Source organism: Zea mays, chromosome 9 (assembly GCF_902167145.1).
Source record: "Zea mays cultivar B73 chromosome 9, Zm-B73-REFERENCE-NAM-5.0, whole genome shotgun sequence".
Classification (NCBI taxonomy): domain Eukaryota; kingdom Viridiplantae; phylum Streptophyta; class Magnoliopsida; order Poales; family Poaceae; genus Zea; species Zea mays.
The window spans coordinates 129628824-129700912 of record NC_050104.1 but is presented as its reverse complement, the minus strand read 5'-3'; the positions used below and the strand labels follow the sequence as shown (position 1 = coordinate 129700912).

The 72089-nt window shown below is 45.9% G+C and overlaps 1 protein-coding gene across 11 annotated transcripts; it reads right to left on the bottom strand.

Annotated features, from left to right (window-relative positions):
- Positions 1-33333: 33333 nt before the first annotated feature.
- On the bottom strand, positions 33334-37301 carry LOC103639057 (membrane-anchored ubiquitin-fold protein 1). 11 transcript variants are annotated; one of them, XM_008661847.4, is made up of 5 exons: positions 37201-37301; positions 36917-37100; positions 34345-34512; positions 34218-34251; positions 33334-33711 (listed from the first exon to the last, which is right to left on the bottom strand). In XM_008661847.4, the coding sequence occupies exons 2-5, from the start codon at positions 37047-37049 to the stop codon at positions 33675-33677; spliced, it is 372 nt and encodes a 123-aa protein (XP_008660069.1). In that variant the 5' UTR covers positions 37050-37100; positions 37201-37301; the 3' UTR covers positions 33334-33674. The 11 variants fall into 11 exon arrangements, 7 of the variants coding, with proteins under 7 accessions (XP_008660069.1, XP_008660070.1, XP_020399761.1 ...); XM_008661848.4 differs by having other exon boundaries at positions 36917-37097; XM_020544172.3 differs by having other exon boundaries at positions 33426-33711; positions 34323-34512.
- Between the last annotated feature and the right edge of the window lie 34788 nt (positions 37302-72089).

The window sequence follows — 72089 nt, the reverse complement described above, 5'->3', positions numbered from 1 at the left end:
AACCCTCGGAAGCCCCCCGGAGGTGCAAACCTCTTCGACAAGATGCTCAAGGAGCCGTGCCCCTACCATCAGGGGCCCGTTAAGCACACCCTCGAGGAGTGCGTTATGCTTCGGCGTCACTTCCACAGGGCCGGGCCACCCATCGAGGGTGGCAGGGCCCGCGACGACGACAAGAACGAAGATCACCAAGCAGGAGAGTTCCCCGAGGTCCGCGACTGCTTCATGATCTATGGAGGGCATGCGGCGAATGCCTCGGCTCGGCATCGCAAGCAAGAGCGCCGGGAGGTCTGCTTGGTGAAGGTGGCGGCGCCAGTCTACCTAGACTGGTCCGACAAGCCCATCACCTTCGACCAGGCCGACCACCGCGACCATGTGCCGAGCCCGGGGAAATACCCGCTCGTCGTCGACCCCGTTGTCGGCAATGTCAGGCTCACCAAGGTCCTGATGGATGGGGGCAGCTGCCTCAACATCATCTACGCCGAGACCCTCAAGTTCCTGCGCGTCGATCTGTCCTCCGTCCGAGCAGGCGCTGCGCCCTTCCACGGGATCATCCCTGGGAAGCGCGTCCAACCCCTCGGGCGACTCGACCTCCCCGTCTGCTTCGGGACGCCCTCCAACTTTCGAAGGGAGACCCTGACGTTCGAGGTGGTCGGGTTCCGAGGAACCTACCACGCCGTACTAGGGAGGCCATGCTACGCGAAGTTGATGGCCGTCCCCAACTACACCTACCTGAAGCTCAAGATGCCGGGCCCCAACAGGGTCATCACCGTCGGCCCCACGTACAAACACGCGTTCGAATGCGACGTGGAGTGCGTGGAGTACGCCGAGGCCCTCGCCGAGTCCGAGGCCCTCATCGCCGACCTGGAGAACCTCTCCAAGGAGGTGCCAGACGTGAAGCGCCATGCCGGCAACTTCGAGCCAGCAGAGACGGTTAAGGCCGTCCCTCTTGACCCCAGTGGCGACACCACCAAGCAGGTCCGGATCGGTTCCGGGCTCGACCCCAAATAGGAAGCAGTGCTCGTCGACTTTCTCCGCGCAAACGCCGACGTCTTTGCGTGGAGTCCCTCGGACATGCCCGGCATACCGAGGGATGTCGCCGAGCACTCGCTGGATATTCGGGCCGAAGCCCGACCCGTCAGGCAGTCTCTGCGCCGATTCGACGAGGAGAAGCGCAGAGTGATTGGCGAAGAGATCCACAAGCTAATGGCAGCAGGGTTCATCAAAGAGGTATTCCATCCCGAATGGCTTGCCAACCCTGTGCTTGTGAGGAAGAAAGGGGGAAATTGCGGATGTGTGTAGACTACACTGGTCTCAACAAAGCATGTCCGAAGGTTCCCTACCCTCTGCCTCGCATCGATCAAATCGTGGATTCCACCGCTGGGTGCGAAACCCTGTCCTTCCTCGATGCCTACTCAGGGTATCACCAGATCCGGATGAAAGAGTCCGACCAGCTCGCGACTTCTTTCATCACGCCGTTCGGCATGTACTGCTATGTCACCATGCCGTTCGGTTTGAGGAATGCGGGCGCGACGTACCAGCGGTGCATGAACCATGTGTTCGGCGAACACATCGGTCGCACAGTCGAGGCCTACGTCGATGACATCGTAGTCAAGACAAGGAAGGCTTCCGACCTCCTCTCCGACCTTGAAGTGACATTCCGATGTCTCAAGGCGAAAGGAGTCAAGCTCAATCCTGAGAAGTGTGTCTTCGGGGTGCCCCGAGGCATGCTCCTAGGGTTCATCGTCTCCGAGCGAGGCATTGAAGCCAACCCGGAGAAGATCGCGGCCATCACCAGCATGGGGCCCATCAAGGACTTAAAAGGTGTACAGAGGGTCATGGGATGCCTCGCGGCCCTGAGCTGCTTCATCTCACGCCTCGGCGAAAGAGGTCTGCCTCTGTACCGCCTCTTAAGGAAGGCCGAGTGTTTCGCTTGGACCCCTGAGGCCGAGGAAGCCCTCGGCAACCTGAAGGCGCTCCTTACGAAGGCGCCTGTCTTGGTGCCCCCGGCGGATGGAGAAGCCCTCTTGGTCTACATCGCCGCGACCACTCAGGTGGTTAGCGCCGCGATTGTGGTCGAGAGGAAAGAGGAAGGGCATGCATTGCCCGTTCAGAGGCCGGTCTACTTCGTCAGCGAAGTGCTGTCCGAGACCAAGATCCGCTACCCACAAGTTCAAAAGCTGCTATATGCTGTGATCCTGACAAGGCGGAAGCTGCGACACTACTTCGAGTCTCATCCGGTAACTGTGGTGTCATCCTCCCCCCTGGGGGAGATCATCCAGTGCCGAGAGGCCTCGGGCAGGATCGCAAAGTGGGCGGTGGAAATCATGGGCGAAACGATCTCGTTCGCCCCTCGGAAGGCCATCAAGTCCCAGGTGTTGGCGGACTTCGTGGCCGAATGGGTTGACACCCAGTTGCCGACGGCTCCGATCCAACCGGAGCTCTGGACCATGTTTTTCGACGGGTCGCTGATGAAGACAGGAGCCGGCGCGGGCCTGCTCTTCATCTCGCCCCTTGGAAAGCACCTGCGCTACGTGCTGCGCCTCCATTTCCCGGTGTCCAACAATGTGGCCGAGTACGAAGCTCTGGTCAACGGGTTGCGGATCGCCATCGAGCTAGGGGTCAGACGCCTCGACGCCCGCGGCGATTCGCAGCTCGTCATCGACCAAGTCATGAAGAACTCCCACTGCCGCGACTCGAAGATGGAGGCCTACTGCGACGAGGTTCGGCGCCTGGAAGACAAGTTCTTCGGGCTCGAGCTCAACCACATCGCTCGGTGCTACAACGAAACCGCAGACGAGCTGGCTAAAATAGCCTCGGGGCGAACGACGGTCCCCCCGGACGTCTTCTCCCGGGATCTGCATCGACCCTCTGTCAAGATCGACGACGCGCCCGAGCCCGAGGCACCCTCGGCTCAAGCCGAGGCGCCCTCAGCTCGGCCCGAGGCACCCTCGGCTCAGCCCGAGGTACCCTCGGCCCCCGAGGGCGAGGCACTGGACGTCGAGGAAGAGCAGAGCGGGGCCACGCCTGATCGAGATTGGCAGGCCCAGTACCTGCAATATCTCCGTCGAGGAGAGCTACCCCCCGACCAAGTCGAGGCTCGGCGGGTAGCGCGACACGCCAAGTCGTTCGTCTTGCTGGGCGATGAAGAGGAGCTCTACCATCGCAGCCCCTCGGGCATCCTCCAGCGATGCATCTCCATCGCCGAAGGTCGGGAACTGCTGCAAGAAATACACTCGGGGGCTTGCGGCCACCACGCGGCGCCCCAAGCCCTTGTCGGGAATGCTTTCCGGCAAGGCTTCTACTGGCCAACGGCGGTGGCTGACGCCACTAGAATTGTCCGCACCTGCGAAGGGTGCCAATTCTATGCGAAGCAGACCCACCTGCCCGCTCAGGCTCTGCAGACGATACCCATCACCTGGCCCTTCGCCGTATGGGGTCTGGACCTCGTCGGTCCCTTGCAGAAGGCGCCCGGGGGCTACACACACCTGCTGGTCGCCATCGACAAATTCTCCAAGTGGATCGAGGTCCGACCTCTGAACAGCATCAGGTCCGAGCAGGCGGTGGCGTTCTTCACCAACATCATCCATCGCTTCGGGGTCCCGAACTCCATCATCACCGACAACGGCACCCAGTTCACCGGCAAAAAATTCTTGGATTTTTGCGAGGATCACCATATCCGGGTGGACTGGGCCGCCGTGGCTCATCCCATGTCGAATGGGCAAGTAGAGCGTGCCAACGGCATGATTCTACAAGGGCTCAAGCCTCGGATCTACAACGACCTCAACAAGTTCGGCAAGCGGTGGATGAAGGAACTCCCCTCGGTGGTCTGGAGCCTAAGGACGACGCCGAGTCGTGCCACGGGTTTCACGCCGTTTTTCCTGGTCTACGGGGCTGAAGCTATCTTGCCCACTGACCTGGAATACGGCTCCCCGAGGACGAGGGCCTACACCGATCAAAGCAACCAAGCTAGCCGAGAAGAATCGCTGGACCAGCTGGAGGAGGCTCGGGACAGGGCCTTACTACACTCGGCGAGGTACCAGCAGTCCCTGCGACGCTACCACGCCCGAGGGGTCCGGTCCCGAGACCTCCAGGTGGGCGATCTAGTGCTTCGGCTGCGGCAAGACGCCCGAGGGAGGCACAAGCTCACGCCCCCCTGGGAAGGGCCATTCGTCATCGCCAAAATTCTGAAGCCCGGAACATACAAGCTGGCCAACAATCAAGGCGAGATCTACGGCAACGCTTGGAACATCAAACAGCTACGTCGCTTCTACCCTTAAGATGTTTCCAAGTTGTTCATATACCTCGCACCTACGCAAAGTTTAGTCGTCAAGGAAGGGTCGGCCTAGCCTCGGCAAAGCCCGACCCTCCCTCGGGGGCTAAAAGGGGGGAGACCCCCTCTGCGTGGGGGAGACCCCCTCTGCGTCGAATTTTTCCTCGAAAAAGGATCTCTTTTTAGCAGGATTACTTTCGTGCTTCTTGACTACTTCGGAAAGCGGATCCTGGAAACGACGGAGTACACGTAAGCAGCCAAGGCTGACCGAGCCGAGGGACTCCTACGCCTCCGGGATACGGATACCTCACTCATCACCTTCTGCGATAAGTAACTCGCGCTCGGATAAAGCGACTCCGTGGACCGAACAAGTCTTCACGTTCGGAAGCTCTCCTGCCGAAGCAGTCCTTCAAGCTTTCTCGACTAAGTCGGGGACAGGGCCTCATGGACGGGTGAAAGTACGCGTAAGCGGCAAGGCCGACCGAGCCGAGGGATTCCCACGCCTCTGGGATACGGATACCTCACTCGTCCCTTCCGCGAGAAGCAACTCTCGCTCACACAAACATCCCTGTTACCGACAGAGTCCAGATGCTCGAAACAAGAGGAAAAAAGACGCAGCTTCGCAAGCACGGCGAGGGTGTGTTTTCTGGCCTCGGCGGTCGCAGAAGGCACACACTACAAGACGATCCGATCCTGCAGGCTCAGGTCTTCACGCTGAAGGGAGCCGTAGCACCCTCGGCATCGACGACGTCTTCAGCAAAGTCCGACCCAGCCTCGGACGGCGACGCGGTCCAGGGACTCCTCCGGGAATCCGGCCCGAGCAGGCGGCTCGGCCGGTTACCCCTGGGGCCTCGGCCAACCGGCTTCCAAGGGCGCCAGCCCGACCCGAGGCCTCGGCTGATCGACTTTGGCGTCGGCTCCGCTGACGGACAACACGGCTAGGCTCCGGCCAACCAGGTTCCCATTCTCGAGCCAACTCCGCCTCTGTTCATACTGATATCGCTACCCCTGGCCTCGGCTCATCGAAGGGCGGCCGAGGGGTCTCTTTAACTAAGCTAGAGGAGCCCCAGACAGCAAGGCCGATCGAGCCGAGGGATTCCTACGCCTCCGGGATACGGATACCTCACTCGTCACCTTGACACGGGGCGACTCACGCTTGGTGAAGCGGTTCAGATAATCAACAGGCGAGACTTAGTGCTCGAAAATGAGGAAAAAACACGGCTCCGTGCCAAAATTACATACATGTTCAGGCCCCGACAGCCGCAATGAACAAAAAACACACTGGCATTCAAAGTGCCATCACAAACGGAACTCCGGTTCCGTCCCCGTGGGTACGAGCGACCTCGGGCCTGCGGGGTGGCGAACGCCGGGAGGCTTGCCAGCGACCTCTGCAGCAGCAGCCATGGCCCCGGGTGAACGCGGCCACCGGAAGGCTCTTGTTCGTGGTCCCGCTCAAGGGACACGAACAAGCCATCAAAGCCAAAGAGCGGGCCGCTCCCAAGCGCTCCGGTAGATCCTCGCTGCCGTCCTCGCCGCGAATGCGAGGAGGAAGACGGAATGTTGCATCCTAGCTGGACAGCAACAGTTCGCCTTCCCCGGCATGACTGGAGGACGACTCCGCCGTAGCGCGGGAGGGCGATTGCCACCACCAGAAGCTGGAAGAGGAGGTGGTTCGCCGACCCGCACATGAGGTAGAGCCCCGGCTCGCCTCGACCCCCGCCCAGCGAGGATGACGGACACACCCGATGCTGAGGGCGGGATCACAGCCTGGTTTGCCTCTCCCCATCCAGGAGCTGGAGGTCACCGTCTTGGGTGACCACCGGCGGGAGAAAGCAACCAGGCTGCGTGATGAAAATCCTTGAAGCCGAACGATGGCTGAGAGGTACCAACTCCCATGGGGTTGCGTTCCTCCAACGAGGAGGCGGAAAGGCGGCGGATACCCCCCATCCGGGGGCTTGGAAGATGGAAAGACACGACGCATAAGGGAGGAAGAAGACATGGTTGCCTTCCGAAAGGAGTCTCCCTCCTTTTAAAGGCAACCCTCCCTACGTGCGCCCCCAGACGCCGCAGGCTGAGTCTTCTCCAACACGCTCCAAGGCCCTCCCCTGCGACTCGGGGGCTGGGTCCCGCATGTCATGCAAACTAGCTCAGGGCAGAAGAAGCCAAACCGCCGCGCGTGGTGCGCACGACCGCCCAGCGGTTACGAGTGACCCCCCACTTTTGCCCAGACCAACGGGCGGAAGGGGTGGGCAGCCATGCAGGCGGCATGCAACCGCGCCAGGTGGACGTGCTTCTCCGACTTCTGACACGCCAGCTTGGAAGCCCAGGCCCACGCGTCAAGCAACCGGCGCGCCAGTTGCTGCATGCAAGCGACCACACCGCCACTTGTGCCACCGTCGCGCCTCTTCGGTTGCGGAGCCTATGCCGCGACTCGAGGCGACCCGGCGCGCGACCCAGCAGCGCCAGCCTGGCGCGTTGGTCAAAGCGACCGAAAGTGGGCCGGCAGTAATGGCGGTGGCAGGCGGGCGGGCGCAGCAGACACGTCGTCAGCCAGGCTCACGTCTCATCCTGGGACAGCAAGAGAGCCTCCTCCCACGGCGTGAAGACGGTGCACCCGTGACCCGTTCCTCGAACGGATCGCGCACGCGCAACGGCCGCCCCGCCAACCACTCGCCCCGTCGCATTAACTCCGCGGCGGGACACGCGGCGCCTCTGGCGGGAGAAGCGCGCGACGCTTCGCCTTCGCCGTAATAACCGCGTCAAAAAGAGGTACGCCACGTCGTTCGATTTCGTTTCCTTTTCCTTTTTCCTCTTTTTCTATCTCTTGCAACAGGGACCGGGAAAGGGGGATACCCCGAAAAGGATCCTTCTCCACGAAGGAACCGGGCTCCGAGCCCCCCTACTGATCAGGGGTTCGAAGACTGGCCCTCCGGAGGGTTCAACAGTCGCCTCAGATCGCGTGGGCCCGACACCCACTACTGGTCAGGGGTTCGAAGGCCAGCCCCCCGAAGGGTTCCATGGCCGCCTCAGGCTACTCGGGCTCCGCGCCCATTACTGATCAGGGGTTCGAAGGCTGGCCCCCGAAGGGTTCACAGTCGCCTCAGACACCGAGCGAGGGATGACCAGGGGTACGTTCGATACATAACCGAGGCTCGGGCTGCGCTCCCGAGGTACCCTAGGACATTTCCGAGACCAGCGGGAACGATCTTGTAACGGAATCCCATCGGAGGGAGGCATCGAGCCCTCGGACCCCGTCGCCAGGGGACCGGGTCCGGCAAATCACCCGCAGGTACTTTTGGGCTTGCCTCTGGGCCCCTAGCCGACCCCCAACGAACGGGGCACGGACGCCCACTCGGATTACCCGCTTGCAGCTCACCGGAGACACCATGTTCGGTGCCCATCGAGGGTAACATGGCGCACTCCCCCCCTCCTTGCGGAAAGGCGACGTAGGGGCGTATGTAAAAAGTCGAGTCTGTCCCTGATCGTCCTCTCGCCCTGTGCAGAGGCTCGGGGGCTGCTCTCGCAAAAACCGGCTCCGGCCAAACCGTTGACAGCGTCAACATACCAGCCCGAGAGCTTGGGCCCCGACCGTGCACCCGGGCTACGGCCAGTTCGCATGAGGGAACGACCAGACCAGCCGAAGCATTACGCAAGGTATTAAGACCTCGAAGGAGTGTAACCACTCCTCCGAGGCCTCGGGGGCTACACCCGGCGGGTGCGCTCGCGCGCACCCACCGGAACAAAATGCAACCGAGAAAGGCTGGTCCCCTTGCAAAAAAGTGCGACGAAAGCCTCCAAGCGAGTGCTAACACTTCCTTCGAGGCTCGGGGGCTACTGTCGGGGACCATAATTAGGGGTACCCTCAAGACGCCTAATTCTCAGCTGGTAACCCCCATCAGCATAAAGCTGCAAAGGCCTGATGGGTACGATTAAGTCAGGGATCAGTCCACACGAGTGACTCGATCACGCTTCACCCGAGCCTAGCCTCGGCCAAGGGCAGCCGACCTCGAGAGACTTCCGTCTCGCCCGAGGCCCCCCTTTTTTACGGCGGACACATCACCGGCTCGCCCGAGGCCTTGGCTTCGCTCAGAAGCAACCCTGACTAAATCGCCACACCGACTGACCGAGTTGCAGGAGCATTTAACGCAAAGGTGGCCTGACACCTTTATCCTGACACGCGCCCCCCCCCCCCCCGGCAGAGCCGACGTGACCGCCGTCACTCCACCGCTCCACTGACCAGTCTGACAGAAGGACAGCGCCGCCTGCGCCACTCCGACTGCGGTGCCACTCGACAGAGTGAGTCTGACAGACAGTCAGGCCTTGCCAAAGGCGCCACGGCGAACTCCGCTCCGCCCGACCCCAGGGCTCGGACTCGGGCTAAGACCCGGAAGACGGCGAACTCCGCTCCGCCCGACCCCAGGGCTCGGACTCGGGCTAAGACCCGGAAGACGGCGAACTCCGCTCCGCCCGACCCCAGGGCTCGGACTCGGGCTAAGACCCGGAAGACGGCGAACTCCGCTCCGCCCGACCCCAGGGCTCGGACTCGGGCTAAGACCCGGAAGACGACGAAACTCCGCCTCGCCCGACCCCAGGGCTCGGACTCCGCCCTGGCCTCGGCCGAACGACCTCCGCCTCGCCCGACCCCATGGCTCGGACTCGGCCTCGGCAACAGAAGACAGACTCAACCTCGGCTTCGGAGGAGCCCCCACGTCACCCTGCCTAGGGCACAGACCCGCCACATCAACAGGAAGCGCCATCATCGTCCTACCCCGAATCGACTCGGGTCACGGAGAACAAGACCGGCGTCCCATCCGGCCAGCTCCGCCGGATGGGCAATGATGGCGCTCCACAAGCTCTGTGACGACGGCGGCCCCCAGCTCTCTTACGGAAGCAGGGCGACGTCAGCAAGGACTCGACCGCTCCAACAGCTGTCCCTCCGCCAGGCTCCGTCGCACCTCCGACAGCCACGACATCACGCCAGCAAGGTGCCAAGACCTCTCCGGCTGCCACATTGGCATGTACCTAGGGCGCTAGCTCTATCTCCGCTAGACACGTAGCACTCTGCTACACCCCCCATTGTACACCTGGATCCTCTCCTTACGACTATAAAAGGGAGGACCAGGGCCTTCTTGAAGGAGGTTGGCCGCGCGGGACCGAGGACGGGACAGGCGCTCTCTTGGGGCCGCTCGCTTCCCTCACCCGCGTGGACGCTTGTAACCCCCCTACTGCAAGCGCACCCGACCTGGGCGCGGGACGAACACGAAGGCCGCGGGACTTCCACCTCTCTCACGCTCGACTCCGGCCACCTCGCCTCTCCCCCCTTCGCGCTCGCCCACGCGCTCGACCCATCTGGGCTGGGGCACGCAGCACACTCACTCGTCGGCTTTGGGACCCCCCTGTCTCGAAACGCCGACACTATTCATCATTACTATTCACTGACACTATTCACCATCGTCACTATTCAGTGTTACTATTCGTCATCGCTACTATTCATCATCGTTACTACTCATCGATAATATCTAGTAACTTTTTCGTCGTCACTATTCATCGTTACTATTCATCGATTAGCCGATCACCCCAAATTTCAACTACTCATACATCATGCTGTCCAGTCCACCTAAGACCAGCCAGACCCATATTCCAGTCATACGAACTCCGGTGACTGTGATTTTCCTTCCAGTGGAAACTTCCCATCTGGTCACCCATCCCAGGTTTCTCCAAGTTGAGCACGCTTAACTTTAAGATTCCTTCGAACTAGGCTTCCAAACTCCGATTCCAATAATTCTTGTTTCTAAATTTTTATCAAACTATTCCCTATCCAACCATGTCATCCCTTAAGTATGGTCCATATTCCAAAAAACTCCCAAAATACTCTTGTCCCATATTCTGCCTATAACTCTCCTGTTCATACTAAGTCAGACGATTCATTCGTCGTCACTATTCTCACCAACAGTGAACTTCACTGTTCTACACCACATACACCCATCTACCCTCTCCCTCTCCACACACACTCAACACCCTCAACCAAGGCAAACACCCCACCCACTCAGTTACTCTGCTCTGCCGGCTACACCCATAGTGTCGCTTCGCCTCCAGTCCACCCTCCTGGTAAGCACCTCCGCTCCACCACCAGTAATATCACAACACCACATGACACAGATTCTACTCAAGACTCTACCCATCCATATATCGCTATTCTGACCACTATACTAAATATTTGATGGTATACTTGCTTGTTTGTATGTTTGCTTGTTCATGTTGCATAGTTATCGGAGCGTTCGTGCCATCTCGTGGAGGCCAGATCTGCAAGTCTACGCCAGACGGTGGAGCCAGAAGCCAGTTCCGCGAGCTCTCCTTCCCCCTTCGCCGAATAAGCACGGCAAGCTCACTGGATCCCTTTGATGCATAAATTACCTATGATTTTTCAACCACAACCCTCAGCCTGTTATTTTATGCATGATATGATTTTGAGACAAGTTATTATGGCCACCCAGCCGCTTGCCGCAATCAATCCCTGATATATATGTTCCAAATGATTTGAGAACAGGTATGAGTTTTCAAAAGAAAATGCTTTTCAAAATGTGTGTGATGAAGGGTTTTCACCCTTATCACCTTGTGAGTGGGATAATCAGGGACTCCCTGGTTTAGGGGAGGGCCTAAGGTGTTGGCTCAGCTGGTTTAGGCGTGAGCAGAAGGATTGTCCCCTCATATAAGGACCAGTTTGTCATCTTCACTACCTGTACTCTTTAATAGTACAACCACTCGAGACTGTGTGGGCAGTCACTCAATCTGAACTCGTACGGTCCAACCCCAGGGTTATGAAGGCTGGGGAGCACCGGAAGGATAAGGAGGGGGAAAGTTTTGTCCGGTTTGGACATGGTGGTGGCCTGACTCCTTCCGGATAACCGTTAAGGTTAGGACGTGCGGGGAAAGAAAGAGAGTCGGACTCGGGTCTCATTGGCCATGGGATCGCAGAGCCGAACTAGTGGGTAAAGTGTACAGCTTTGCGCAGAGTTCAAACCTATTCGAATAGTCTGTGTCCACAGGAATGGACGAGTCTGGTGTGGTATGGCAATTAATGTTTTGTTTTCCAAAAAAAAGAGATGCTTTTGAAAAGTGGTTTTTAAAAAAGGTTCGGCGGTTGAGCCGTGAGCTATGGTGGACGAGAAGTCCAGTAGCTGTTTTTGAAAATGAAAACCAGTGGGAACTGCTGAGATACCTGGATGGTTTAGTCCAGGGGATTTTGTTATAATACTGAAAAACTTCCTGCTCCTTTTGGAGAGGATGCGCTTTGCAAAAATACAAAATGTTTTTCAAAATAACTCTGCATAAAATATTACTGTTTCTGCAAAATATCCTGAGCTCCACATATTCCATGCATTATATCTGATTTCCCCATTCCGCGGGTGAAGGTGGGCTGCTGAGTACGCTTGTACTCACCCTTGCTTATTTGTTGTTTTTTCAGAAAAAGGAGATCGGGTAAGAGTTACGACTGTTCCCAACCTTGCTTGTGGCTGTTGGACCGCTGAATTGCTTCACTGCGTATATCGGGCTGCTTCAGCCCCACTCTGATGATATGTCCCGAGTTGTGGACCAACTCTTAAAGTTGTTCGCCACCTTTATAGGTTTGTCTCGTTTAAGCAGATCTGGAATCATCTGATGTATAAATGTGTTTACTAGCCTCCTGTGACTAGTAATTGTATCACATTTGAGTCCCAGAGGATTGGGACGCTTCATCCCTTAAGCATGGTTCATATTCCAGAATACTCCCAAAATACTCTTGTCCCATATTCTGCCTATAACTCTCCTGTTCATACTAAGTCAGACGATTCATTCGTCACTATTCTCACCAGCAGTGAACTTCACTGTGCTACACAACATACACCCAGCTATAAATACACCCAGCTATAAATACACCCAACTACCCTCTCCCTCTCCACACACACTCAACACCCTCAACCAAGGCAAACACCCCACCCAATCAGTTACTCCGCTCTACTGGCTACACGCATAGTGTCGCTTCGCCTCTAGTCCACCCTCCTGGTAAGCACCTCCGCTCCACCACTAGTAGTATCTCAACACCACATGACACAGATTCTACTCAAGACTCTACCCATCCATATATCGCTATTCTGACCACTATACTAAATATTTGTTGGTATACTTGCTGGTCTGTATGTTTGCTTGTTCATGTTGCATAGTTATCGGAGCGTTCGTGCCGTCTCGTGGAGGCCAGATCTGCAAGTCTACGCCAGGCAGTGGAGTTAGAAGCCAGTTCCGCGAGCTCCCCTTCCCCATTCGCCGGATAAGCACGACAAGCTCACTGGATCCCTTTGATGCATAAATTACCTATGATTTTTCAACCACAACCCTCAGCCTGTTATTTTATGCATGATATGATTTTGAGACAAGTTATTATGGCCACCCAGCTGCTTGCCGCAATCAATCCTTGATATATTTGTTCCAAATGATTTGAGAAAAGGTGTGAGTTTTCAAAAGAAAATGCTTTTCAAAATGTGTATGATGAAGGGTTTTCACCCTTATCACCTTTGAGTAGGGATGATCAGGGACTCCCTAGTTTAGGGGAGGGCCTAAGGTGATGGCTCAGCTGGTTTAGGCGTGAGCAGAAGGATTGTCCCCTCATATAAGGACCGGTTTGTCATCCTTCACTACCTGTACTCATGATAAGTACAACCACTCGAGACTGTGTGGGCAGTCACTCAATCTGAACTCGTACGGTCCAACCCCAGGTTATGAAGGCTGGGGAGCACCGGGAGGATAAGGAGGGGGAATGTTTTGTCCAGTTTGGACATGGCAGTGGCCTGACTCCTTTCGGTATAACCGTTAAGGTAGGGACGTGCGAGGAAAGAAAGAGATTCGGTGTCGGATCTCATGGTAGTGAGATCGCAGAGCCAGACTAGTGGGTAAAGTGTACACCTCTGCGCAGAGTTGAAAACCTATTCGAATAGTCTGTGTTCACAGGAATGGACGAGTCTGGTGTGGTATGGCGATTAGTGTTTTGTTTAATAAAAAAGAGGTGCGTTTGAGAAAAGTGGTTTTTAAAAGGTCCGGCGGTTGAGCCGTGAGCTATGGTGGACGAGAAGTCCAGTGGCTGTTGTTGAAAATGAAAACCAGTGGGAAACTGCTGAGATACCTGGATGGTTTAGTCCAGGGGATTTTGTTCTATACTGAAAAACTTCCTGCTCCTTTTGGAGAGGATGCGCTTTGCAAAATACAAAATGTTTTTTCAAAACAACCCTACATAAAATATTGTTGTTTCTGCAAAATATTCTGAGCTCCACATATTCCATGCATTATATCTGATTTCCCCATTCCGCGGGTGAAGGTGGGCTGCTGAGTACGTTTGTACTCACCCTTGCTTATTTGTTGTTTTTCAGAAAAAGGAGATCGGGTAAGAGTTATGACTGTTCCCAACCTTGCCTGTGGCTGTTGGACTGCTGATTTGCTTCGATGCGTATATCGGGCTGCTTCAGCCCCACTCTGATGATATGTCCTGAGTTGTGGACCAACTCTTAAAGTTGATCGCCACCTTTATAGGTTTGTCTCGTTTAAGCAGACCTGGAATCATCTGATGTATAAATGTGTTTACTAGCCTCCTGGGACTAGTAATTGTATCACATTTGAGTCCCAGAGGACCGGGACGCTTCAGCGAGGGACCTGACGAACGTTGGTATCGCACTCGGAGCATCAGCGACAACGCGCAGCATCCCAACACCGACTCTACTGGCTCCTCCTCCTATGGCATGGGGAGCTCCCACTTCGCCGGCTCCCCATACCATAGCTCGAGTCACGCCAGCTTTGCCGACTTCCCCACCTACGGTTGGGAGGCGCCAGCTTTGTCAAGGCAGGAGATGTCAGCTACGTCAGTGGCTAGGGAAGAACCATCAGTGTTCAACCATATCCCCTTTCAACCGAGATTCGACACAAGCGCCTTTACCAGCATGTATGCTGATCTCCCCTTCCCATCGGGGTGCCTTGACTCCGAGGAGGACGGTTCGGGCCCTGGCCGGGACTTCTCCGAGCTTCGTGACCCAGAGGCTATGCTGCATCTCCCATTCGCGTGCGACAAACTCCTCTCTGATGGCTCCAACAACTACAACACCAACGAGGAGGGTCACGACCCAACTCGAGAGTGCTTTCACGCGGGGCACGAGGAGCATGACGAAAGAAACCAACTCGGCATGCCCTGGGAAGACGACGCACCGCCCCCACACACCGGGGAACCAAGGGAGCAGGGTGATGCTCAGACCCCTAGGGAGTCACATGGCCCACCTCGAGCATGCCCCAACCGGTGAGCCCGAAGCCATGCAGATCGATGGAGAACAAGGCGGGGCCACACCAGCCTTAGACTGGCGAACCCCGTATGTTGGAGACTTGTTCTCAAATGCTATGAATTAAGAACAAGGCAACATAAAATGTTAAATGTTGATATCCTTCGCCCTTCGAAGCATTATTTACCTAAGGATATAATGATTTTCGGACAAAGGTTATGGAGGACGTACCTCCATCAGCATAAAATATAATAATGAAGAAGGGATCATATGAATCATATAAGTTAACACGAACTGTTATGAATTACTGGCAACTTATTTCTATTTTATTATGATAACGGAATAGAAATGATATCAAATTACAAGTGTACCTTCAGATCGTGAGAAGGTAAAAATACAAGTGTGACGCAAAGGCCAATGTCCAAATCAGCGTGAACAGTACGTGGATACTGTTCGCCTATTTATAGGCACGGGTCACAGCCCATGCAAAATTACATTAATGCCCTTTACATTTGTCAATAACTCTATGGTAATTCTTCGAGGTTTAATCTGGTTTTTCATCTTTAAGTCGGTTTCCTTTCCTGCCGTTCTCCCGAAGCTCTTCTACACACAGCTTCGCCCCTGCGTAAACCTTCGTGTTCCTTGTGCTTCGTCCTACCGTGGCTCTGATCCAAACTTCCGAAGATACCTGTTAACGTACTTTACTCCAAAAACATTGTTAAATCATATTTTTGAGGACCTTCGGAAGCCGAAGGCCCCCAACAGTAGCCCCTCGCAATATTAATTTGTTAGAATAATAGATTCAGATTGCGAAATGGACGAAGGCAATGAGCCGAAGGTCCGAAAAAAACACCTTCCTCTTGCTAGAATAGCAACAGTCATTGACAACTGGGACCCTCCAGTCTCCAACATGATGGGTTTATAAATAGGGGCTCGCCACAATTTATTTGACACGCACTCTTGCCATCCGTTCTGCCTGCTCAAAAAACTTTCTGCCCACAAATATTTGGTTTTCTCCTTAGTTTTAAGCTTCGGAAACGAGAGGCAAGAATTCCGAAGAGATGTCTGAGGAGAAGAAGGTTGCTGCCGAAACGAAGCTAAGCCTTTCTGAAGAGATGCATCTGGGCTTTCTCGAGTCAATAGCAAAGACGAACACGGAGAAGATTACAAGGGAGATTTTAGAAGGTTTATCTGAAGATACTGGTGATAGTGACAGTTACGACGCAGATAGTGGAGGTGAAGATTCCGAAGATCGGCCATGGCGACCAAGCCATTCAGTCTTCGGGAAATCAGCTATCGGGCAAAGTCACCTTGAAAACATGAGGGGGAGATATTTTCGGGATATGTCCATTGTGAGAGCAGATGCCGGAGAAAGAACTGTGCCGAGCCCTGAAGATGATGAAGTCGTTATCTTCCGAAGCTTTTTAAAAGCTGGGCTACGATTCCCTTTAAGCAGATTCGTGGTAGAAGTTCTGAAAATATATCAGGTTTACCTTCATCAACTTACCCCTGAAGCGATAATAAGAATGGGAATCTTCGTCTGGGCTGTGAGGAGTCAAGGCCTAGAGCCAAGTGCAAAAAGCTTTTGCAATATTCATGAATTGTTATACGAAACAAAACCCTGGGGTAAAGAGCAATACCATAACAACTTTGGTTGCTACCACTTCGGTGCTCGCTCTGGATCAAGCTGTCTCGTGCCCACCTTTCGGAAGAGATGGCCCGGAGAATGGATGAAAGAATGGTTCTATGTAAAAATGATTTGAAGGTTCGAGAAGATATTAAGGATATCATCATGCGCCCCATCTGGCAGCGTTTCGGACTCCGGAAACCGAAGGTAGAAATGGATGAAGTGGCCGAAGAATGCCAACGGGCCTTCGGCGTAGTCTGCTCTTTTATCGGGACAAGGGATTTGATACAAGAACACATTGCCTTCAGAGTATGGCCTCTTGCAGATAATTGGGAAATGCCAAAAGAGACTGTTAAAGAAACTGACGAAGGTGGACTAGTCAGGCTGAAGTATACATTCAAGTATGGAGACAAATTCGTTGAACCAGATGATGATTGGTTAAAGAGCATTGAAACTTTAAGTAATGAATTGCTTGGGGCATATTCGAAGGCCGAAGATACTGCAATGTCAGCAGCCTTCGGAGGCCGAAGAAAGAAAAGACTGAACCGAGTTTTTGATGCAATTGGGTTCGTGTACCCCGACTACCATTATCTAGTGCGGGGGCAGAAAAGGAAAGGTACAGCTTCTGCAAAAGAAAACGCTTCAGCTGCTCCTAGCGAGCCAGCACCGAAGAGAAAAAGGGTGAAAGTTCTCACACACCGACCACGCTACATTGAACTGGCCACAGTGCCTGAATTCGGTAGCGCAACATCTACGACTCCTGAAGCTAAGGGATCAACTCCACTGTCAGGACCCACAGAGTTGGCCGAAGCGCCAACAACAAAAGAATTGGAGGAACCACAGACTCTGTTACCAGAAACCAAAGAGTTAGCCGAAGCGCCATCAACAGAAAAGATGGAAGAAGCAAAAGCATCAACTGAGGGAGCAAAAATATCAGAAATTTTAAGTCCTTCAGTAGAGATTGAAGTAACAAAAATTAAAAAGGGACCAACTGTGACCCCAAAAAGAAAGAGAATGGTTAACGTATTGGATGTTTTGGAAACAATTAAACTTCCAAGCACAACCCCAAAGAAGGCTGCTGAAACTTCTGAGGCGCTTGTTGAAGTATTCGTTGCTAAAGCTCCGAGGCAACAGACTGGAATTGAAACCGGGCCTTCAGAACCGACCAAGGTAACACCTTCGGAAGCAGAAGAAGCAAAGATTGCAAAGGCCACCGAAGAAGTGAAAATGTCAGAGCCAACTTTGGGCGAAGAAATTGATACCGCTGCCCCCGAAGCATCTTCCAAAATATACGATTATATCGTGCGACATGCTTCGGGGAAGAAATTATCGGAAGAAGAAGTTTTTGAAGCTAATCACTATGCCAAAGAGTTGAAATATCCGAAGGGGGCACTAGTGTTTAATGGGACAAACGAAGAAGATTTCTTATACTGCCTCCCGGACAACAAAGAATTGTCTGTCTGCCGGGAGATGGCTAGAAGTATGGGGTTCCCGAAGCTCGAAGCTGGCTTATGTGCTATGACGAAAGAAGATCTCGCGGATAGTCTTGCGTACAATAGCCTGAAGGTATGGGAATTTGAGAATTTTATAATTCGTAACTCATTCTTTTATTCTTATACGAACCCTTTTTCATATAGGGTTTAATTCTAAGCAACGCATTGAGAGCACAAAAGAGTGCCGAAGACGAGAGCTACGAAATTGCGTTCAACAATCTACGATCAGAAGTTATTAGACTGAGAAATGAAGCTCTGGAAAAGGATAAAATTCTGCTTACATTGGTAGACAAGGTAAAAAAGAACGAAGCTGCTTCAAAGGCCCAGGCCGAAGCCCAAAGGCGTGAAATTAAAGATCTTCAGAAACAGCTAGCTAGAGCTAAGGAAGAGCGTATACTTGAAGAAACAAAACACGAGCTTAGTGATCAACTGGCCAATCATTTAGAGATGAGTGTTAAAGAGCTTCGTGCGTCCCAGAGGAAATGTTATGTTAAATCCATAGAGTGCGTCAAAAAGATAAAATCTAGTTTCGCCAGCGTTGGCGCATTCTCTAGCGAAGAGAATTTTTCAAGAGGCAATCCTGAAGGTCCAATGGAATGGGTCAGCCACGAAGCAGAGGCCTTCGAAGAAATTCTAAATAGCCGCGGGGACATCTGCGCTTTTTCGGGTGCTAGAGGAGTTGCTACTGTTTTGGAGAGAATGGGTTGTGAGCATGTAAAATCCCTAGCTCAGTCCGAAGCTGCCTTGTCCTCCGAAGACATCAAGGACCCCTCGGTCGAAGCAAGCATGGTTGGCGGTAAATTTTTTACTGATATCTGGGACAATGGCGGCCGAGAAATGGCGCAAGAAATCATTCAAAAGAGTGAAAAAGGCATTCATGATGCTAGGAAAGTAGCAGAGGCTGCCGAGGAAAGTACAGAGCCCGAAGGGCATATAGGTATTAATTAGTGGTTTTTATGATGCTGTAATTTTTAGTTCCAAACTCTGCTCTTGGTTTGTAATAGTAATATAGTCGTATCTTTTCTTCCCTCAGAACCTGCTGAAGCATCTCCGGGCCCCCACCCAAAGGGGGACGATGAAATTAGAAAAATGGCTGAAGACATTATGGATAAGGTTGTCAACCAACTTTTGAACGAAGCTGCAGAGATGGTTCTCAAGGAGAATTAAACCATTATTGTAGAAACATTTGGAACATAAGATGTGTAATATATTGTAACTTTGAATGTAACATATAGTCTATTTATAATTTAATTCTTTACGATGCATGAAACTGTGCGTACATACCATTTTTTGAGCCTTCGGCGAAAAAAAACACCTTCCCTTCTTTTCATGCTTCGTGAAGAGAATCTTTTCTAAATCACAAGGATTTGTTTACCTTTCTGATAAAAACATCCAAGCTTCGTGAACTATCCTCCGAAGCTTATCTTCACTTCGATTCGTCTTCTTGTTCTCTTTTTCAAAACATGCTCCAAAGATTAACATTGTATCCCCTTCTTGTTCCAGATGCAATATGCTGTATGATGCTTATGTTATGCAAAAATGATGTGATGATGTTATGTTATGCAAAATGATTTTTGTGCCGAAGATACACACATCCCTGCAATAGAGCACACAATCTTTTTGTATCGCGCTGACTTTTCGCTGTAAGCCTCCCTTAGGAGCTTCTTCGCCTTTTACTTTCAGCGGAATCAGCGTTTATTTTTCGCTGTAAGCCTCCCTTAGGAGCTTCTTTGCCTTTTACTTTCAGCGGAATCAGCGTTTATTTTTCGCTGTAAGCCTCCCTTAGGAGCTTCTTCGCCTTTTACTTTCAGCAGAATCAGCGTTTATTTTTCGTTGTAGGTTTAGAAAACTTACACTGCACTCCCTTAGGAACGACTTGTACTGTGTCCGTTAGATCAAATTTCTGATAATACAAAGGTCCTCCAAATCAGTATAAGTTCGCATGCTTCGGCAACTCAAGCCTATGGAAAAAACATATTTTTATTATGGTAAAAGACGAAGGTATTACAAGGAATTAAAATTCAACAAAATACATTTAAACTCTTCATAGTTGTTTCTTATTGACAAAAGGGTAATAGTGAATATAGAAAATGCAAAAGAACTACTGTTGAGGTAGGATATTTGTCAATAAATGTGCTTCGACTCTGGCACAGTGATGTTGACTGTGCGAGCTTCGGACTCCTCTCTGAAATCCCTCTGAAGATGATTATGCTGACTCCCTTCTGGCTGTTGTCCTCTCTGGGTCGGCGGTAGCGGTGGAGTTTGAAAGGGAAATGTGCCCTTGGGCCATTTCTAAGTATTTTGGTGATTGAGTGCCAACTCAAGTGCTTAAATGTGAATTTATGCCATGGATGAATAAAGTGCAAATCAAGAGCAAAGGTATGTTTCTAAGTCTTAGTACATTGGTTTTGTGTACTAATATACTTGTCTAAGTATTGGAAACAGGAAGAAAAAGAAAAGAAAAAAAGTTGGCTGTGTACAGCCAGAAGGCTGTTTCGGTCTGGAGCACCGGACTGTCCGGTGGTGCACCGGACAGTGTCCGGTGCGCCAGGCTGCCTCGGCCGAAGAGGCCGCTCTCGGGAATTTGCTGACGGCGTACGGCTAAAATTCACCGGACTGTCCGGTGTGCACCGGACTGTCCGGTGAGCCAACGGTCGGCCGGGCCAACGGTCGGCCGCGCGATCTGCGGGACACGTGGCCGAGCCAACGGTCGGAAGGGGGCACCGGACTGTCCGGTGTGCACCGGACATGTCCGGTGCGCCAATGGCTCCCGCATCTGCAACGGTCGACTGCGCTGTTTAAGGAAGGAAATCGGGCACCGGACAGTGTCCGGTGTACACCGGACTGTCCGGTGCGCCCGACGACAGAAGGCAAGGATGGCCTTCTGGATTTGTTCTCAACGGCTCCTAGCTGCCTTGGGGCTATAAAAGGGACCCCTAGGCGCATGGAGGAAAACACCAAGCATTCCTACAACATTCCTAAGCACCAAGACATCGATTTCACGCATTTGGTTCATTGTGATAGCATCTAGAGCTCTTGTTGAGTTGTGAACTCATTGAGTTGTGTTGCGAGCTCTTGTTGCGACTTGTGTGCGTGCTGTTGCTCTGATTTTGAAGTCTTGTGTGCGTTGCTAGTTTCTTCCTTACTCCGTATTTCTTTGTGAATCTTAAGTGTAAGGGCGAGAGGCTCCAAGTTGTGGAGATTCCTCGCAGACGGGATATTGAAAGGCAAAGCAAAACACCGTGGTATTCAAGTTGGTCTTTGGACCACTTGAGAGGGGTTGATTGCAACCCTCGTCCGTTGGGACGCCACAACGTGGAGTAGGCAAGCGTTGGTCTTGGCCGAACCACGGGATAAACCACTGTGTCATCTCTGAGTTTGATCTCTTGTGGTATTGTGTTTTGTTGTGACTCCTCTCTAGCCACTTGGCAATTATTGTGCTAACACTTAACAAGTTTTTGTGGCTATAAGTTTAAGTTTTCACAGGATCACCTATTCACCCCCCTCTAGGTGCTCACAATTGGTATCAGAGCCGTTCTCTTCAAGAAAGGGACTAACCGCCCGAAGAGATGGATCCTAAAGGCAAGGGGATGGTGATCAACGACAAGGAAAAGGAGTCCTTCGTCAACGAGCCAAGGGATGACAAGTCCAACGACTCGGGCTCGGGCCACAGACGCAAAGATGGGAAGAAGAAGAAGACAAGACGCATCAAGGAGATCGTCTACTACGACAGCGATGAGTCTACTTCCTCCCAAAAGGACGACGACCACAACGAATACGAGAGAAAGAAACCGGTCAATTCGAACTTTTCTTTTGATTAATCTCGTATTCCTCAAAGTACTAATGCTCATTTATTATCTATTCCACTTGGTAAACCTCCTCATTTTGATGGAGAGGACTACGGATTTTGGAGTCACAAAATGCGTAGTCACTTGTTCTCTCTCCATCCTAGCATATGGGAGATTGTAGAAAGTGGAATGCACTTTGATAGTACGGATAGTCCCATGTTTATTAATGAACAGATTCATAAAAATGCACAAGCTACTACTGTGTTGCTAGCCTCTTTGTGCAGGGACGAGTACCATAAGGTGAGCGGCTTGGACAATGCCAAGCAGATCTGGGACACCCTCAAGATCTCTCATGAGGGGAACGATGTCACCTTACTCACCAAGATGGAGTTGGTGGAGGGCGAGCTTGGACGGTTCGCAATGATAAGGGGCGAGGAGCCAACTCAAACATACAACCGGCTCAAGACCCTTATCAACAAAATAAGGAGCTACGGAAGCACGCGATGGACGGATCACGACGTCGTCCGCCTAATGCTAAGGTCCTTTACTGTTCTTGATCCTCATTTGGTGAACAATATTCGTGAAAATCCTAGGTACACCAAGATGTCGCCCGAAGAAGTACTTGGGAAATTCGTTAGCGGGCGAATGATGATCAAGGAGGCAAGATACGTGGACGACGCCTTGAATGGTCCGATCAACGAGCCGCAACCCCTTGCTCTCAAGGCAACGAGGAGCAAGGAGGCGCTACCGAGCAAGGTGGCGCAAGTTGAGGCGGCCGGGCTAAATAATGAGGAGATGGCCCTCATCATTAAGCGCTTCAAGACGGCGCTTAAAGGAAGCAAGGGACAGCCAAGCAAGACCAAAGCCAAGGGGAAGCGCTCGTGCTTCAAATGCGGTAAGATTGGTCATTTTATTGCTAACTGTCCCGACAATGATAGTGACCAGGAACACGGGAGCAAGAGAGAAAAGAAGAAGCATTACAAGAAGGCCAAGGGCGAGGCACATATCGGAAAGGAGTGGGATTCAGATTGCTCCTCCTCCGACTCCGACAATGAAGGACTCGCCGCCACTGCCTTCAACAAGTCATCCCTCTTCCCCAACGAGCGTCACACATGCCTTATGGCAAGGGAGAAGAAGGTAAGTAATCTAAACAATGTCACTTATGATTCTTCTAGTGATGATGAGTCTAGTGATGAAGAAATAGATTACTCTAGTTTGTTCAAGGGAATGGATAGAACTAAAGTAGATAAGATTAATGAATTGATTGATGCCTTGAATGAAAAAGATAGACTCTTAGAAAAACAAGAGGATCTTTTATATGAAGAGCATGACAAATTTGTAGAGGCTCAAAAATCTTATGCTTTAGAAGTTAAAAGAAATGAAGTGCTTTCTAGTGAATTATCTTCTTGTCATGAAACCATTGCTACTTTAAAAGGTGTTAATAATGATTTAAATGCTAAACTAGAAGTGGCTACTAATCTAACTCTTGTGTAGAACATGTTATGGTTTGCACTAGGTGTAAAGATTTTAATGTTGATGCTTGTAGTGAACACCTAGTTTCAATTTCTAAATTGAATGATGAAGTGGCTAGTCTTAATGCCCAACTTAAGACTAGCAAAGGCGAATTTGATAAATTAAAATTTGCAAGGGATGCCTATACGATTGGTAGACATCCCTCAATTAAGGATGGACTTGGCTACAAAAGGGAAGCCAAGAACTTGACAAGCCATAAGGCTCCCATCTCCGCCAAGGAGAAAGGGAAGGCCCCTATGGCTAGTAGTGTGCAAAAGAACCATGCTTTTATGTACTATGATAGAAGACAACCTAGAAATGCTTATAGGAGTTGTAATGCATATAATGCTTTTGATTCTCATGCCATGTTTGCTTCTAGCTCTTCTTATGTGCATGATAGAAATGTTGGTAGGAGAAATGTTGTTCATAATATGCCTAGGAGAAATGTTGTTCCTAGGAAAGTAAATGAACCTTCTACAATATATCATGCTTTGAATGCTTCCTTTGCAATTTGTAGAAAGGATAGAAAGGTGATTGCTAGGAAATTAGGGGCAAAATGCAAGGGTGATAAAACTTGCATTTGGGTCCCTAAGACAATTGTGACTAACCTTGTAGGACCCAACAAGAGTTGGGTACCTAAGTCCCAAGCCTAAATTTGCCTTGCAGGTTTATGCATCCGGGGGTTCAAGCTGGATTATCGACAGCGGATGCACAAACCATATGACGGGGGAGAAGAAGATGTTCACCTCCTACATCAAGAATAAGGATTCTCAAGATTCAATTATATTCGGTGATGGGAATCAAGGCAAGGTAAAAGGGCTAGGTAAAATTGCAATCTCCAATGAGCATTCTATCTCTAATGTGTTTTTAGTGGAGAGTCTTGGATATAATTTGCTATCTGTTAGTCAATTATGTCATATGGGATATAACTGTCTATTTACAAATGTAGATGTGTCTGTCTTTAGAAGAAGTGATGGTTCACTAGCTTTTAAGGGTGTATTAGACGGCAAGCTCTACTTAGTTGATTTTGCAAAAGAAGAGGCCGGTCTAGATGCATGCTTAATTGCTAAGACTAGCATGGGCTGGCTGTGGCATCGCCGCTTAGCACATGTGGGGATGAAGAACCTTCACAAGCTTCTAAAGGGAGAACACGTGATAGGTTTGACTAACGTACAATTCGAAAAAGATAGACCTTGTGCAGCTTGTCAAGCAGGTAAACAGGTGGGAGGAGCGCATCACAGCAAGAATGTGATGACCACTTCAAGACCCCTGGAGATGCTGCATATGGACCTCTTCGGACCCGTCGCCTATCTAAGCATAGGGGGAAGTAAGTATGGTCTAGTTATTGTTGATGACTTTTCCCGCTTCACTTGGGTGTTCTTTTTGCAGGATAAGTCTGAAACCCAAGGGACCCTCAAGCGCTTCCTAAGGAGAGCTCAAAATGAGTTTGAGCTCAAGGTGAAGAAGATAAGGAGCGACAACGGGTCCGAGTTCAAGAATCTTCAAGTGGAGGAGTTCCTTGAGGAGGAAGGGATCAAGCACGAGTTCTCCGCTCCCTACACACCACAGCAAAATGGTGTAGTAGAGAGGAAGAACAGGACGCTAATCGATATGGCGAGGACGATGCTTGGAGAATTCAAGACCCCCGAGTGTTTCTGGTCGGAAGCCGTGAACACGTCTTGCCACGCCATCAACAGGGTCTACCTTCATCGCCTCCTCAAGAAGACTTCGTATGAGCTACTAACCGGTAACAAACCCAATGTATCTTACTTTCGTGTATTTGGGAGCAAGTGCTACATTCTAGTGAAGAAGGGTAGAAATTCTAAATTTGCTCCCAAAGCTGTAGAAGGGTTTTTGTTAGGTTATGACTCAAATACAAAGGCGTATAGAGTCTTCAACAAATCATCGGGTTTTGTTGAAGTCTCTAGCGACGTTGTATTTGATGAGACTAATGGCTCTCCAAGAGAGCAAGTTGTTGATTGTGATGATGTAGATGAAGAAGATGTTCCGACGACCGCTATACGAACCATGGCGATTGGAGTAGTGCGGCCACAGGAACAAGATGAACGAGATCAACCTTCTTCCTCAACAACGGTGCATCCCCCAACTCAAGACGATGAACAGGTTCATCAAAAGGAGGCGTGTGATCAAGGGGGAGCACAAGATGATCAAGTAATGGAGGAAGAAGCGCAACCGGCACCTCCAACCCAAGTTCGAGCGGTGATTCAAAGGGATCATCCCGTCGACCAAATTTTGGGTGACATTAGCAAGGGAGTAACTACTCGATCTCGATTAGTTAATTTTTGTGAGCATTACTCTTTTGTCTCTTCTATTGAGCCTTTCAGGGTAGAGGAGGCCTTGCTAGATCCGGATTGGGTATTGGCCATGCAGGAGGAACTCAACAACTTCAAGCGCAATGAAGTTTGGACACTGGTGCCTCGTCCCAAGCAAAATGTTGTGGGAACCAAGTGGGTGTTCCGCAACAAACAGGACGAGCACGGGGTGGTGACGAGGAACAAGGCTCGACTTGTGGCAAAAGGTTATGCCCAAGTCGCAGGTTTGGACTTTGAGGAGACGTTTGCTCCTGTGGCTAGGCTAGAATCAATTCGTATCTTGCTAGCATATGCCGCTCACCATTCTTTCAGGTTGTACCAAATGGATGTGAAGAGCGCTTTCCTCAACGGGCCAATCAAGGAGGAGGTGTACGTGGAGCAACCCCCTGGCTTCGAGGATGAACGGTACCCCGACCACGTGTGTAAGCTCTCTAAGGCGCTCTATGGACTTAAGCAAGCCCCAAGAGCATGGTATGAATGCCTTAGAGACTTTTTACTTGCTAATACTTTCAAGGTTGGGAAAGCCGATCCAACTCTGTTCACTAAGACATGTGATGGTGATTTGTTTGTGTGCCAAATTTATGTCGATGACATAATATTTGGTTCTACTAACCAAAAGTCTTGTGAAGAGTTTAGCAGGGTGATGACGCAGAAATTCGAGATGTCAATGATGGGCGAGTTGAACTGCTTCCTTGGGTTTCAAGTGAAGCAACTCAAGGACGGCACCTTCATCTCCCAAACAAAGTACACGCAAGACTTGCTGAAGCGGTTTGGGATGAAGGACGCCAAGCCCGCAAAGACTCCGATGGGGACCGACGGACACACCGACCTCAACAAAGGAGGTAAGTCCGTTGATAAAAAAGCATACCGGTCAATGATAGGGTCTTTACTTTATTTATGTGCTAGTAGACCGGATATTATGCTTAGTTGGCGGTGAAGCGAATTCTGAGATATTTAGTTGCTACGCCTTGCTTCGGGCTCTGGTATCCAAAGGGGTCTACCTTTGACTTGGTTGGATACTCAGACTCTGACTATGCTGGATGTAAGGTCGATAGGAAGAGTACATCAGGGACGTGCCAATTCTTAGGAAGGTCCCTGGTGTCGTGGAACTCTAAGAAACAAACCTTCGTTGCCCTATCCACCGCTGAGGCCGAGTACGTTGCCGCAGGACAGTGTTGCGCGCAACTGCTTTGGATGAGGCAAACCCTCCGGGACTTTGGCTACAATCTGAGCAAAGTCCCACTCCTATGTGATAATGAGAGTGCTATCCGCATGGCGGAGAATCCTGTTGAGCACAGCCGCACAAAGCACATAGACATCCGGCATCACTTTTTGAGAGACCACCAGCAAAAGGGAGATATCGAAGTATTTCATGTTAGCACCGAGAACCAGCTAGCCGATATCTTTACCAAGCCTCTAGATGAGAAGACCTTTTGCAGGTTGCGTAGTGAGCTAAATGTCTTAGATTCGCGGAACTTGGATTGAATTGTAGCATACTTGTATTTATGCTTTTGATCATGTTCCTTTCTGCATTTTGTTGCTTATTATGGTGCTCAAGTTGTACAAACACTCCCTGGACCTCACAAGTCCGTTGCAAAGTGACGCACATGTTTAGGGGGAGATGTGTTACAACTTGACCCTTTGAGACTAACCATGTGCTTGAGTTGATGATTTAGTCTCGAAGGAGGATTGAAAGGGAAAAGGTGAACTTGGACCATGCAAGACTTCCACTGCACTCCGATGACAGGGTAACTTATTCCAAGTTCATCTCTATGATCTTATTGCCTTTGTACTCTTAAATTGAAGATTTTGGTGAGGCAATGGGGTTAAGGGGCCAAGATTGATCCCGTTTTGGTGCTTGATGCCAAAGGGGGAGAAAATAAAGGCCAAAGTGATAAATGGATCAGCTACCACTTGAGAAATTTTGAAAAAGTAGATTAGAGCTTTTGTGTTGTCAAAACTCTTGCATTGTCTCTTTTGTCAAAAGTTGGCCTCTTGTGGGGAGAAGTGATTGATTATGGGAAAAAGGGGAAGTTTTTGAAATCTTTGATCAATCTCTTTTGAAATGACTCTCTTTATGCTTCAACATGTGTGTTTGACTTAGAGATAGAGATTTGAGTTTGATTTGCAAAAACAAACCAAGTGGTGGCATAGGATGATCCATATATGCCAAAATTGAATCAAAATCAATTTGAGTTCTATTTGAAGTGATTTTGCACTTGTTCTAGTTGTTTTATGTTGTGTTGGCATAAATCACCAAAAAGGGGGAGATTGAAAGGGAAATGTGCCCTTGGGCCATTTCTAAGTATTTTGGTGATTGAGTGCCAACTCAAGTGCTTAAATGTGAATTTATGCCATGGATGAATAAAGTGCAAATCAAGAGCAAAGGTATGTTTCTAAGTCTTAGTACATTGGTTTTGTGTACTAATATACTTGTCTAAGTATTGGAAACAGGAAGAAAAAGAAAAGAAAAAAAGTTGGCTGTGTACAGCCAGAAGGCTGTTTCGGTCTGGAGCACCGGACTGTCCGGTGGTGCACCGAACAGTGTCCGGTGCGCCAGGCTGCCTCGGCCGAAGAGGCCGCTCTCGAGAATTTGCTGACGGCGTACGACTAAAATTCACCGGACTGTCCGGTGTGCACCGGACTGTCCGGTGAGCCAACGGTCGGCCGCGCGATCTGCGCGGGACACGTGGCCGAGCCAACGGTCGGAAGGGGGCACCGGACTGTCCGGTGTGCACCGGACATGTCCTGTGCGCCAACGGCTCCCGCATCTGCAACGGTCGACTGCGCTGTTTAAGGAAGGAAATCGGGCACCAGACAGTGTCCGGTGTACACCGGACTGTCCGGTGCGCCCGACGACAGAAGGCAAGGATGGCCTTCTGGATTTGTTCTCAACGGCTCCTAGCTGCCTTGGGGCTATAAAAGGGACCCCTAGGCGCATGGAGGAAAACACCAAGCATTCCTACAACATTCCTAAGCACCAAGACATCGATTTCACGCATTTGGTTCATGAGAAAATTCCTGGTATGCCATCAGATTTTATACTCATCCCTTGTGTGCCACTGAGTGGCATATAGGTATAATTTTTGGTGTCTATGACATGTGGGGCCAGTGGCATACAAGGGATGAGTATATTTTCCAGTGGCATACAGGGAATTGGCCCTTGGTTCATTGTGATAGCATCTAGAGCTCTTGTTGAGTTATGAACTCATTGAGTTGTGTTGCGAGCTCTTGTTGCGACTTGTGTGCGTGCTGTTGCTCTGATTTTGAAGTCTTGTGTGCGTTGCTAGTTTCTTCCTTACTCCGTATTTCTTTGTGAATCTTAAGTGTAAGGGCGAGAGGCTCCAAGTTGTGGAGATTCCTCGTAGACGGGATATTGAAAGGCAAAGCAAAACACCGTGGTATTCAAGTTGGTCTTTGGACCACTTGAGAGGGGTTGATTGCAACCCTCGTCCGTTGGGACGCCACAACGTGGAGTAGGCAAGCGTTGGTCTTGGCCGAACCACGGGATAAACCACTGTGTCATCTCTGAGTTTGATCTCTTGTGGTATTGTGTTTTGTTGTGACTCCTCTCTAGCCACTTGGCAATTATTGTGCTAACACTTAACAAGTTTTTGTGGCTATAAGTTTAAGTTTTCACAGGATCACCTATTCACCCCCCCTCTAGGTGCTCACAGAGGTTGCTGCCAAGATGCTTGGGGTTGACTCGCCGAGGCAACAGAAGCTGCAGGGTGGTTGCCTACATATTCTGGTATATAAGGTGAGTGATACGAAGCAGTATGCATGACCTGCTTCGGCTGTCTCTGTTGCGCTGCTGCTTCCGCTATTTCCTTCTGCTTCTGGATGGTAACATGGCACATCCTGGTAGTATGGCCCTTGTCTTCACCACAGAACAGGCAATATTTTTTTCTTGGCTGGTCTCCAAACCTTCCCCCGAAGCCCCTGGCGCCTCTGCCCCTTTGCGCTGGTGGCCGAAAAGAACTCTGCTGTTGAGCCGAAGCTTGTGAAGAGTGTTGTGGCCTTTGCTGCTGGCTCCCTCGATCATCAGTTTGAGCAGAGTTATGGATTGACCTAACATGCCTCGGGTGAAATCTTCCTCCGAAGCCCCTGGTCATTTCAGAGAACCAGAATGCTTCCTCCCTTCTTTGGCGGAAGTCATTGTCAGCTCGAATGTATTCGTCCATCTTCTGGAGCAGCTTCTCCAACGTTTGTGGTGGCTTCCTGGCGAAGTACTGCGCCGATGGTCCCGGCCGAAGCCCCTTAATCATGGCCTCAATGACAATTTCATTGGGCACTGTTGGCGCTTGTGCCCTCAGGCGCAGAAACCTCCGGACATACGCCTGAAGGTACTATTCATGGTCCTGGGTACACTGGAAGAGAGCCTGAGCGGTGACTGGCTTCGTCTGAAACCCTTGGAAGCTAGTTATCAGCATATCCTTCAACTTCTGCCAAGAAGTGATTGTCCCTGGCCGAAGAGAAGAGTACCAAGTCTGGGCAACACTCCTGACGGCCATGACAAAAGATTTTGCCATGACTGACGTATTGCCACCATACGAATATATGGTTGCTTCATAGCTCATTAGGAATTGCTTCGGGTCTGTGTGACCGTCATACATGGGGAGCTGGGGTGGCTTGTAAGACTGTGGCCTTGGTGTAGCCTGCAATTCTGTTGAGAGAGAGGAGAAGCATCATCAAAAGCAAAGTTTCCATGATGGAAATCTTCATACCAGTCATCCTCATTGTGGAAGCCTTCCTGATGAAGTTCTCTACGTGGAAGCCTTCGGCTTTGATCATCTTGAACAAGATGACGAACCTCTTCAGAAGCTTCATCTATCTGTCTCTGAAGATCAGCTAGACGAGCCATCTTCTCCTTCTTGCGTTGCACTTGTTGCTGAAGAATCTCCAGGTTTTGGATCTCCTGATCCAGGTCATCCTCCGGAAGTGTTGGACTAACAACCTTCCTCTTCTGGCTTCGGGCCTCTCTGAGAGAAAGGACATCCTGATTGGGATCTAGTGGCTGTAAAGTACCAGCCCCTGTCGCTGAAGCTTTTTTCGACGGCATGACGAAGGTGATGCTTGCCGAAATTGTTCAAAAGTCAAGAAATGGAAGTGAGTTCACCGGAGGTGGGCGCCAATGTTGGAGACTTGTTCTCAAATGCTATGAATTAAGAACAAGGCAACATAAAATGTTAAATGTTGATATCCTTCGCCCTTCGAAGCATTATTTCCCTAAGGATATAATGATTTTCGGACGAAGGTTATGAAGGACGTACCTCCATCAGCATAAAATATAATAATGAAGAAGGGATCATATGAATCATATAAGTTAACACGAACTGTTATGAATTACTGGCAACTTATTTCTATTTTATTATGATAACGGAATAGAAATGATATCAAATTACAAGTGTACCTTCAGATCGTGAGAAGGTAAAAATACAAGTGTGACGCAAAGGCCAATGTCCAAATCAGCGTGAACAGTACGGGGATACTGTTCGCCTATTTATAGGCACGGGTCACAACCCATGCAAAATTACATTAATGCCCTTTACATTTGTCAATAACTCTATGGTAATTCTTCGAGGTTTAATCTGGTTTTTCATCTTTAAGTCGGTTTCCTTTCCTGTCGTTCTCCCGAAGCTCTTCTACACACAGCTTCGGCCCTGCGTAAACCTTCGTGTTCCTTGTACTTCGTCCTACCGTGGCTCTGATCCAAACTTCCGAAGATACCTGTTAACGTACTTTACTCCAAAAACATTGTTAAATCATGTTTTTGAGGACCTTCGGAAGCCGAAGGCCCCCAACACCGTACTTGGAGTACCTCCTCCAGGGGGAACTACCTCTCGGTAAGGCTAAGGCCAGACGACTGGCTTGATGAGCCAAGACCATCGTACTGCTTGGAGAAGAAAAGGAACTGTACCACCGTATCCCCTGGGGAATTCTCCAGCGGTGCGTACCCATCAGCTAAGGACGAGAGCTGTTGGGCAAAATCCACTCGGGGCTTGCGGGCACCACGCGGCACCCCGAACCCTCATTGGAAACCCCTTCAGACAAGGGTTCTACTGGCTAACTGTGGTTGCCGACGCCACCAAGATTGTGCGCTCTTGCAAGGGATGCTAATTCTACATGAAGCAAATGCATATGCCAGCTTAGGCCCTGCAGACAATACCAATCACTTGGCCTTTTGTTGTATGGGGTTAGACCTCGTCGATCCTCTACAAAAGGCGCCCGGGGGCTTCACGCACATGTTGATCGCCATCGACAATTTTCCAACTGGATCGAGGTTCGACCCCTCACCAACATCAAGTCTGAGCAGGCGGTGGCGTTCTTCACGAATATCATCCATCGCTTCGGGATCCCAAACTCCATTATCACAGACCACGACACACAATTCACAGGAAAGAAGTTTCTGAGTTTCTGTAATGACCACCACATCCGTGTGGACTGGTCAACCGTGGCTCATCCGAGGACAAACGGACAAGTAGAACGTGCCAACGACATGATTCTACAAGGCCTCAAGCCAATGATCTTCAACAAGCTAAACAAGTTCGGCAGACAATGGCTTACCAAACTCGCGTTCCGACAGGAACTCCACAAAGGATAGGACGATAAACACAAAACACGAGAAAAGGCGCACAACGAAACACCAGAACAAGTACAAAAAGTCTCGACACATTACATACATAACAAACTTAAGATTTTATTACAACCCTGCAGGGTAAATAACTCAAGCAACAGAATGGGGGAGGCAACACCCTCAGCGTCATCTCGAGGCGTCGCGACCGAGTAGGACCCAGCGCCGAGTGGAGACACTGGCGAAACCACCTCTTCCTCAAAGTGGCGAGCCAATGCCGAACCCGACCTTTCGACAACATCGGCGAGCCTCCGGACCTCCGCCACGGCAAGGTCATCCTCGTCAAGTAGGATATAGCTTTCGCACACCTGCTTGAAATCAATCTCGTAGTGGGATGCAATGACGGTTAACGCCCGCTTCACCCCGGTATGGACAGCCTCGCAGAGTTCGCTCCACATATGGCCACTCAAGGCCAGCATGCGGCTCCGCGAGGGTCCACCCTCGTTCTAGCCAAGCTTCTAAATTCTTCTAACCCACTTTTGCTTCGTGTATTAGTACTGCGGTCTGCATAACCGAAGCTCCTTCTTTCCTTCGCTCTCGTCTACATGTTAATCCCACGGAACCCAAGCTTCCTAGCTTCGTCCATCGTTCAAGCAACACTTTAGACTAAGGCTAACTTTGCTATTGTTTTGGAGCACCTGAAACACATTCGATTGATAATACAATACTTTAAAGACCTGTTGGGGGCCTTCGGCTTCCGAAGGTCCTCAAAAACATGATTTAACAATGTTTTTCGAGTAAAGTACATTAACAGGTATCTTCGGACTTGGATCAGAGCCACGATAGGACGAAACATAAGGAACACGAAGGTTTGCACAGAGCCGAAGTCGTGCGCAAGGGAGCTTCGGCATGTTGGCAGGAAAAAGGAAACCGACTTAAAGAGGAAAAGACTATCTAGACCCTGATAAATTACTATAGAGTTATTATCAAATGCAAAGGGCCTGGATGTAATTTTGCATGGGCTGCGACCCGTGCCTATAAATAGATGAACAATACTCCCGTACTGTTCATGGAGATTTGGACATTGGCTTTTGCGTCACACTTGTGCTTTTACCTTCTCATGATCTAAAGGTACATTTGTAATTTGATATCATTTCTATTCCGTCATCATAATAAAATAGAAATGAATTGTCAATAATTCATAGCCGTTCATGTTAACTTATATGATTCATATAATCCCTTCTTCGTTACTATATTTTATGCTGATAAAGGTACGTCCTTCATAACCTTCGTCCGAAAATCATTATATCCTTAGAGAAATAATGCTTAGAAGGGCGAAGGATGTTAACATTTAACATTTTATGTTGCCTTATTCTTAATTCATAGCATTTGAAAACAAGTCTCCAACAAGACCTTTGGCAATTGAGCCCCCAATAGTAGCCTCTCACATAATTAGTTTTTTTATAACGAGCTCAGCCGCGCAATGAACATGGGAGACCTTATACCGAAGGCAAAAACACATCCTACCGGAACTCATTATTGAAAACAGAACTCATTATTAAAAACGATAAAAGCTGCAAAGCTTCGAAACAAAGTTTCATATTTTTCGGCGGCTTCTGCACCCGCGGCCGGTCCTGTGCGACCCGTCAACATATTTACTACCTTGCACCAACCTGCTAACGCCCGCTCCTCTGCCTCCAAAGCTTCCTTAGTTATCAGATTACAATTGGTTTTGGTGTTACGTAATGTAAATTGATCAGTTAGAACGCCGTTCCGAAAAGTTCATCACGTCACCCGGGGTAGCATAAATATAGAAGAGAACCTGAAATCATGGAAGATCGCAGTTTAGACACTAATGACTGCCTTCAAATTGTGTGTGCTTGGCATAACTTAAGATTAAGGGTAATTAGCAGCAAGCTGCCTTCCAATTTTGTGTTCGATGCAAACTCGTGATTAATGGGCACTTAACCGCGGGAAAATATCCTATGCCATCACTTATCCTGGTGCAAGCATGCAATCAAGCGATCTGGTGCATCCGATCTAGATCTAATGATGACTGTTATTTTATATTTAACCCCTTACACCTAAAACATAGTACCTATTTTAATTTTAACCACTTCCATATGAAACCGTTGGATCTAGATTGGATGCTCTGGATAGTTTGATTGCACGCTTGCACCAAAATGAGTGATTGTATACCTAAGCTTACCCACAATACTTGAAAAGGAAATAAAAGGAGAAAGCGCCTCAAACATGATACAACACTCCAGCAAGAGCGGAAAAAGGGAGAAAACTGGCATTCTCTGTCACATAATGGCACAACCGCACCTGAAACCTTTCGCTTTCGTTGCTGCTCTTTTACCTGTTACCAGCAGATCGAATAAAAATTATATTCAAGGAAGGATGTGATAGGAAGATGCTATGTAATGTTACCTTGCAAAGGTAAGACAATTACCAGACTGTTTGCTTGAAGTCGGTGCGCGGACGACGACATGCATCGTTGTCATCCCAGAGAAGTCACAGATCGGACTTTTGCATTCTGACAGGGTTTTGTTGTTCTCCAGTATCTTCCCAGCGTTAATAAGCTTAAGATCGTTCACAGTCCTAGGACCTTTCTCCTTATCTGTTGAGAACGAACAGTAAGGACACTAAAACAAGTTTAGCATAATAAGACAAAAGATATACTGAGATGCAGTTTGATGGTGTGCACAAACATGGGCACTATATTTAGTACATTGACTACATTCAAGTTGAAACGGTTAAAGGAAAATGAAGAAATCCAGCAAGAAAGAAGGATGAAAATGTAGGAAGGATAGAACGACACTGGGAAATTGTCCCTGAGGTTCACCGCTTACTCAAGAGCTTTACCAGATTGGCAGATTGATAGTGTGATCCCTTTGTCCTATGCATTATTCAACTAGAACCATGAAACTTCAAAAGTAAGTTCGGCTTTCGCTACTTCACTCTTCCGCACCATGTGACAAGATGCCACATCCTGTTACCCCTACTCTCTGGGATAAGGAAACAGCTCTGAGACAATCCATTTAAAAACAGGTTATGTCAAAAGCAGAAACATGTATCTAATATCTAGTTAGCAAGCAGAACTAAGATTCAGATTCAAGATGAACCACTTCTTCTCAATTTCCTGAGAAAAAGAACCAAGTCATGATAGTTTCCTATGGGTATTGGCACCAAAGCATTCTAATCAAATTCCGCTATAGAATAAGCTAGTTTAGCACCAGTTCTAGCAGTTAAATTTGGGCCTATAACAGGCTTACATAGAACAGATCATGTGACATTAATCAAACCCGTTAAATTAAATTATGATGTATATATTCAGCTGTTGAACATTATGCGATTAAGACAAGGCACAACTTGCTCAATCAAGCAGTACTTGCATTATGCACTTACAATTTTTATCTAGTTGACTTTATAGATTATGATCTTGTAATGTAACAAGTCATACCAGACATTTCGGTTGAAAGAATCATGAAGAACATATTTGTCAACTCTAGATATTAAATAGCAGAACTTGATCTTGTTGCTGTATTTATTGGCTGTTGCTCTAGATACTGCAAGTAGAAGTACATATGTTGGACCACACATAATAAATAGTCTAAGAGCTTAAACTTTTTTTACTCTGTTCATAAGGAACACAAAAGTAACTTTGTTGCTAATGTAACCTGGCCTTCCATTGCAAACAGAAGCCAAGCATTTGCAGGGAGTGATTCATATATATACAGTTTTTAAGTCGGTGTAAGATGTATACAAGTGGAGCATTAATGCAATACTCAGCGGTATGAGCATGACATCTCTAGTACTTCTGATTACACTTCCTTACCGTTACTATTCTTCTAACACTGGTGTAGCAGCTAGTCCTTATTCCTTAATCAGCTACGCAGCTTGATCTCAAATCATCAGAAAATTGGTGCCAGGATAGACTGAAGCACCTCTCACCAAATCATCAGAAATTTTGCGCTCACGTAGACAGAAGCACCTCTTGCTACTGATCCAAAGAAGTTCTAATTGCCAAATCAGACAGCCAACAATCTAGCCCTAGCCCTGAAGGACCACTGCCCACTGGCTCTTTATTTCTTCAAAAGAAAACAAGAGCACTTGGGCAGAAGTTGCTATCAAACAAATTGGTCTAACACGATCCTTCTAATATGATCTGGTTCTCTGTTCAATGCTGAGGTTAGAACCACCCTCATTCAAATGTGATATTTCATAAGAAAGAATGGTGCATAGTCGCTACAAAGGTAGTAAGGTCCATGATATTCAGATGCCTGTATGCCTTTTTCTTTCACTGCAATCAGTTAACCACACATGAAGTTTAATCCATATCAGGAATTCAGGAGTAGGCGCTAGAGTGACACAAATGAGCATTAAAAGATGTGTAAAACAATAAATAAAAAGTAGCTAAACTATAATGTAGCGCTCACTTCAAGGATGACTACTTCCTCAGCTGCTCCATTGCTCCAAGGGAAGATACAAGTACGCTTACTTAAAATGTAAGGTCTCCTCTACTTTACTAACTGCTCTGGAGGCTGGAGCACTAACTGCTCTTTATTTGTTACTCCAAAGTTACTCCAAATACCTATTGCCGTCTCTCCAAAGTTAATTTGGATAGACCACTCCACCATACCACACATACACACATTTAGCAGATAAAAAACTAGATGAAATTTATTTGGATATGAGCAACGCCAGCAAATTAATTGAACCTAAGCACCATAAGTTCCAGCAGTAATAGCGCCAACCAAATATGCTTGGCAGGAAGCTCGACAGATTACTTTTTGGTTCGCCTCAAGATTCCAAACTAGATGGTGGGCGTTCCAGGAGCAGAATCCGACCCAGGAAAGCAACGGCCGCGCCAATACCAAATTACCAATCGCACAGCTCCAGCGCCACTCGCCGGTGCTAAGAACCAATCTTTTCTCTTTTTTTTCTCTCTCTCTCTCCTCCACCGTTGCGCTGTAACCACGACAGCGGGAAGGAAAGCGAAGCGCGCACGTGCGGGGACTCACCTTTGGGCCACTGGGCGATGATGGTCTCCTTGAGCGTAGCGACGGTGGACGCCGGCGGGAAGCGCCTGGGCCCGATGTCGATGCCGTCCGGCAGCCGGAACTTGATCTCGAACTGCTCCTGGACGCCGGACATTTCCAGGGACGGACCAGATGGTATGCTGAAGATGTCTTACACACCTGCCTGCTAAGAATAGGGGTTCCCACCGTCAAGGCGTCAACGCTGGAGCATTCAGGGAATATAATGAAAGAAGCGGCACGCCACGAGGAACCGATTGGTTTCTTACTGCGGAGCGCGGGCGAGAGGACGGAATCGAAGGGAGCGTCGGCCGGGCGAATCTGTCAGGAGCGTTGGCCGGGGTCCGCTTCCTTAGGTCGGGGACGAATAAAAAAAACCGCTGCGGAGGGCGGATCATAGGGCGTGTTTGGTTCGGCTTTTTTCTGGCTAGCTTTTCTGAAAAGCTGGCTGTGGAGGAAAGCTGGCTGTTAGGAAAAGCTGGTGGTTAGAATTTAGATGTTTGGTTCGCCAGCTGTGCAGAAAAGCTGTTCGTGAGAATCTACGTGTTTGGATACAGATTCTGAAATTGCAGATTCTGTTCGAACAAACGATACAATGATACTCATGACGCAGATAAAGTTCATTACAAACTAATTAGTGCAGTTGATTACATCATAAGAACCGTTACAATTGCACTAAGTTAACTACGACACTAATGCATTTGCAATTGCATCTCGAAAATCACTCATGTCTAACTCATCAGATGTGCTAGTACTACTCTCACCTGCAGGTAGATCATGACTTAGGCTATTAGGTCCTACTTCATCAAAATCTCTATCGTGTAGAGCACTATCTCTAATGAAGTTATGCAGTGTCATACATGCAATAATTATCTTCGATTGTTTCTCAAGCGAAAATGAAGGGAGACTTAATAGAATTCTCCACTTCATTTTTAGCACCCCAAATGATCGCTCAATAACATTTCGTAGGGAGGAGTGCGCAAAGTTGAAAACTTCTTTACTCCCAATAGGTTGCCTCGCATTTTGCCATTCCGTAATGTGGTACTTCTGACCCTTATAAGGTGCAAGGTACCCCTTTCTATTAGGATAACCTGAATCGACAAGATAGTATTTACCTGCACAAACATTACATACAAATGTTACGTACATATGACATAAAATAGTCATGTATTATACTAATGAACAAAATATGTATATACCTTCTGGTGGATGGGGGAACCTGTCCGCATAAGTTATTAAAGTATCCTGTAGTACTCTTGTGTCATGTACGGAACCTGGCCATCCTGTCACAACAAATGTGAACCTCATATCGAAGTCACATACGGCCATTATGAGAGCACCTAGAGGGGGGGGGGGTGAATAGGTGATCCTGAATAACTTCAAAACTTAAGCCACAAAAACTTGTTAAGTGTTAGCACAATTATGGCCAAGTGGCTAGAGAGGAGTCAAAACACAATAACCACAAGAAATCAATCACAGAGATGACACGGTGGTTATCCCGTGGTTCGGCCAAGTACAAAACTTGCCTACTTCCACGTTGTGGCGTCCCAACGGACGAGAGTTGCACTCAACTCCTCTCAAGTGATCCAATGATCAACTTGAATACCACGGTGTTCTTGCTTTTCTTTTCTCAATCCCGCTTGCGAGGAATCTCCACAATTTGGAGCCTCTCGCCCTTACAAAAGATGTTCACAGAGAATCACGGAGCAAGGGAGGGAATGAGCGACGCACACAAGACTTCAAAAGATCAGAGCAACACGCACACAAGCAGCAATAAGAGCTCGCAACACAACTCAAAAAGTACACAACTCCACAAGAGCTCTATATGCTATCACAATGAATCGAATGCGCTAGATCAATGTCTTGGTGCTTAGAAAGGTTGTAGGAATGCTTGGTGTTCTCCTCCATGCGCCTAGGGGTCCCTTTTATAGCCCCAGGGCAGCTAGGAGCCGTTGAGAACAAATCCAGAAGGCTATCCTTGCCTTCTGTCGTCGGGCGCACCGGACAGTCCGGTGCACACCGGACACTGTCCGGTGCCCGATTTCTTTCCTTAACAGGCACAGCCGACCGTTGCCGACCGTTGCAGATCTGGCGCACCGGACAGTCCGGTGCACACCGGACAGTCCGGTGCTTCCTTCCGACCGTTGGCTCGGCCACGTGTCGCGCGCCGATCGCGCGGCCGACCGTTGGCCCGGCCGACAGTTGGCTCACCGGACAGTCCGGTGCACACCGGACAGTCCGGTGAATTTTAGCCGAAGTCGCCGGAGAAAAATCCGAGAGCAGCCTCTTCGGCCGAGGCAGCCTGGCGCACCGGACACTGTCCGGTGCACCACCGGACACTGTCCGGTGCACCACCGGACAGTCCGGTGCCCCAGACCGAAACAGCATCTTGGCTGTACACAGCCAAGTCTTCTCTTCTTCTTTCTGTTTCTAACACTTAGAAAAGATATTAGTACACAAAACCAATGTACTAAGGCTTAGAAACATACCTTAACTTGTGATTTGCACTTTGTTCATCCATGGGCATATTTTCACATTTAAGCACTTGTGTTTGCATTCAATCACCAAAATACTTAGAAATGGCCCAAGGGCACATTTCCCTTTCAATCTCCCCCTTTTTGGTGATTTATGCCAACACAACATAAAGCAACTAGAACAAGTGCAAAATCACTTCAAATAAAAACTCAAATTGGTTTTGATTCAATTTTGGCATATATGGATCATCCTTTGCCACCACTTGGTTTGTTTTTGCAAATTAAACTCAAATCTCTATCTCTAAGTCAAACACACATGTTGACGCATAAAGAGAGTCATTCCAAAAGAGATTGATCAAATATTTCAAAAACTCCCCCTTTTTCCCATAATCACTACTTCTCCCCACAAGAAGCCAACTTTTCACAAAAGAGACAATAAGAGAGTTTTGACAAAACAAAAACTTTATTCTACTATTTTCAAAATCTCTCAAGTGGTAGCTGATCCATTTATCACTTTGGCCTTCATTTTCTCCCCCTTTGGCATCAAGCACCAAAACGGGATCAATCTTGGCCCTTCAACCCCATTGCCTCACCAAAATCTTCAATTAAGAGCAAATGGCAATAAGAATTCATGAGACCCTCTCATCGGAGTGCAGTGGAAGTCTTTCATGGTCCAAGTCCACCTTTTCCCTTTCAATCCTCCTTTGAGACTAAATCATCAAACTCAAACACATGGTTAGTCTCAAAGGGTCAAGTTGTAACACATCTCCCCCTTAACATGTGCATCACTTTGCAACGGACTTGTGAGGTCCAGGGAGTGTTTGTACAACTTGAGCACCACAATAAGCAACAAAATGCAAAAAGGAACATGATCAAAAGCATAAATACATGTATGCTACAATTCAATCCAGGTTCCGCGAATCTAAGACATTTAGCTCACTACGCAACCTGCAAAAGGTCTTCTCATCTAGAGGCTTAGTGAAGATATCGGCTAGCTGGTTCTCGGTGCTAACATGAAACACTTCGATATCTCCCTTTTGCTGGTGGTCTCTCAAAAAGTGATGCCGGATGTCTATGTGCTTTGTGCGGCTGTGCTCAACAGGATTCTCCGCCATGCGGATAGCACTCTCATTATCACATAGGAGTGGGACTTTGCTCAGATTGTAGCCAAAGTCCCGGAGAGTTTGCCTCATCCAAAGTAGTTGCGCGCAACACTGTCCTGCGGCAACATACTCGGCCTCAGCGGTGGATAGGGCAACGGATGTTTGTTTCTTAGAGTTCCATGACACCAGGGACCTTCCTAAGAATTGGCACGTCCCCGATGTACTCTTCCTATCGACCTTACATCCAGCATAGTCGGAGTCTGAGTATCCAACCAAGTCAAAGGTAGACCCCTTTGGATACCAGAGCCCGAAGCAAGGCGTAGCAACCAAATATCTAAGAATCCGCTTCACCGCCACTAAGTGACATTCCTTAGGATCGGATTGAAATCTAGCACACATGCATACGCTAAGCATAATATCCGGTCTACTAGCACATAAATAAAGTAATGACCCTATCATTGACCGGTATGCTTTTTGATCAACGGACTTACCTCCTTTGTTGAGGTCGGTGTGTCCGTCGGTCCCCATCGGAGTCTTTGCGGGCTTGGCGTCCTTCATCCCAAACCGCTTTAGCAGATCTTGCGTGTACTTCGTTTGGGAGATGAAGGTGCCGTCCTTGAGTTGCTTCACTTGGAACCCAAGGAAGTAGTTCAACTCGCCCATCATCGACATCTCGAATTTTTGCGTCATCACCCTGCTAAACTCTTCACAAGACTTTTGGTTAGTAGAACCAAATATTATGTCATCGACATAAATTTGGCACACGAACAAATCACCATCACATGTCTTAGTGAAAAGAGTTGGATCGGCTTTCCCAACCTTGAAAGCATTAGCAATTAAGAAATCTCTAAGGCATTCATACCATGCTCTTGGGGCTTGCTTAAGTCCATAGAGCGCCTTAGAGAGCTTACACACGTGGTCGGGGTACCGTTCATCCTCGAAGCCAGGGGGTTGCTCCACGTACACCTCCTCCTTGATTGGCCCGTTGAGGAAAGCGCTCTTCACATCCATTTGGTACAACCTGAAAGAATGGTGAGCGGCATATGCTAGCAAGATTCGAATTGACTCTAGCCTAGCCACAGGAGCAAAAGTCTCCTCAAAATCCAAACCTGCGACTTGGGCATAACCTTTTGCCACAAGTCGAGCCTTGTTTCTCGTCACCACCCCGTGCTCGTCCTGTTTGTTGCGGAACACCCACTTGGTTCCCACAACATTTTGCTTCGGACGAGGCACCAGCGTCCAAACTTCATTTCTCTTGAAGTTGTTGAGCTCCTCCTGCATGGCCAACACCCAGTCCGGATCTAGCAAGGCCTCCTCTACCCTGAAAGGCTCAATAGAGGAGACAAAAGAGTAATGCTCACAAAAATTAACTAATCGAGAACGAGTAGTTACTCCCTTGCTGATGTCACCCAGAATTTGGTCGACGGGATGATCCCTTTGAATCATTGCTCGAACTTGGGTTGGAGGTGCCGGTTGCGCTTTTTCCTCCATCACATGATCATCTTGTGCTCCCCCTTGATCACCCGCCTCCACTTGAGGTACCTGTTCGTCATCTTGGGTTGGGGGATGCACTATGGTTGAGGAAGAAGGCTGATCTTGCTCCAAGTGTTCCTGTGGTCGCACATCACCAATCGCCATGGTGCGCATAGCGGCCGTTGGAACATCTTCTTCATCTACATCATCACAATCAACAACTTGCTCTCTTGGAGAGCCATTAGTCTCATCAAATACAACGTCGCTAGAGACTTCAACCAAACCCGATGATTTGTTGAAGACTCTATACGCCTTTGTATTTGAGTCATAACCTAACGAAAACCCTTCTACAGCTTTGGGAGCAAACTTAGAATTTCTACCCTTCTTCACTAGAATGTAGCACTTGCTCCCAAATACACGAAAGTAAGATACATTGGGTTTGTTACCGGTTAGTAGCTCATACGACGTCTTCTTGAGGAGGCGATGAAGGTAGACCCTATTGATGGCGTGGCAAGCCGTGTTCACGGCTTCCGACCAAAAACGCTCGGGGGTCTTGAACTCTCCAAGCATAGTCCTCGCCATGTCGATGAGTGTCCTGTTCTTCCTCTCTACCACACCATTTTGCTGTGGTGTGTAGGGAGCGGAGAACTCATGCTTGATCCCTTCTTCTTCAAGGAATTCCTCCACTTGAAGATTCTTGAACTCGGACCCGTTGTCGCTCCTTATCTTCTTCACTTTGAGCTCAAACTCATTTTGAGATCTCCTGAGGAAGCGTTTGAGGGTCCCTTGGGTTTCGGACTTTTCCTGCAAAAAGAACACCCAAGTGAAGCGGGAAAAGTCATCAACAATAACTAAACCATACTTACTTCCTCCTATGCTCAGATAGGCGACGGGTTCAAAAAGGTCCATATGCAGCATCTCCAAGGGTCTTGATGTCGTCATCACATTTTTGGTGTGATGAGAGCCTCCCACCTGTTTCCCTGCTTGACAAGCTGCACAAGGTCTATCTTTTTCGAATTGAACATTAGTTAGACCTATCACGTGTTCTCCCTTTAGAAGCTTGTGAAGGTTCTTCATCCCCACATGTGCTAAGCGGCGATGCCACAGCCAGCCCATGCTAGTCTTAGCTATTAAGCATGCATCTAGACCGGCCTCTTCTTTTGCAAAATCAACTAAATAAAGTTTGCCGTCTAATACACCCTTAAAAGCTAGTGAACCATCACTTCTTCTAAAGACAGACACATCTACATTTGTAAATAGACAGTTATACCCCATGTTGCATAATTGACTAACAGATAGCAAATTATAACCAAGAGACTCTACTAAAAACACATTAGATATAGAGTGCTCATTAGAAATTGCAATTTTACCTAGCCCTTTTACCTTGCCTTGATTCCCATCACCGAATATAATTGAATCTTGGGAATCCTTATTCTTGACGTAGGAGGTGAACATCTTCTTCTCCCCCGTCATATGGTTTGTGCATCCGCTGTCTATAATCCAGCTTGAACCCCCGGATGCATAAACCTGCAAGGCAAATTTAGGCTTGGGACTTAGGTACCCAACTCATGTTGGGTCCTACAAGGTTAGTGCAAATATCCTTAGGGACCCAAATGCAAGTTTTGTCTCCCTTGCATTTTGCCCCTATCTTCCTAGCAACAATTTTCTTATCCTTTCTATAAATAGCAAAGGAAGCATTTAAAGCACAATAAATTGTAGAAGATTCATTTACTACTTTCCTAGGAGCACTATGAGCATCATTTCTCCTAGGCATTTGATGAACAACATTTCTTCTAAGCACATTTCTACCAGGCATAACATGAGAACTAGAAGCAGTCATAGCATAAGAGTCATAAGCATGTGAACCAAAAACATCATGACCTTTAAAAGCATTTCTAGAATATCTCCTATCATGATATAAAAAGGCATGGTTCTTTTTAGCACTAGTAGCCATAGGAGCCTTCCCTTTCTCCTTAGTGGGAATGGGAGTCTTATGGCTTGTTAAGTTCTTGACTTCCCTCTTGAAGCCAAGTCCATCCTTAATTGAGGGGTGTCTACCAATAGTGTAGGCATCCCTTGCAAATTTTAGTTTATCAAATTCACTTTTGCTAGTCTTAAGTTGGGCATTAAGACTAGCCACTTCATTATTTAACTTTGCAATAGAAGCTATGTGTTCACTACAAGCATCAATATCAAAGTCTTTACATCTATTGCAAATAACAACAGTTTCACCACAGGAGTTGGATTTATTTGCTTCTACGAGTTTAGCATTTAAATCATCATTTATGCTCTTTAAGTTAGAAATAGAATCATGGCATGATGACACTTCACAAGCAAGCATTTCATTCCTCTTAATTTCTAATGCAAGGGATTTTTGAGCCTCTACAAACTTATCATGTTCTTCATACAACAAATCCTCTTGCTTTTCTAAAAGTATATTCTTTTCATTCAAGGCATCAATTAATTCATTAATTTTGTCTATCTTAGATCTATCTAAGCCCTTGAATAAACATGAATAATCTACTTCATCCTCACTAGATTCATCATCACTAGAAGAATCATAAGTATTAGCATTACGAGTGATTACCTTCTTTTCCCTTGCCATGAGGCAAGTGTGATGTTCGTTGGGAAAGAGGGATGACTTGTTGAAGGCGGTGGCGGCGAGTCCTTCGTTGTCGGAGTCGGACGAGGAGCAATCCGAATCCCACTCCTTTCCAATATGAGCCTCGCCCTTTGCCTTCTTGTAATTCTTCTTCTTTTCCCATTTTCCACTCTTCTTTTCCTGGTCACTATCATTATCGGGACAATTAGCGATAAAGTGACCAATCTTACCACACTTGAAGCATGAGCGCTTCCCCTTCGTCTTGGTCTTGTTGGGATGCTCCTTGCGACCCCTTAACGCCGTCTTGAAGCGCTTAATGATGAGAGCCATTTCTTCATCATTAAGCCCGGCCGCCTCAATTTGCGCCACCTTGCTTGGTAGTGCCTCCTTGCTTCTCGATGCCTTGAGAGCAATGGGTTGAGGCTCGTGGATTGGACCGTTCAACGCGTCATCGACGTACCTTGCCTCCTTGATCATCATTCGCCCGCTCACGAATTTTCCAAGTACTTCCTCGGGCGTCATCATCGTGTACCTGGGATTCTCACGAATATTGTTCACGAGATGAGGATCAAGAACGGTAAAGGACCTGAGTAGTAGGCGGACGACGTCGTGGTCCGTCCAACGCGTGCTTCCGTAGCTCCTTATTTTGTTGATAAGGGTCTTGAGCCGGTTGTAAGTTTGAGTTGGCTCCTCTCCCCTTATCATGGCGAATCGTCCAAGCTCGCCCTCCACCAACTCCATCTTGGTGAGCATGGTGATGTCGTTCCCCTCGTGAGAGATCTTGAGGGTGTCCCATATCTGCTTGGCATTGTCCAAGCCGCTCACCTTATTGTACTCTTCCCTGCACAAAGATGCTAAGAGAACAGTAGTAGCTTGTGCATTTCTATGAATTTGTTCATTTATAAGCATAGGACTATCCGAGCTATCAAATTTCATTCCATTCTCCACAATCTCCCATATGCTTGGATGGAGAGAGAATAAGTGACTACGCATTTTGTGACTCCAAAATCCGTAGTCCTCCCCATCAAAGTGTGGGGGTTTGCCAAGAGGAATGGAAAGCAAATGCGAATTCGAACTATGTTGAATACGAGAATAATCAAATGAAAAGTTCGAATTGACCGTCTTTTTGTAGTCGTTGTCACCATCCTTTTGGGAAGAAGTAGATTCATCACTATCGTCGTAGTAGATGATCTCCTTGATGCGCCTTGTCTTCTTCTTCTTCCCATCTTTGCGCCTGTGGCCCGAGCCCGAGTCGTTGGACTTGTCATCCCTTGGCTCGTTGACGAAGGACTCCTTCTCCTTGTCGTTGATCACAATTCCCTTCCCCTTAGGATCCATCTCTTCGGGCGATTAGTCCCTTTCTTGAAGAGAACGGCTCCGATACCAATTGAGAGCACCTAGAGGGGGGGTGAATAGGTGATCCTGAATAACTTCAAAACTTAAGCCACAAAAACTTGTTAAGTGTTAGCACAATTATGGCCAAGTGGCTAGAGAGGAGTCAAAACACAATAACCACAAGAAATCAATCACAGAGATGACACGGTGGTTATCCCGTGGTTCGGCCAAGTACAAAACTTGCCTACTTCCACGTTGTGGCGTCCCAACGGACGAGAGTTGCACTCAACTCCTCTCAAGTGATCCAATGATCAACTTGAATACCACGGTGTTCTTGCTTTTCTTTTCTCAATCCCGCTTGCGAGGAATCTCCACAATTTGGAGCCTCTCGCCCTTACAAAAGATGTTCACAGAGAATCACGGAGCAAGGGAGGGAATGAGCGACGCACACAAGACTTCAAAAGATCAGAGCAACACGCACACAAGCAGCAATAAGAGCTCGCAACACAACTCAAAAAGTACACAACTCCACAAGAGCTCTATATGCTATCACAATGAATCGAATGCGCTAGATCAATGTCTTGGTGCTTAGAAAGGTTGTAGGAATGCTTGGTGTTCTCCTCCACGCGCCTAGGGGTCCCTTTTATAGCCCCAGGGCAGCTAGGAGCCGTTGAGAACAAATCCAGAAGGCTATCCTTGCCTTCTGTCGTCGGGCGCACCGGACAGTCCGGTGCACACCGGACACTGTCCGGTGCCCGATTTCTTTCCTTAACAGGCACAGCCGACCGTTGCCGACCGTTGCAGATCTGGCGCACCGGACAGTCCGGTGCACACCGGACAGTCCGGTGCTTCCTTCCGACCGTTGGCTCGGCCACGTGTCGCGCGCCGATCGCGCGGCCGACCGTTGGCCCGGCCGACAGTTGGCTCACCGGACAGTCCGGTGCACACCGGACAGTCCGGTGAATTTTAGCCGAAGTCGCCGGAGAAAAATCCGAGAGCAGCCTCTTCGGCCGAGGCAGCCTGGCGCACCGGACACTGTCCGGTGCACCACCGGACACTGTCCGGTGCACCACCGGACAGTCCGGTGCCCCAGACCGAAACAGCATCTTGGCTGTACACAGCCAAGTCTTCTCTTCTTCTTTCTGTTTCTAACACTTAGAAAAGATATTAGTACACAAAACCAATGTACTAAGGCTTAGAAACATACCTTAACTTGTGATTTGCACTTTGTTCATCCATGGGCATATTTTCACATTTAAGCACTTGTGTTTGCATTCAATCACCAAAATACTTAGAAATGGCCCAAGGGCACATTTCCCTTTCACATTACATTCTGCGACGTGTAACCGTGTCGGCCAATATATTTCGCTTGTTCCGAAGCCGGGACTGCCGCTGGGAAGTGACTACCATCTATTGCGCCTATGCAATCCTTGAAGTGTGGCCAAAACCTCGCCTCTCGCAAACGATGATGAATCTCGACAAAATGTGGGTCTTTTGGCTTGATTGTGTCCGATGACATCTTATAAAGTGCATTAAGGACATCACTATACTTGCGGCTAATTGTTTCCAATGAGTGACCAAATTTATTTCTGATCTGCCTAAACGATTGTGGACCCCCACATGCCCACAAGAATATGCCAAGAGCTTCCATAGTACTCACACCCCTACTTGGAAGCAGACCATAATTTTGTACCAAAGTGTCATGCAATCGTCGAAAAACAGTTCTTCGCATCCGAAACATGTCAAAACAGTCGTTACTAATCTCCAACGTTCTTTGAACCCATTGAATACCAGATTCGACCAATGTTCTTCTAGGAGCCCGACTCAAATGCCTACCCCAAATGTCAACAGCATAAAGAGCAACAAGCAATTCTCCATCTGTTTCGTCATTAGATGTGTGTGCATCCATTTCATCATCAGATGAGTGTGCATCCATTTCATCATCATATGTGTGTTCATTAGGGTCACACATCTGCATGGAGACAACCAAGAGCCACAATTTCATATGCAACCACAGTTTATAAAACACATACTCAACAAGCCGAAGACTTTACAGGCATATGAAGTTCATAGATTCACATAGTTCACAAAGATAGAACTCATATTATTCTGATACATGTTCAACTCGAATTTCTGGAAAATTGTTGCAAAGCGAAAATGGTACTAACGAAAACAGACATGACATGACTTATTAAGCAGACAGAAGTAACATACTGAACAAATACGCCTCAGTTCTCGGACCAGTAGCATGTACGACATGACTCATGAAAAACAACGAACGAGAATAGTAAACATGGACGACACTGTTGTCGGACGTCCAGCAGCTAAGTGCTCTTCTTAGTTTCTAACTCGTAAGCATTGCGAAGCCAAGCGATTCTTCCTTCTTTTGTCTCCAAGTTTGCAAAAACATCTCTATACTTCTTATGAATCAGAAGATGCGTCGCAAACAAATGTAGTTCGCTCCCTTCAGGTGATCCATCTTCCTTGACTTGTAGCAACTGCTTTTTAATCTCTAATCGAACCGGGTCATTCTCAGAAGAGGTAATGGACTTGTTTGTGGTCATTGAGCGGGACTCAAAAGCCTCCACAAGTCTTTTCATGTACTCTTCCCTCGAATCTTTTTTCTTCTTTGGTTTTGGGGAATCATGGCGCATCTTACGCTTCCCAGTTGCATTTGTGCAGGGGTCAGGTGTGCTGTTTTCACCCCCACCTAAAGTGTAGTCCAAATGATCATCAGAAGATGAATTAGCATCCTCCACGCCAGGAACCAGGGTTCTTTCATTTGTGCAGACAATGGGTCCAAACATAACCTTTAGCTCGTCCTCATTCTCTAGGGGGCCTGTTTTGAACATAATACAACCTGGCATTGCCTGCACCAATTCGTAGTCCTACTTTTAGATGGCCAATACTAATGTTAGTCTACGAAAAAAAGATGAACTTACTTCATTTTGCTTGGCCCACCACTCATCTGGCGCACTGATTGAACCAGTATGAGGGTCTCGACCAAGACCTGTAGCCCTTTCATTAAGAGTTTTCCACTGGGTGAACATTCTCTTCAACGAATCCCACCTATTCTTCATTTGATCCCTGGTGTAAGTGCGACCAGTGCGTTCCTTAAACTTCCTTATGAGGTTAGCATACCCTTCTGCATTTAGGAATTGTTGTGGCCTGTTCCGAGCATTGACCTCTTCTACACAAATTTCTGTGTAAATTTTGGTTGCTCTACTATCCCACTTAGCAATCACTTTGCCGGACTTGTCCATCTAGTGCATAACAAGTGTATAGTTTTCAACATACGTAGTAGTGTTCTCGGATTAAAAACAACAAAACGATGAAGAATATACTGGCCATATTATGTTCAGATAATACCATAAGTACTAAGATTCCAATTTGCTTAATTACACAACGAGAACCTTAAATAAACTGGAACTGGACACAAAATGACAGGGAACACATTTACAACAGCCCATTAACCAAAACAACAAAATGATTCCCTGTTTCCCTACGCCCTTAGTACACAAAAGCTAAGGGACTTGAACCCTGTTATTCAAAGACCTAACTCCAAGGTTCACTCCCTTCTACCTTAAACATCATTGTCACTAAACGAAGGCATCTGATCGGAGTCATATTCAACTCCCTAGAAGTTTTGGAAATGCTCCGCAAAGTCCCAATGTGGAGTCAGGTCGTCGTCAGATGGGGGTGGTGACGACAAGGTAGAAGGTTCATAGCTGCTGTCAACCGGGATGTTAAAGTTGTTCACGATGTCCAAATGCTCTTGCAACACCAGGGAGTCTTGCTCCAGCATGCAAGCTATCTCCTCCAAAGCTACACGAAGTTTGGTAGCATCAAATGAGGTCAACCCGCGTCCAGGACGGATTGTTTCCCTCGCTACGGAAAATATCTTGTCGGAAATCTCTTGCATCCTTCCAATTGCCTTGTCGGCTATGGAGTCTGCTGAGTCCATCTGATGTGGATTTGTTAGGTCGTTAGTATAGCAGACATGGGGACTATCTACAAAATAAGGTGTAGTCCCATGTCCTGTGCCTAGGCTGCTACCAAAGTAGGGGACAATTACCACAATTTAATAGGCAACTGTGTACTAAAAATACTTCGAACACACTGTGCATGGATTACCCAAAACATGACCATAATTCGTAATCAGTACATGGACAAACCAATCAAAGAAAGCATGACCAAATAATAGGGCTATAACACATTACCTTGGTTCAAGTGGATCTTGGATCCTCAGACGAATATTCTGAGTTGCTGGGGAAATCTGAAGAACATAAACGTAAGTAAGTCGATGGTACTCCGTTTTGATGTACTCAAAAACTTGACATGGTGTGAATCTACTAGTATGCACTTATTGAAATGTATTATTGGGTCGGCTGCTAACAAACATAAACACCTTTCAATGGTTTCCCCTAAACCGTAACCAACAATCGTTCAATTCCATATGTGCATCACGTTGGTACGAGTTAATACACGGGGCAGTAACATCTTAACCAAGGACGTACATGCAACCTAACCCCTAATGAAGACATGGGGATGCAACGGATCGGGATAATCACAATAGGAGTAGCGAAGGGGGAGATGGTACCTGCGTAGTCGCCGAGATAGGAAAGGGGGGGACGAGTCCACAGGTTGACGACAGCAGAGGGAGGTCACGAAGGATTTGCGGCTCCGCGGTGAAACCCTAGCGCTGTGAACGGGTTACGGAGCCATGAAAAACCACTGCGGCGGCGGACGAACGGCGACATGGATGAGAGGTAGCTTACCTGCGAAGAGGACCCGCGCGGCGGAGGGAGATGCGATGGAGGAGTAGCGATGAGGACGAGAGAGTTGAGGAGCGTCGCGGGTGCGAACCCTACCCAACTGATGCGGCTTTGTGCGGAAGCGACCTGAGGGCAGCTTCTGTCTTCGCGTAGTCGGCTGGCTTCTCAGCCAAGCGCGCTGGAGAGAAGCGGGAGCAGAAGCGGCGCGTTTGGGAGGAGCTTCAGCTTCTGGCGGCCAGAATCCCGCCAGAAGCTGAACCAAACACGGGCATAGGAGCCCAAGAGCATCAACAAAGGAGAAGAAGCAGCAGCAAAGCGGAGGGAGAAGACAAGGAGCGGTGACACTTCGACAGCGTGTGTGCTGGGGCGTGGGGTCGGCCGCGGGCCGCTCAACGGGATGGAAAGAGAGGGAGCAAAGTTGGTACAGGGCCGGCCCGGAACCCCCCACGGCCCCACCCCACACACACACCACAACTATAGGGCTTCTTAGTATACTAGGTGAGTGCCCGTGCGTTGCAACGGAACCATATAATAACACGATAACTTATGTATATATGTGTTATATAGATATGTGCTCGTGCGTTGCCATGAGAGTTAAAACAGTGAACCTGCGCTTTATAAAGACAACATCAACGACCACACAAAGTAAACTTAAAAGAATATGTGATGTAGCCAACAAACATCTAATTGATAGGTCGAATCAAACACATTCATAAACCAATCACAACTACAGAGCTAGTTACTATTGAATTCACGATGACTACACACTACATGTGCCGCCCCCACAGCCACAATGGACTGTAATGCAAAAACACACTACATCGGTTAAAAAACAAAAACCGTTCTACATCCAGTTGTTACAAGCCATTGGTGAAACCCTTCACGAAAGAGAAAGCTATTCTCGATGACAAACCAGAGAACACCATAACGTGCCCTGAAAATCAAACAAGCCAATTTAGTATAAGATTAAATACCAGAGATAAACAAAAGACAAAATCCTATTAGGCTACCAAAGAGAAGGCTCGTACAAGACCACAGTTGGCACAGAGAACAACTGAAGAAGAGTATAAACACCAAGACAATCAACACAGTTAAGTAATAGAAATAATAGAAAATGACACAGTTCTAAAAGATTAGTAAAGAAGAGTAGACAAGTTAAAAACATTCATTATAGTAACTACAGTATTCAAATTCATTACCACGGCTGCTGAAGAAAAGATGTATGTTAGCCGACCGTTATCCTATTCCATTCCTCCCAAACTTTTAGAACACTGCCTAGATGTAGTATGAACCAAGCACTAAACAACAATACTAATTATAATCGACACTAAATAATATAGGCAAACAACAATATGCTATCTTGAGACTAAGACTTCACCCCTAACAATCCTAAAAATTGAATAAAGCACACATTATAATAGTAGATAAATGTTTGGGAAGAATGGTGCCAAACATCTTTATGGTGCCCAACATAAAAATTGAATCTTTATGGCTGCATTATAATAGTAGAGAAATGTGGCCAAAACTTAGAACGTCATGTGCTCTAATACAAAGTTTATAATAGGCTACTCTTTTTTGTGGGAAGCACACAGAATAAAGCACGCCTCATACTCTAATGATGGATTATATAAGCACCATATATTTGCACACAACGATTTATCAAGAGAGATGCTTTCTATAGTACTCGATTAGAAGCACCAGGAGCTGAAGCAGTAAAACAATACAGAGGAGGTGGCAAGAAAATAATTTTAGCTTTCCGATAGCAACACTAAACTAAGCAAAAGCTTCAACCTAAAAGAACTCTAGCAACATTTGCATAATTCATTTATGTCAAGATATACAAAACTCGAGTGGGCAAACTATATAGGACTACTTACGTATCTTGTCCCATCTGGATGGCAACATGCTCTGTCACTGATTAGCGCTGCTCTTGCCTGTTCTAGTCTTCCTCCTTGGCAATCCTCACCAAGCAGTGCTGCAGGCGTCGGAGTTCTGTCCAGCTCATCAGCAATCTTCCTCTGCATATCAGCTGGGAGGGAGGGATACTGCTCGCAGAGATCACCATCTATCACATCCTGTAACAGACAAACACATCAGTAACAACATGTTTCAAACTGCATGTGCAGTTCAGCTGTAACAACGAAAAAACAAACATATCAAATTGTGAATGAGTAGCAACCCACCTCTTGTTGTTTCCTGCTTGATCTGGCCTTCCCCCCTCGCTGTAGTCCTGTGCTGCGCCCTTCTGTCCTCCAATCTCCGTGTCTCCACTGGTAAAACAAAACTGGGAAGGAAGACAACCCAAAATCCGTGATAAATATGTCAGTCCAGGATCCATTAAGTCTGTGCATCCTAGGAGTAAGTGGGACGATCATCAATAGATCTTAATAACATGGGCAGTAAAGTTGAGGTAAATTACTCAGCTTTCGGACTCTTCTTTCTTCTAACTGATTCTCCCTTTCTCTCCTTCCTGATCAAAAGAATAAACAACCATGAAACTGAACTTTTAGAACAGTTCAGGAAAGAACATGCTTGATGTCAATGGACAGATATGCCCGAGGGGGGAGTAGGTCACCGCGGCGATGGATGAGTAAGCAGCGGCGTCGGGGCACTCAATGGCCAGATCTGGCTATTGTCTCCGCGGAGGCCCGCTCGGCGTCGAGCTCGTGCCGCAGCCCCCGCGTGGCGTCCTTCTCGACCTCCTCCCCGCGTCGCCACCGCCTAGGCGTCCTGTGTACCCGTCTCTTGCCGTTGTGCGGCCACGAACATCCTCCTGAGCCCACGCATCATGGCGGAGAAGAAATGGGTGCAGTGGGGAGTTCAAGCAGACAATGAGCTAGCAAAGAAGTAGAGAAAGAAGTAGCTTACCTCAGACATCATGAGCCATGGAATGGCACCCATACCAAACGAGAAGGTAATGACGAAAGACTGAACATATACAGTTGCACGGGTCATTATTTTGGCATAGGTTCCACATCTGTATCCATTTTTTCAGAAGAAACAAAATTGACACATACCACAATACCAACAAGGGAGATCATTGTTAAGATGTAGTACGAGTTAGAATCCTCTGAAATGTTATCCTGGAAAAAAACGAACCATAAAAAAGGATTAGAAGAAACCTCAGTAGATATTGTATAGGATCTGCATAAGGCACGCATTACCAATAAAGTTGTATCATCTTCTCACTTGAATCCTAGATAAAGAAACCTGAACATACCTTGAGAAAAAATACCACAGAAACGACAAGAAGGCATAGAGTAATGCCAGAGGTAGAAATCTGTCATTTAAAGACAGTGTTAAGTCAATAGTTACAGAGAAAGCATGCAGGCAGTTATTTCACAGGGAAGCGACAGTTATAATGAGAAGGGTGTGTCGTCCAGCTCTGTCTAACAGCCATGTTGTAACTCCAGTAGCAAGGACCTGACGAAATGCAGTGATCGGCTCAATAAAAATTACAGATAAATTGTACTACCGTTCTTAGATATATGACATCGTTGACTTTTTTAAAAAACTTCGACCGCTCGTCTTATTCAAAAAAATCACGAATTATAATTTATTTTGTTATGATTTGTTTTATCACTTAAGGTTGTTTGAGCATGACTTGAAATTTTACATTTTCAAATAAATATTTTGAATAAAATGAGTGGTCAAAGTTTTCAAAAAAAAAATCAACAATGTCATATATTTAAGAACGGAGGGAGTATTGGTTACATACTCATCCTAGCTACACACCTCAATAGCACCAAGTGAACAGGTGGCCAAGTCGCTGTTTGTAACCCCTGGAGATTTTGGATAGGACAAAAGTTGACTATATTATCGCTGTTGTAAAGAATGATAAATGAGCTCAAACTATTAATACATAGCACCTATTTGTTTGAACAATACATAGGGCCTATCTGACTTGGACTTTTTCTGAGCATTAAATGACCTAAATTTACAAAATACAATGAAATGTCATCTTTCAGAGATGAAAGGAATGATAAACTATGTTACAACTTAAAAAGGTAATCCATTTTATAATCTTTATTGATCCTATTATGATCTAGGAGGAAATTTAAGTTTGTGCATCCTAGTGGGTTTTTTTTCGAAACAACTGCATTCAAGTGGTTTGAAATCAGTAGTCTATGATTCTATTCCTACATCTTGAAAGGACACTGCCAAACAAATAATGTAAGAGGTTGCTTCAGTAGTCAATATCATTTCTAATTAAATTTACAGTGTATCCAAACTATCATGTTAAAACTTATCAAACCAACTACTACGGATAAAAGAAGTACAGACAAGATAAAGACTGCAACTTACCTGCAGCTTTGAAGATGCTACTTGCATAAAACAGTACACCGTTGATTCCACTAAGATTTTGCAGTACAAGTAGGCCAATCCCTAGCTGCCAATTTAATAACTAATCACAATTATAAAACTATAGTTGTTTGCTTTCGCCGAAGAGGGGGCAGCATCGACCTTCGGATTACTCTGGAATCATCGTGAGTAGGAGAGAGGCCGCCCTTATCCATTGGCATGGAAGGGAGATGGGCACCAAGCCATGGGAGGGAGATGGATCTAGAAGCTTCGCGGCGCCACCACCACCATTCACACCATCATCCTCGCTATCACTGGTGACCACCTATGCCATGGCCGACCGGCGGCCACACTTCTTCCCCCATGGCGTGACCGAAACATCGTCATCCTCCAGACCCACGTTGCTCTCCCCGTTGATAGCCATCAACTAATTAATAAGGAGGAAGAAGTAGGACACTGCTACAAACTAAACGTTGCATTCACAAATTAAATGGTAAAAATAGTGCTCCAGTAATTTTGTGAGGATCTAAAGTTCAAAAAACTTGGTGTGCTCTTGTAATTTCTAAGAATAAAAAAAGCTTTAGGGAGACCAAAGCACATACCTGAGATAAGTAGGAAGATAAAAAAGCTTTCTAAACTTCACAAATTAATAAGTAGGAAGAAGTACGACACGTCTAGAATTGATCAGATAGATACAACTGGGATCCATGCTTGTGGTGTATCGTGTGCCTTCTTGTGCCTGCCTAGCTAGGATGGCAGCTGCTCCATAGCCGGAGGTGATAGAGTATACTGCCAACAGAAGAGGAATTGCCTTACCTGCCCTAGATACACCAAAATATGGTACCAAAAAAATGGCTTCCTCAATCTGAAAAAGGTCAAAAATCACATGTGAACAATTCCAAACTCTTCTCCAAAATTATGTTGTATCTGAAGGCTATATACCTGTACAACAGCAGAAGCATGGCGACCACATTTTCCATTAACCACAATAATTTCATAGCACTGAAATAGGTACTGATTGGCAACCCACATGTCTCCACAAAGTGGGTTCTATCGCCTGACAGCTCATTTTCCAATCTCCTGTATTGTTGAAGCATGATGAGAAGATTTGACAATATCGAATGTGTTAAAAGAACGAGTGAATGATAAAAAGGAGACGACCTGCAAACAGGGCTTGTGCGAGCATCCATCCACACAATGGCATCACAAAGTGGATAGCTAGTGGATTTACTCCATATAACAATGGTTTCCCTATAATTTGTGATCCCAATGGCCTTCAAATTAGTAACGACATTTGTTTATCATCTCTGCCAACTGCCTATTTAATACACACCTTAACAGTCTCTATAATCTCCATAGGATCATGCTCAACCCACAAACATAGAAAAATAAAATCAGAGACCAAGACAACCTCCATCGCTTTAAGCAGCAAGATGGGACTAAGATTACCAGCAACAGTATTCGAGCCACATAGCCCCTAAACGAAGTAATTGACTAACAAATTAAACCGACCTCGTTGGCGAGAGCATGTAAGCGAAAAAAGCCTGCTCACCCTCGCGGTTGCTGAGCAGCTCTTATAGAATGGGCAACGCGAACGCGCCCATTCTCTCGGACCCCGTCTTCGCCAGCACGATCAAGTCATTCCCTATGAAAACCAGGGCTCTCGCACAAGTAAGGAGGAAAAGAGTGAAGCCGAATGGATAGGAATAGTTAGGAGGAAAATATGCTGCAACGAGAGCCTAATCATATCCTAAATTATAGTATTTTAAATATGTTGGGTTGAATAGTATTCTGCATGAACTCAACAGCCACACAAGTAAGAACAAAGTGACCATCACTTCACACCAATTTCATCAAACATCTAGATACCTCGAGGAAAAGAGTGAAGGATAATTGCATCTTAAACGGACATGCATGAGGTTATGATGATATCTTAAAGTGTAACTCATATGACTCACAGATTTCTCCAGTAAGCATGTACAGGTGTTCAAGGCTAACATATAGTGCGACCAAAAAGTATCACCATGTTCTTTGTAGACAGCACTCTCTGACATAGGAGTCAGTGATTTTCGAGCCAACAACATCATATGATATCCACAACTGAGACAAGTGAACCTTAGACTGATAGATAGAGCCATATATTCAAGTGAAAAATAACAACTACGTGAGAGAAGCAACCATCACTCAATTGAACAGAAAGGGGGGGACAGGTCGCACGCAAGCGGCAAACCTTCCTTTCATTAGTTCATCACGAGCTTCTACCATCGGCGCCCAATCAGTGGAACGCTACAACACATAGAGAGAAAGGAAGAAGCTACCTGGCGTGGTAGTAGAGCTGGGAGTCGGCATCCCACATGAACCCTCTCCAATGCCCACCACTGTGTTGTCAAAAATGCAATAGATCCCGTGCTGCCCCTGCCCTTACATCACCGAGATCCGCCGATGGTAGGAGGGCACCGAGGATGGAAGGGGGCCGATGGTTGGCCAACCAACCATTTGGCAGAGCACAGAAAAAGGGAGCAACCAAACGCACCTAAAGTGCACAATATCAGTTTATTGTATATAAATAATCGCTAGTAGTATTTGGTTCAAAAATTGATAATAGAACACTATAACAGCAATACATACAGCTGCAATAATTGGTGTCTAGAGAAGCAACTTGCCTTTCAGGATCTTAACCACACATTTAATATGCCCTCAAAATGCAGATAACCTGAGTTAATACACATACAAGAGTGTTCCAAGACATCTTGGTTGGCCTCATAATAAGGATGATCGGTTGTGGGTTCATTTTCCTGTTTATGGATGTAACTTTGCAAAAGACACATGAGATTGGTCTACCGTGGAACCGTAGAAACTGGTACTTCAATATAGTAGGGATAAAACAGTGCAATATAATTCAGTGCATTGAACAAAAAATGGGGGACAAGAAAGGTCATTCATCATAGACTGAGGTATGAAATAGTTGTGCATGTTTAATCATAATTGGCATTTATTCATAAGAAGATGAGTTACAATCTAACAAGACCCATTAACTCTTAAATACAAAGGACAGAACATTTGTGCAAAAACAACAAAATTGGAGCTACCATCATGAAACACAAGAATAGCATTCAACTTCCACAATCATTATTGAAATGCTTTGAATTGTACTTTGAGGTGCATGATGACCTGAGCATATAAGGTATAGTAAAGTTCGAAAGCCTAGAGGAACAATACAAACTGTGTAACATAAGCTTGCTTTCTCACACGATTACTTCAAATTATGCACTCATAAGATAAAAACTGGACTCTCATGACAACACACAAATTATCCTCTTTCAATGTTACTCTTTGGATTATTGTGATAGATCAAATAGGGTCTTGGTTGATTAGGAACAGTAATTTCATTTTTAGGGTCTGTATAACTGAGGAAGATAACAGGCTGTCTAGACTCTAGAGGTTAACTTTTTATTAATTTAATTATTCACCTTCTTAAATATAATATTAACAAGACATCCCATCTGGAGGAGAGAATTGCTAGTGGTATCCCAAAATTATGTTCTGGAGAACTTTTGAGATATTGCAGACTCTGAAATCAGATGGTTGTATTCTTTTCTCTTAATAGAAAGCACATATTGAACCTACAATCCCTAATTTTATGAACCATAATTCCTTTCACCTCATAAACATTACAATTTGAACAAAATAGTGCTAAGTGTTAAGAGAAAAAAGAGAAAGCATGAAGGCACTAACTAAATCTTGGAGGACTTAGGCAAAAAAGACCTAGCAAAACCTCAAATGCATATGTCATGGGCCTCCACACATATCAAAGATCAAAGAGCATATTTGAGATTGGATGAATAATAATCCAGGACAAATCTAAAATGGATGTTGCAAACCTGAGAACAAACTATGTTAAATGTTGATCTGAAAAAAATAGATGTTATTACTACACCGCTACTCAACACCCACTCCACTTTGTTGTTGTGTTGCTTACTTGAGATAGAGGAAATACACACGAGTAGCTACAGCACTATGGTGGACCTATGGCAAATGAAAGAAGCTAGTGAAGTTGCCAAGTGAAAACTGAATTAGAAAATGTTTGTTGCTGCTAAATCACTGGAGGAAGAATAGAGCAAGCCATCCTAAACACAGCAGGCCGAACTCAGCTAAAATCCATGTGAAAGCAAGCAAATAAAGAAGGATCGATCAGAGATTTAACATCATCCTTACTGCTACAGGCCACATCCCACTGCTGGAGCTTAGTGTTGCTAGCTAGGAGCCCTAGCTAGCAAGCTTTTCCTTGAGGTATACCACAGTCAACTGCGATGAAGCAAAGCAATGGCCATGGTAAATCATTTCCCAATCAGAACCATAAGATTATTATCGAACTATAGAAATCCAAAATGTATGGCAGAATACATAAATAAACCAACATAATTCATTAACATTTATTATTCATTAACATAAAGCTTCCATATATTTATACTGAAACTAAACAGAACCACAACTTCACCTGCGACTCACTTGGCCCCATGCTTCGCCTTTGAGTCAGCATACAGAGGCATCTCACTATTGAATGTCCTGGATAGAACAACCAACAAATACCAAGGATCAATGTCTTGGAATATGAACTGCTGTTGATTTGGTTCCAGCTAAAACAAGCAATCTACTTAACCTGATGACTGAATCGCCTTTGCTAATATATATAGTAAGATATCCAAAAACAGTCAAATTACAGAAACAACCTCCTTTGCAAAGGAATATAGCATAGAACCTTTGAGCCAAAGTTAGAGTGGTCAATGATTAATTTCATGTCATTATATGCCCATTCATTACCCTTGTGCCCCAAAATTTCCACTTTCTTAGGTATGGGATTTCAAAGTTAGAGTGAATAATGGTTATCTCATTACACTATTACAGACAACAACAAACTATCAATCTGGTGGGCATATTGCTCCAGGACTGCCATTCTGAAAACCACATGCCTTTGCTAATATTTGTGAGTACCTAATACTTCTGTGAAAACCACAACACTTCATAAATTGCATGGTAGGTACATGCAAAAGAATGAATGCACATTATTTGACTCATTTCCACATGGTGGTAGACTGAATTTCTACCACCTCAAGTACCTTCCTTCACTGGACAAGCAGAAAGAATCCAGTCTGCCAAACCAAGTTTCACCCTTGGACCCTGGATAAATTGCATACCTTGGTGTTGTTTTTAACGCTCATCATTAGGACTGACAGAGGGTAAGTGCTAAATTCCTCTTCCACTTTCTTCCCAGCCTCCTATAAATAGTCAGAAAAGAGACTAAGTTAGCCATCGCTATGTATTGATAGAGGTTAGAAAAGTAACATGCATGTTGTGCATTCAATGATTCTACCAGATACATCAAGCAGTGGCTCTTCTGTGTACCTTCTGTGTACCATTTTTATGAATTTTCCTCAGACACAAGTTTGAGGCTTCTAGCATAGCCTTGATGAAGGACACCCTTGTGGCTTTGTCATCCTAAATGGCTACCTGTGGTCCATTCCACAAAGCTGGGGATGGTGAAGGAGCGTCAACCTCTTTGAACATCACTCTAGAAGTAGGCATAGAGAATTCATCTGCAACAACATGAAGTTTTGTTCTATTACTGTTATTCATAGAACAACAGTAACCATAAATTTTTATTTTGAGTTCAACACCTCAAAATAGAGTTTTGTTCTATTGCTGTTTATGAAAAATAATGGTTACCTGTTATTCAATTACTGTTTATAGAACAACATAAAGTTTTTGTTCTGTAGAACAACATCACAAGCTACAAAGAAAAAGCTTGCATGCAGTAGAATTTTCAGCAAGCACAGTAATCATGAATTGTGAAAGCACCGAACAGTTTTCTTACACGATTTTCATCATCCTGGGTAGCCATCTCTCCCAAGCACATGACTGAGAAGTAAAAACATCAGACAAAGCATATCAGCCGATGGGTTGTCAGCAAATTCTACCTGATGGAGCTTGACCCATCACCCCATCTTGGTGGTCTCCCTACTGACTTGCACCCGGTCTTCCAGTGCCTTCCTGAGCTGGTGTTGCTGCTCCCTGAGCTCGATGGTCATCCTCCTATTCTCGTTGTCCCACTCATCAGCGTCGATGCCGAGGACGTCACAGGACCTGTGGCGGACCTCCTTGTCCTTGGTCGACAGCGCCCTCTACAATGCTTCCTGGGGGAAGAAGCTGAAGCAGCCCTCCTGGCACGGTGGCAAGGGGAGACAGAGGATGAGTCCCTCCCCCTGTTCCGCTCCCATAGCATCAGCAGCCCCCGCAGCACCGACCCGAATAGCTAATCAAGGTCCTCGGCGTCATCGGCGTGGACCACGGGGTTGGGTACCGAGGCGCTAGCCTGCCGCGACGAGGACCCGCCGCCCTTCGTCTCCGCTCCTCCCAGCAGCGGGTCTTCGCGGACCCATAGCCTGCCATCGAGCCGAGCCCCTCCATTGTCGTCTCCGTCTGGGTGTGGGGCATTGGTCTCACGGTAGGGGACAGCGCAGAAGGCAAGGTAAGGTGGATCGGAGGGGGAAGTGCAAACCCTAGTGACGCCAAATCGGTGGTCGCGTGCGTTGGGAACGGTACTGCAATTTCTAGCATATTTCCAAATCAGGGGGAGCGACGCTGAGAACAGATGCGAGATCAGATGCATTCGGGGGAGCAAGGGCGTTCGGGCGGGCATGCGCTGGCCGGGGCAGGGTCGAGCGGGGGCATGGCCGTGCGACGACGCCGAAGGTGGAGGCGGAGAGAGAGAGAGAGCGGTTGCCAGCATGCGGAGGAGAACTGCGAACGGGAGAGGGCAGAGGGAGCAAGGTTGCTAGCACGGACGGGAGGCGACGCAGGACGGCTGACGGACGACTCACGAAAAACAGGGACGTGGGATGGACGGTGGAGATTGAGGGACGGCAGAACGGCAGACTACTCTTACCTTCTTAATAGGTAGTATAGATATCAAGTATATGATGTATGTTGTGGATTTTTAGTAATAGGTCTTAGTCTAAGAAACGAATCGATGAGCCTACCACAATCTTGAAGGAAACAAATCGTCACAAAGTGTTAATGTAAATGGAGATAGAATGAGCCTCAATGTTAACTTTCACTCAGGGGCTCGAAAATACCAGGACCGGCCCTGGTTGGGCAAAGGCTCCTCGGCTCGGTTGCCGATCCAAGATCCTAAGAGCACGTTTTGTCCTCGAATGGGAGAAGAAGCTCGTAGGGCTGCATCTCGGATTCACCGTGGCAGGCATAAGAGGCCATCTAGAGCATCTCTTTTATGTGATCCTCTGTTCCATCTCATATTTTAAACTTTACTTTGCGCTAATAATGACTCCATGTACTTCAAGAAAAGAAAATGTAGAGGAATTATGAGATGCTATACATGCAAAGAAAAGGGTCATGAGGAATCATGCCCTCGTAAGAAGATAGAGAAATTTGCACCATCAATAAAGATGACCATTAATAAGGATGAAAACAAGAAGCAAATGTCTTGTAAGGACAAGCACCGCATTTGCTATAATTGTCATGAGAAAGATCAAGGTTTGTCCAGAGGGTAAAATTACTAAGCCTAACTTGTCAATTCATTCTGATACACTTAGGAGACTCAAATTTAACTCTTGTGCTAGAAAGATGATGAGTTCACCACATTCTAGGACAAAAGCTATTTGGGTGCCTAAGCTAACCTTTATGGACCCATCATGAGATGAGGACCAAAACATGCTTGATAAGATTTACATGCACTTAGAGATGATATGAAACTTTGGGGCGCTTGGGCAGGTTATTTCAAATCTTATCTCAAGCTATCAACCTTAGATTACCTATCCTTATAAGATTGATCCAAAGATGTTTTGAATTATTTTATTATTAACTTCATGTTCATCTCTAGCAAAATCTTGTGTTGTAGGAGCTAAAAGGCCACATTTACGAAAATCAAGCAAAAACTACAACTTGGTGAAATCCAAGGGATGGTAACAATTAAGTCTTAAGTGCACATTACTTCTAATTGGTATATCCTTTTGTGCCTTGTGTAGTCACATAGGAAATATGAAGCACTTAGGAATAATCTTAAAAGATTTTACCTTGCTTTGGAAAAAGAATCTACCATATGATAAATTGTAGATTGCATAGTGTTAATTATTACATTATGGTAATCTTCATGATTTAAATTGGTAGTAAGTATTTCTTGGAACAATTCAAATTAATTATCTTATCGTTGCCATGATCTAGACATAAAGAAGATTATCCCACATTCTTAAATGAATAAGGTGCTAAGAAAGAAATTCCAATTTTTAAAATACTTATTAAAAGGGAAACTCTCTTTATCGCTAGAGTTGTGAGACTAATGCTTTTATCTAAATCTTCTATGTAGTTTCACAACATGAGAATGAGTTTCTCAAATGGAGTGCACTATTCAACATATGAGGAAGATCAATCCAATGACATGTGATGCATTCTCCTTGTATAAATTGGAATCGATTATTCTCCTTTAATTACGCACAATGCTATGAATTAAAAATTTCCTTGAACTTAATTAATTAACCATGCTTGTTAATTTGTTTACAACTATGCATGAAATCCTTAAAACAATTTAGTTCATATCATAAAGTTTCCTTATCTTAGTAATATACTTGTCCTTCATATTCTAGAGTGTAACACCCCTGGTGTTAAGCATGCTTATAAATATCATATGCATCATGAAAACATCATCATAAGCATCATTGACCATTCATCACTTACATAAAAATCTTGAATTGCTTGTTGTTTGGTGTGAAGTGATTTGGCGTCTGAATTAATAGAAAGCCTATGTTCTGGAATCTTAGATTATTAAGAAGTACTTGTGTGTAGCTAAATCAAATTGAAGAAATTTAAAAAAAATTCTGGTTAGTTTTTCAACATTGATTTCATGTGATGATATCTTCTAAACTTGTATGTGATATGTGTGGTTTAGTGAATGTTTTGCTTAATGAGTAAGGATACTATTAAGAACCAAAACCTAAGGAGTAAGTATCTAACTCCATACAACTAATAAGTAGATAGACTCAATTTATAAAAGGAATGAAGTCAATAGTAATAAAGATTTGAGAGAAATGGGTTAAAAAACAAGGAAAATATGATATTTCTAAGTCCATTTCTTTACCTCTCTTCAATCGTCGACATGTTCATCTAAAAATAATCTTCGAATCAAATTGCCCCAAATACAAAAGTTGTAGATAATTACTTCAGGCACACCCTGTAAAAAGTTAACAAAATTTTGAAGTCGTTTGACATGTTTTGACATGGCTAGATGTTGGATTGCCACTGATTTCGCAGCCCTGACAAACCAAACTTTGAAGGTCACTAGCTTGTAAACCAACAATTTAATCACCCTAAGCCCTATAACAAAGTTGTAGTCAGTAGAGAGGGGAAAATTTTGTATGCAGTGGCCGACGCTTCGGAGCTTGTCTTCTTGTCGTTTTCGTGCCTTCAAGCCCGGTAGATTGAGCTAGCCAAGTGGCATCCGTAGGGACGCGTGGACGCCGCGCTCTGCACGCGCCCCGCCATGTCTTCGCGCATGGGCAAGCCCACAACCGCGGTCTGCTCCATTCGGCCAAGCACGCCAACGCCCTCGCCTGCCTCTGCTCTTGCCTTGCGTCTCCTCACCCGCTGAAACCCTCTTCTTCTTCCTCTACTCCGGTGTCATGCCACCATGGGTGCCGGTGGATAGTTCTCACGGCTGCACTCCCTCTGTCCTCCTCTGTCCGAGCCAAGCCCCGTACCATTGTCGCGTGTGGAAGCCCTGGTGCCTCTCTCCCAAGCTCGAAGAATGTCGGAGCTTCGCCGTCGACATCGCCGTGCTTCGGTTCACGCGTGGCGCGCGTGGACAGAGCGCCCCCGTCCGCCAACCGTGGAACCAATGACATCGTCGACTTCGTCGTCGATCTCCACATCTTCCCATCACCTCGTCGTGCTCGCCTCGATGCCGGTAAGCCGTCGGCCGAGCCTCTCTCTCTTTCGCTCTCTGTTCTGCGAAAGGAGACAAGGGTAGCGGGCGAAAATAGGAGAAAACCCGAGGGGTTTTCTAGAAACTATCATAGACTCAAGTGAACAGTGTCCGAGGACCTAAAAGAAAGGATCTGCGTATGGTTAAACCCGAGGGGCTAACATGCAAAGTGGTTTTTCCTTTCTCTTTTCTTTTCTTTCGGTTTAAACCGCGTAAAACCTTGGAAAATTCATAACTCTAGTTTTAGAGCACAAAAATCCGTGAAATAAATTTTATGGTACTTTTTGTTATAGATCTGTAGTTTAAAAATGTTGCATGTCATGTTCCTAATACTTTTATGCATGATTTTGATTTAAACAAGCAAACTGAGTTTTTCTTCTAAAAATTAGGTGACTGGAATAATGATAAGAAAAATATGGTTCTAATTTTGTTAGGTTTCTCCTAAGATTATCTATCTGTGATAATTATATTAGAGGTATGTTTTGTTGAGAAAATAACTTTTGTGAATTAAAAAGTGAAGTTGATGATTTCTTAGAAATTAGTAAATTAATAGTAAACTCTTCGAGATTAGTGTGAAATTTTTTGCGAGCATGACTAATGTGGTTTGTCACCCCTGATAAATATGAGCCACTGGTTATATATAAAGATTTTGAGTTAAAATTTAAAAACAAGGGTGTTTTCTTTAGAAAACCATAGAAAAAGATTTATGATGAAAATGTCCATGTGAATTTTTGTGCCATGTTATTGCTATGTAAATCATGGGAAAATTTTAATAATTTTTGTTTGGCTAGTTTGGTAATACAAATTAGTTTAAAATGCTTTTCTATCCTGTTTATTGTTATTTTTGTGCAGTCAAAATTAATAGTCCAAATAAGTTGATATTTATGTGGTAAAGTATGATAGATGAACCCTGCTCAATGTAATTTTTGTAGTATTTTTTGGAGAAGTCTAATTAATATTTACTATGTAAGTCCAAATAAATGGAGTGTAAGGATTTGAGTAATTGTAAGTGATTCTTGGTTTAGTTATGATTAAGACTTGCCTAATGAATGAGACACTTGCTGTTATGATAGTCCAAATTATTTAGTAAGTCCTTCTCACTAAGAGATGAACTACTCTTAAAATAAATGAAGTATATTGAATGTGTGTGTGCACATGTATGTGTAGTGTAATTTGGAATAGGAGTATACCTTCCAACCCTACTAGGTAGGAATACCTTGTAGTGTAAATGGTGATGGGTTGTATGATTTCTTAAAACAATAATTAGGACCAACCAAGAAAAGTCAAGCTACATGTTCTTGGATGATGTAGACTATCTTGTAGAACCAGTTTATGGCTAACCTCGACATGCACCCATAAACATCATGCATCTCTTGCACTATGCATCACCCATCCTCATACTACACCCATGCATCATACAGGATCACAGGAGAAAGTTCCAGTAGAGATTGCCGAGGAGCTACAGGAAGTTCTCATTGAAGAGGGTGAGCCGAAAGCTTAAGCTCAATAGTGTCCTGATCGACATCTAATTTCCTATGTTTTGCAGTAATTAATTTATGCACTACCTGCCTATGTTTGTTGCATTAGGTTGTAGGAGTTGTTTAGAAACCATTGTTGCATTTATCCTTGACTACCTTGTTTACCCTATCCTTGCCACCTAGGTAATATAAGTACGTTTAGAAGTCGGGTGATTTTCTGTCACCTGCGAGATATAGGTGGTTACCTCATGATTGGTTGGGATAAAGTCATCGGGTAATATCCATGGTAGTGTGAAAGTTAAATTTGAGACTGGGCAGAGTCTTATGGGGATAATGTAGGCCATAGTGATCCCGTCTATATCAATTAAGGACCGTACTGTTGTGATCCCTCGATTCATGTTAAATTTATGCCTAAACACTTAGCTGGCCAGATAATTTGTTTCGACCATGAAGCCAGAACACTATTCCAGCCGGATTCGATCTCGTGGTGCACTTACTGGTGTGAGTAAGGAGTGACAGGGACACAACGAGATGACCCATGGTGTATGGTACGTCCTGGCCCTGTGGTAGTCTGGCGGTCCCTAGGTATGGTGACCCCTGTGGAATCCATGATGTGCAGCTAGGCTTCTACTAGAATGAGTGTGGTGGTGACTGTATCTCACGAAGACTGTGGTTATAATTTGTGTTAGGAGTACCCCGCCAGCTAGTCAGTAAACGATTTGAATTGCCATCGCTCCTAGAAAGTGAGCACTTGATTTGAGCTATCTCATAGTAGTAAGAACTATGATTTCTATGAGAATGATGAAAGGGATTAAGAAAGATGATATTTGTGATTTAAAATCAAGGGTTGGGTTAATATTGTTTGGTTAATCCTAAACAACTTTTCTTAACTTGATTCTTCACTTAAGTTATAATTAGGCTTACAGTGAATGCGGCAATGATCATTTAGAGAATCAGGTGCAAACCTAGTTTTGCAGCGGAATATGTATTAATACTGAAATGCTAAAAGTGGATTAATAAACTTGATACCGTTTTGAGATGTTAATAACTTCATTAATTCATGTTACTCTTACAAAGCAAAGAGCCAACCCTAGATAAAGCTTTGCATAATCTTTGGAGTATTTTACTTTCTTATTTCCTAGTTTGGACAGGCCAGTCTAGGTGAGTACATTCTAGTATATACTCAGGGTTCTATTCCCAATGTTGTTGCAGACGGCTAGATGTTCTATGGATACTGTAAGCACTACTTATACCTAGCTACGGGAGATGACTAAGCCATGGGCATGGCTTCTCCATTCTTCTCTCATGCTTTTGGTGGGTTGACAACCCTAATGTTGGCACTATATTTTGAAAACCCCACACGTGTTATCACATTTGGGCTTTCGTGCCGACTAAGTTGTAATAACTCTATTTACTCCGGTCTATTTTAAATTTCGTGGAATGTTGTATCATGTGATTCAGTGAATGTTAATTATTACGATCTTGGTTGCGAAGAAAAGTTTGAGACCCTTCACGATTTCATTAGACCCCTAGGTTTATATGGGTTCAAGTGTGTGAAATCACTATCAGGCAGATGGTTTTCATACTTGACCTCTTATAAATCTGGTCTAGTCGTCGCATAGAGGTTGCTAAATAGAAAACTAGTGCTTATGTTACTAATACAATATCTTGTTTGAGCTATTTTATGAAAGTCTATAAGTAGAGATTATGATCACTCAATTGGTTACATCACAAGCCTAAAGGTATGTGAACTATTTCTTTCATTCAATTAGCATCTAATTAATAGTAGTTCGTTCCAATTAGCATTCTTTCAATTTGATAGTAATCTATTTTGTGGAAGAAAATGTTGATATAAATATTAAATTCCTATGTTGCTTAAAATCGTCAAATAGTTCATATAACCATGTTTGTTCATTCCCCATATGTGCACTAACATTAAGGAATCTAATTCATGCCTTTATGTCATAAATGATGATTTATATCTCATTCATATCTGTAAGATCATCATTTGTCAAATACTCTATTGTGCTACTATTGTCTTTCTTCAAAGTACTTTTCAATTGGTTTGAAAAAGAAATAAGATAAGCAATAAAAATAGGGAGTCTCACACAAGTGGAAAAAATAAGAAGACTAAATTGACACCACCTTAGCATGTGAGATCTTTTGGTAAAATCAATGAGGTGATTGCAAGTATTCTCTATAAACACAATTTTAGATTGGTATAACTAGACATATGTTTAATTATTGCAAATTTATCATGCCTTGATCAAGATATATGATGTGCTCCTCTTAAGACTCTTAATTTAATTGAAAGTGTATTCGACAAGTCATTCAAATACTTGATGCACAAATTAAGGGGCACATTCTATATATTGTGTCTTTTGAAACTAGTCATTTTTAGTGTACTCATGTGATCTCATGGCAAGAATACCTTTCTCTTGAATATACTACTACAACTCAATCCAATTTGGTAAAACTTGTATCATGTTTTTTTGAATTATGGTTTTTATCTCTAGAGTAGTAATATTCATGAATTCTCTAGTTTGAAGTTTAACTGATAAATTAGTGCATATGTTGTTTCTTTCACATGACTTATACCAATTGGACTGGAATCCATTTTACAAAAGTGTTTCCATTTGTTATCAATTTGCCTTATCTTGTATGCACTAAAACATAGGAGAATTTAGTATAAAGTTTTTGCAATTGGTGACCTGCTTATTTTTTTCAGTTGGTATACTATTCTATTAGTAGGTTTTATAACTCTAGATTGATCACTAGTTGTCAATCCATTCAAGGGCCACTTAATTGTTCTGCATTTATGGTATTCAATGACATATGCGGAGAAATATTTAACCAAAACAAAAGGACCACAACCACTAAGTTTGTTTTAAAAATCTTTCAATTGGTATCTTGAAAACCATCTTCGACAAAACCGAATCGTTGAATTTCAAATTGTTGAAACAAAAGATTCTTGAACAAAAGGAAGTAAAATTCAAAACTTTGCAATAGAAGTTTGATTTGCAAAATCAAAATGCAAAGTGGTTTCAAATGTGGTCCAAGATATTAAAATGACCTTGCTAGTGAATTTCAAAGTGGAGAGAAAACTATGCATTTCAATAAATTTGGAACTCCGTAGAAAAGGTAACGCACAAAGACTTGTCATTACATTAACATTGTGCATCTAAGGACCCCTTCATCCTAGTATGAGAAAACCATGCTTAAATTATGATTCCTTCCCTCCGTACCTTTTTTTAATATTAATGACAAAGGGAGAGAGAAATATGCATTAAAGCTTATTCTCAAAATAGGGAGAATAATATTGTGGAATTGTGGGAATCAATGCTAATTTGAGTACATAATATTTCATGAGCATCATGAGTATCTTTATGACACTTTGCACCCCATGGATGCTATGATATAGAAAGATTGCACGCTGTGATCTAAATATGTGCATAAGACATTTGAGACCAAAGTTTGTGTTTCTCTCTATGCATATATTTAGGTGGACAATCTATATCATAGAGTTCAAAACAATGATTGTCATGTTTTATGTAAGCTTAATAGTGTTTTCACCAACCACCAAAAAGGGGGAGATTGAAAGTGCATCTACCCCTTTGTGGGCTTTGATGGATTGAATGACAAGAATATTAAAGGATTAACTAGTTTGTTAAATGTTGAACAGGAAAGCTAAGTATAAAGAGTATACTTCACTATAATAGTAAGAAGCAATCAAAGGTTCAACACAAGGCAATATTGGGGATATTCCACAAGAGATGAGATGGATATGTGGATGTGGAATATCACAAGCAATGAGAAGAAAGAGAGGACATTGACCATATTCAGCAGAAACAATGTTCAATGTACACTCAGTGGTGTTACTAAGGAAAGCTTGATACTTGATAGGGTGAAGATATCAAGAAAATGGGCTTCGAGGGACTAAGCAAAGTAGAAGGTTAGAGGACTAAGGTACTAAGGCTAAGGTGAAGAATTAAGTACTTGCATTTAGTCAAGGGACTAATCAAGCTCAAGAGAAGTCATACAATGTCTAGGTGATCCTTGTTGGAAAAAGATGAGAAGAAGGATGGACATTGATTAAGTAGGTTTTCAATGTGATATGACTTGGAGACAATCTGATAGGGTGAAGATAGCTAAGGTAAAGCCTTCAAGGGACTAAGCTAAGGTGAAGGTCAAGTAGATGGCTTGTGGATCGAGGTCTCATGGCTAGGGTGAAGAAGAGAGTACTTGCAGAATGCTGATAGACTAATCAAATTGTGAACAGTCATGTTGTGTTGGAGATCACAATATTATAAGACATGATTTGAAGCCATCGAATTAACTCGTACGAATTGAGATGGTTGAAGTCATAAGACTCAAGATTTGTCAGCTCCAGAGAAGAGGAGAAGCATGGTCACAAGTTCAAGAATTAAGGTATTAAAGAATAACCTAGAAAGGGCTCACTTGTTGTGCAGACTTTGATAAAAGAAGCCAAATGTGAGAAATTAATAAGGAATTGGAATTTGGGTCATTCTAGTGTTCAGATATGTTCTTGAAGACTATTGCATCATATTGGAACACAATGGAATAGCAGAATTGATTAGATTTGAAGATTGAGGTTCCAAGTGCCAACTAGAGCAAGAAGGATGATGAGGAGAAAAGAAAGTCGGGTGATGAGTTGAAGCTAATTAGATGACTTAGAATGTGTGGATACACTCAAGGAACATTTGTCTAAGTCATGGAAGTGCCCAAGAGAAGAGCCAAGTGGAGACAAAGAAAATAAGCCCAAGTTTAAACTAAGTTTGTTGTACTATGGCACACCTAACTAGTCCAGTGGTGCACCAGACCATGTACTCAGAGAAGATGTTCTCTAGGTTTCTAGGATTTGGTGCACCAGACCATTCCTATGGTGCACCATATCGAGTTCCCAGAGAGGTTGTTTTTAGAGCTCGAACAGTTGGTGCACCGGATCACTTACGCAGAGAAGGAATTTTAGGATTTCAGTAGTTAGCGCACTAGACCTTGTCAAAGGAAGTCTGGTTGCACTGGACCTTCAATGGTCGGGAAGTTTCAACAATGTTCAAGTGATGTGGCGCTAACATGGCGTGACCGGTGGTGCAACAAACCGATTCGATGAGTCTGATAGAGGACAACCTTTTCAGAATGGCTACTGACATGGCAGCACAATCAGAGGTCCGATGGTGCACCAGACCATAAACAATGCACAGTCTAGTGCACCTAGAATTCATAGAATCTAGGCAACTGTTAGTTTTGCTTGTGGGCTATATATACCACCCATCCATGCTTCCAAACTCACCAAGCAAGTGCACAACATTGTAGTTACACACTCCTAGCTATTTGATAGTGCCTCTAACCCCTCTCTTGGTGAGAGATAGTGCTTAGTGCTAGATTATTTGTTAGAGAGCCAATAGAGAGAAAAGGAGTGAGCAAAAGGGCTTGCATGTTGGTTTTAAAAGCTAGAGAGAGATAGAGCAAGTGCTTAGAAGAGCTAAGCGACCTTGAGCAAAGTGTGCGGGCTACGACTAATCGCTTTAGGCATTCGTCGGAGAGCTACCAAGTTGTGGAGAGCCTCGGGTTTTTTGTAAAGCAACCAATTGATAATGGAAGTAT

What these genes read in the sequence shown, in the direction of transcription:
- LOC103639057 (XM_008661847.4), bottom strand. Translation starts at nt 37,049, where the DNA reads ATGTCCGGCGTCCAGGAGCAGTTCGAGATCAAGTTCCGGCTGCCGGAC. An exon ending in GACTTCAAGCAAACAGTCTG is followed by an intron (nt 34,252 to 34,344) that starts GTAATTGTCTTA and finishes TGCTGGTAACAG; the next exon opens with GTAAAAGAGCAGCAACGAAA. An exon ending in ACGAAAGCGAAAGGTTTCAG is followed by an intron (nt 33,712 to 34,217) that starts GTGCGGTTGTGC and finishes CCATGATTTCAG; the next exon opens with GTTCTCTTCTATATTTATGC.